The sequence below is a fragment of the Prosopis cineraria genome, unplaced genomic scaffold (genome assembly GCF_029017545.1).
Source record: "Prosopis cineraria cultivar Desert tree isolate PC_DT_omini unplaced genomic scaffold, ASM2901754v1 PC13, whole genome shotgun sequence".
NCBI lineage: Eukaryota > Viridiplantae > Streptophyta > Magnoliopsida > Fabales > Fabaceae > Prosopis > Prosopis cineraria.
This window is the reverse complement of record NW_026555344.1, coordinates 33,232,823-33,304,911: the sequence shown is the minus strand read 5'-3', so window position 1 is coordinate 33,304,911 and position 72,089 is coordinate 33,232,823. Positions and strand designations below refer to the sequence as shown.

General features: G+C 31.3%; 4 protein-coding genes across 12 annotated transcripts; 1 reads left to right on the top strand and 3 right to left on the bottom strand.

Moving 5' to 3' along the window:
- Positions 1-4,492: 4,492 nt before the first annotated feature.
- LOC129290987 (FRIGIDA-like protein 3) lies at positions 4,493-9,413 on the bottom strand. 3 transcript variants are annotated; one of them, XM_054928056.1, is made up of 6 exons: positions 9,159-9,413; positions 8,969-9,089; positions 8,772-8,824; positions 6,582-7,639; positions 5,733-5,905; positions 4,493-5,139 (listed from the first exon to the last, which is right to left on the bottom strand). In XM_054928056.1, exons 4-6 carry the CDS (start codon positions 7,627-7,629, stop codon positions 4,717-4,719), a joined length of 1,644 nt encoding a protein of 547 aa, XP_054784031.1. In that variant the 5' UTR covers positions 7,630-7,639; positions 8,772-8,824; positions 8,969-9,089; positions 9,159-9,413; the 3' UTR covers positions 4,493-4,716. The 3 variants fall into 3 exon arrangements, with proteins under 3 accessions (XP_054784031.1, XP_054784030.1, XP_054784032.1); XM_054928055.1 differs by lacking the exon at positions 8,969-9,089; XM_054928057.1 differs by lacking the exons at positions 8,772-8,824; positions 8,969-9,089.
- Positions 9,414-27,702: 18,289 nt separating this feature from the next.
- On the bottom strand, positions 27,703-29,648 carry LOC129291572 (uncharacterized). Of its 6 annotated transcripts, none has more exons than XR_008588707.1 (3): positions 29,468-29,647; positions 29,095-29,266; positions 27,703-28,154 (listed from the first exon to the last, which is right to left on the bottom strand). XR_008588707.1 is itself a non-coding variant. In XM_054929025.1 (3 exons), exons 1-3 carry the CDS (start codon positions 29,643-29,645, stop codon positions 28,097-28,099), a joined length of 399 nt encoding a protein of 132 aa, XP_054785000.1. In that variant the 5' UTR covers positions 29,646-29,648; the 3' UTR covers positions 27,703-28,096. The 6 variants fall into 6 exon arrangements, 3 of the variants coding, with proteins under 3 accessions (XP_054785000.1, XP_054785001.1, XP_054784999.1); XR_008588705.1 differs by having other exon boundaries at positions 29,018-29,266; positions 29,464-29,645; XR_008588706.1 differs by having other exon boundaries at positions 29,095-29,262; positions 29,464-29,643.
- Positions 29,649-33,098: 3,450 nt separating this feature from the next.
- On the top strand, positions 33,099-36,244 carry LOC129290382 (probably inactive leucine-rich repeat receptor-like protein kinase At5g48380). Of its 2 annotated transcripts, none has more exons than XM_054927140.1 (3): positions 33,099-33,233; positions 33,630-34,580; positions 34,995-36,244. In XM_054927140.1, the coding sequence occupies exons 2-3, from the start codon at positions 33,753-33,755 to the stop codon at positions 36,000-36,002; spliced, it is 1,836 nt and encodes a 611-aa protein (XP_054783115.1). In that variant the 5' UTR covers positions 33,099-33,233; positions 33,630-33,752; the 3' UTR covers positions 36,003-36,244. The 2 variants fall into 2 exon arrangements, with proteins under 2 accessions (XP_054783115.1, XP_054783114.1); XM_054927139.1 differs by having other exon boundaries at positions 33,101-33,237.
- A 10,560-nt stretch (positions 36,245-46,804) lies between these two features.
- LOC129290544 (UDP-glycosyltransferase 74F2-like) lies at positions 46,805-49,532 on the bottom strand. Its single transcript, XM_054927337.1, has 2 exons — positions 48,849-49,532; positions 46,805-47,790 (listed from the first exon to the last, which is right to left on the bottom strand). The coding sequence occupies exons 1-2, from the start codon at positions 49,500-49,502 to the stop codon at positions 47,038-47,040; spliced, it is 1,407 nt and encodes a 468-aa protein (XP_054783312.1). The 5' UTR covers positions 49,503-49,532; the 3' UTR covers positions 46,805-47,037.
- Between the last annotated feature and the right edge of the window lie 22,557 nt (positions 49,533-72,089).

Below are 72,089 nucleotides of genomic sequence, written 5' to 3'. Positions count from 1 at the left end.
CATCCCATCAAGTGAACACACTTAGCTAGTTGATACTAATGTTAAACTCTTACTCTTTGAACATGGTAAACAAGAGACACGCTTGCAGGTGGATCCTCTTGAAGATAATTTTGTGAAACTGAATGTTGACAGATTGATATGATCATTAGAGTGTTTGATGAAGATGATACCCACCCCTTCAAACACATTATTGAGTCAGCGTCATTATTCTTAAGAACGGAGTGGCATATTTCTTTCCAATTTTTATACAGGAAGCTAACAAATGTGCATTATATGTTTTACACTGACATTCTTTTACTTCTAATACAGTATGGTTACGTGGAGGCTTGCATGATGAGAATGTGCCGGCCCCTTCTTGTAGTTCCACATGTGTCGGCATGCATGGGGCTTCAGGTTTTTCTTCTTGTAGAAAGAGAAAAGCTCTAGATTTTACGGATGGCTCAGTTGTGCTTCGGATTAAAAGATCTAAATCTTGTCCAGAAACTCAGTTTCAACCATTTGATAATAATTTTAATTTGCAAAGCAACCTCACAGGTGTTTCTTTCTCAAAAATTATCAAGGTATTTTAATAGCAGTTGGAGGCTCACTCTTCTCAGTAAACAAGAGCCATTTTCATCATTTCTAACGTCATTTTATGAGGGTGCAAGTTTCCTTCTACCTCATTAGGATTCAACTCCATCTCTGATTTTAATTACTGACTTGGATGGCCAAAATGGGTTCCTCCCCTATTCGTGTCGTCATCACAATGCTGTTGCATCTCCTACTTCTGTTTTGCCATGAACCGATTCATCCTTAGATGAGCTCAAGTTCATATCAACTGCTTTGCCAGTCTCTGCCTCTTCAGCATCTCTGCTTCGGAAACGCACACGTGCTCTGCTTTACAACGCCTAAACAGGGTCGCATCATTTGTCTGGGTTCAATGGGATTTCAGCCAAAAGACCCCGTTTGCTTGGATGATTCTGTGGGGGACCTTCATGGATAGCTGCCTCATGGAGGTCCATCTACGTATGCTGCTTGTTTTTGCAAGTCTTTTGGCTGTCTGGCTTTTATGTTTCTTCAAGTTATTTTTGTCTTAATTGGTTTGTTCTTTCTTTGCTGGTTTTGTTCTTTGATCATTTCTTGTTTTAGTTTGGTCAATGAAGATATTTACCTCAAAAAGCCAAAGCTGTTTTGTCTTTGGCAACTCAAATCCTTCGGGATCCTTTTTCAAACTTTGATTTCCAATTTCAAAGGAAATCAACTGGTTCAATGGCTCGCGGTACTTTCCCCTTTTTTCAATGGATCAGTTTAAAAACTGGTTACTTATCTCGTCTGTATTGGCCAAAAAATCACGTCTGTGAGCTTTTATCATCTGCATGCTCGAAAATATCATACGGAGGGTCAAATCGAAACTGACTTAGTTGCTCATCACACTCATCAGTATTATTTTATTTTATATTTATTAAAATAAAAATTATAAAATAATTTTAATAAATTATTTTATTTTAAATTTGGTCTACATTTAATTTGTGGGTCTAATTTAACTTGATCTACATTAAATCTGGAGTATTTTTAAATAATCAATATATAGCAGTTATACCAATTATAATATTAAATTGAACCTTTCAAATTAAATATAAATCAAATTAAAAATAAAATAATTAATTAAAATTATTTTATAATTTTTATAAATTTTTATTTTAATAAATATAAAATAAAAAATATATGAAAAATTAATCTTTTAATCCTTCAACTTTTAACTCACTTGTAACTCAGTCCCTCAACTATAATTTGCTACAATTCAGTCTTTCAACTTTTGATTTACTTATAACTCAGTCCTTATTTTTTAATTTTTTTTCAAAAAATTTCTTATCAAATAAGAGGGATAAAAAAATACTCATATGTTATTTTAAAATACTTTCCTCTTGCTCATTGATGTGAGATATAAGCTAACATGAAAAAAAAATAACAAAAGTTAAGAGACTCATTTGTAAGTGATTCAAAAGTTAAGAGACTGAGTCATAAATAAATTATAGTTGAGGAATTGAGTTACAGCGAGTCATAATTGAGGAACTGAATTACAAGTGAATTAAAAATTAAAAGATTAAAAGATTAATTTTTAAAAAAATATAATAATATTCTAAAGCTAGACTATTTAGATAAAAATCAATATGGTCCAAATTACATTTCCCTGATGAACACTGTGATGAGCACGATGGACAGACCCGGGTCTTCTGTTCTGTTTCTGGTTGTCTTGCTTTCTTTCAGTTGTAGTTGGCCAAACTGCCTTCTTGGGCTTTTGGTTTTTGTTCTGAAAGCCCATATCTTTGAAACCGTTTTACCTTTATATATATTGACTTAATTTTTAAAAAAATGCTAAACTGTATGAAACATCCCCAACTTTATAGTAATTATGTATGACCCTACTTACTTTTAAACATTTAAAATTAAACCATCTAACATTTAATTTTATTTTTCAATGTCCCTATTATTAATTATATTATTTTTCATAAGGGTTAAAATATCATTTAATTAAAAAATATTATTAAACAAAATATTACATTGTAAAACTATAGTTAATCAATTCCTTATATTTTTTGGATAGCCAAAAAAAATATTATTATCACCATATAAAATTTAAAACATTTTCTTTTGTATTAGTTTTGTCAATGGTGTATAATTTTCTTGTATTAAAAGATAAATTAATATAACATGATAATATTTAAAATTTTAAATATTTTAAATATATGCATTATATTAATTTAACGTGAAAATATAAATAAAAAATGATCTTTCAAAAAAAAAAATGCACCATTGATAACAAAAAAATGAATAAATTAATATAAACATAAATATTTAAAATTTTATATAACAATAATAACTTTTTTTTAGCTATCAATATATCAATTATCTAAAAAATATAAGAAATTGCTTATAAATAGTTCTACAAACACTTTTTACTTAAATAAAATTTTAACCCTTATGAAAAATAATATACTCCCTTCATTAAAAAATGTAAGGTATTTTTAATTAAATCTCACCCTCCAATAAAATAGTTACCTACTTTCAAACTAATCCTATCTTTTCATATTTACTCTTAGTAAACACCCTATAATAAATATAAGTTTACTATCAATAGGGGCACTTTTAAAAAAAAAAGACAATGATTATACTTCAAAAAACTAAAAATACTTTACATTTTTTAACATCCAATTACTCAAAAAATACCTTACATTTTTTAACGGAATGAGTAATTAATAATAGGGGCTTTGAAACATAAAATTAAAGACTAAGAGAGTTAATTTTAAACTTTTAAATGTAAGAGGGGTGTATACAACTGACTCAAAATTCAAAAATTTCATGTACTTTAGTCCAAAAAAAAAACTCATAAGATTATTTCTGTTTTCTTTTCCCCCCTCCTTTGATCATCCCCTTGTGTTGCTTAAAGGGGTAGATAATAAAAAGTTTGCACTTTGTTCCCATCATTCATTGCAATGATGAGCATGGGTGCTCGTCAACCTTTTGGCTCACCTAAGCTATTTATTTCATTTTAAAATAATCTTTGCTATTCACTTTTAATATTTTTAATATTATATTACTAAAATAAATTTTATTAAAAAAAATCAATAGTAAACCTAGGCCATCCAAAATAAAGGTCAACTTATAAAATTATAAAAAAATTAATATTAAATTAAACAGTTTAAATTAAATCTATACTAACCAAATTAATAATATGTTCATTAAGTTTTATTTTATAATTTTTCTAAATTTTTATTTTGATATATATATATATATATATATATAAAAAAAATAAAAAGTTTTAAATTTAACTAATCTATATCTCATCAAAATGATGAATATCATGGTGTTCATCCAAATATAGTCCAAATTTAATATTAATTTTCTATAACTTTGATAAATTTTTATTTCAATAATACAATATTAAAAATAGTTAAAAAAATAAACTTAAAATAAACGGAAGAGATATTTTAAAATTAAATGAATGGCTCAAGAAGGCAAAATGTTGATGAGCAACTTATGAGCTCGAAAGGAAGTTTATTGCTTGCACTTGATTATTCTTTGTTTCCCTTGTTGGGGATTTTTTATTAATACAATTTCAGAATTTATTCCAATAAAAAAGGTCCCTGTTTTCATTGAAGCTAGAAATGTTAGCGGACGTTTAGTTTAACATTGGAAGCTACCAAGCTCGCTCACGATATATCAAATAGCAACATTTTGTGTCTATTCAGCATCAGAGTGACACGTGAATCTGAGGACAACGTCTATCTTAAACAGCCATTACAGGTAGATCGAACACAATATTACAATATCATACAAACCTGGGATGTCAAATTCCGATAGAACAACCATGTGATGTGCATGGTTGAAATAATACACTGCCACAGAAGATTGTGAAACATGGAGTCTAGAAAAATAAGGATAGCAAAAGCGGGGGAAAACAAAGAAAAAGAAAATATCCATGATGAGTTCCATGCAGTGAATCAGGAGCATAGATAGTTAAGTTTCAGTACACGATTAAAGAAAAGCATATACAGAGGCATAGTTCATACATTAGAGGATCAGAACATCATCTAGTACAACAGCTAAATGTTCTTAAGTTTATCGTCTTAGTGATTACAAATACTACATTCATAAAGTGCAACATCCAACAGTTCAAGGGTTAAGACTAGACATTAAACAAAAGGATCATAGTCACCTGATCAACATCTCTGCTAACTAGTGGAGGTATGTAGCTTGATACTGATAGCCATTTCCAAAGTAGTTGCCATGATTAGGAGAGAGGTTGTACGTCCCAGAAGCCATGATTGGTGGGCAGTGATTGTCTGTTGGTCCGGTGTACATATAAGGAGGTCTGTCATACACATACTGTGGGTACCTATCAGCCACTCTAGCATAGGAAATTTTGTCAGCAGGAGCGATGTTAGTAACACGGGGACCATATCCTACACCATTAGCACGGGGTCTCTTTGGTTGAGGTTTTGCTGCTTCAGTTACCCTCTTCTTGTCAGCTTTGGCCTTCTCTAGTTGAAGGACACGTTTCTGCAGAGAATCCAGAGGATACTGCTCTTCAAGTTTATGCTCTTCAACACACTTGATTATAGCCTTGAGAGCAATCAGCTCTCGTTCATTAACTTCAATCTATAAACAGCAAATCAACGTGAATAATTGAATACCCAAATGCCTTCAACATTTCTCTACACATTTTATTAAAGATAGCCCCAAAAAATAAGGAATCTCTGCCATCAAGACTTCAACTCAAGGCAAGCAGCAAAATCTTTTAGAATATGTCAAATTTCTATGATAATTACCCGATGAATGTTAGGTTTCAAATCTGTGATTAGTAAGCTGAATTTACTTTGGTACTCATAAGAGAGTTTTGTTGATGGTACCAATTTGGGTCGATATAACTGAGTGAGTTGCAAGGTTACGAAGTTCATTATTAACAAGGACTCTTGCAACTATACTTTCCACATTCAGCAAGTTAAGAATAATTCCAGATTCAACAAGTTTGATAATAGACAAGTAGTTTCCCCACCAGTAAACATTCCTATGCAAATGCCAAACTCAAATCTTTGCTATGGCAATGTAATACCAACTTAGGCAAAGCTCAATTGATAGCATGAACGAGAATTACAACTCAGTATTATTTCAGATCACGGTTTAAAAGCATCAAATGAAGAGCAAGAACAGTAGTAAAGGTTATTTAACATAGCAGAGTCTTAACCACAAACCTGTAATGTGGGAGAAGAGTTGACACTTTTGACAGGGGACGAAGCTTTTCTAGCATCCTTCAAGTAAGATTTTAGGAGAGGCACGGGAGAAAACTGTTCTGTAAGATCAAAGGCAAAAGCCAAGTTAACAGCATCAATCTGCCTCCCACTGTTCACCAAAACTCCAATAACACCTGCACATCCACAATGTGAAAATGAAGCATTAAACTAACGTATTCAATAGTATGATTACTTATCATAATTACAAATGCAAGGTCCATGCTTTCCAAAGCATGGTAGTGATACTCTTAACTACAAACTATTGAATTGAATCATTTACGTTCTGCTTTATGTTATTTGCTGCGCAACTTGTAATCTGCTGAGTTCCATAGATTCTCCAATCATGAAAATGTTATCATATTACTAACGTGTCCACCAGCAAGCCTCATAAGTAATAGAAAATCAATACACACCCTTTAACAGCCTCAAGTTAATCATTGAGATTCAAATTCCCTTTACTATTTCCATTCATTGGTTCTGACAAGAAACACCAAGCAGACATATCAACATAAACTGGCTATACTAAATTTATATTTATTAAAATTTTGCAGGCAATGGAAAAATCCTGTCACTGAAAGAGTCCTGGCAGCCATTGGTACTTCAACAAAATGGTTTGGTATAAAAAATAGAAAACTAAGAAAGCAAATTATGATATGGAAATCAAGTAATCTATAAGGAAAATGATATACAGGATAATTAGATGCCAAAATGTGTGTATAAAGAAGGGAAAACAATCTTTTCAATTAGTTTTTTCTAGTATATATATGGTATTGATTCATTCTGAACATTAGTACAAGAACAAATACACACCAGGCATTTTCTCTGACAACCCAAGACAACGACATAGGTCAGCAATTTGACGACGTCGAGACACCATTGGTATTAGCCTCGATAACTCCTCTTCATTAAAATCAGAGGCAATACCAAAACTGGCTAGAAGCTGCAAAAATGCATGAGCCTCCAAGGAATTCCCATTGCTAGCATCCATGTCAAGGGAATCCAATTTTGGCTTCCACTCTTCAGCAATTATCTTAGCCTTATTCTTGATATTTTCTGATATTACATCAGAAACACAGTCTGAGTTGGTTAGCAACACACTCAAGCACTCCATCAGCATAATACAAGTTCGACGAAGGCCTAGCAAGTTTGCATCCTTCTTTACATCCTGACTTGGTGCTTCCATGGTGTAAAATCCTTCCAAAGAATCCAGAACCAAAAGTGCTGCATCAGGGGCAGCTCTTAATGCATGCGGTATTTCCTCCCTTATGGCAGCAAGGTCCTTACGGTTATCAGATATGAATTTGTGAAGTCCTACTGCATTCATCTCTTCACACAGTTTAACAAGCTGAGGATATGACTTCACCTCCACATTTCCACTTTGATGAGAATCTTTCAACTCATCTAAGCCACCCTCAGCAGACATGGATGTAGCATCTCCTGGTTTCTTCTCCACTCCTGGTGCATCTTGATGCCCATTAGAGACAACAGCCGAATCCTCAGATAAAACCTTCCTGTGCTTTTCTCGGGCATTAACAACTGCAAATATAGCAGCATTTCTTTTCTCTTGAAGCCTCTCCAGTGAAGCTTGCTCCTTGGCCAAAACAGCTGCTTCTTTCTTCTCCAACATTTCACGAGCTTTTAATGTTTTATTCTCAAACTCTTTCTCTTGGTCTTCCAATTCATGAAAACGCCTCTTCAAGGATTTCTCAAGCCCATGAAAATGCTCCTCAAGTTCTTTCCATTTCAAGTTAAGGGTTACAGCTCGATGACTTTCAAGTTCAGCAAATGCCTTTTGAAGTTGTCGAATCTTAGAGGACGTAGAATCCATCAATGAAGCAACAGAATCGGTATCTTCCATGGAAAATAAGCTGAAAAGAAAAAAGAATGAAGTGGGTGCTTATATTTAAGCTAATGCAAACAAGAATTTTGTACAGAGCAGTACCATGACCTCAGCTCTTTCCAAATGGAAACAGATTACAAAGAGGGTAAAAAACAAAGCTAACGACTGGTTTAAACTTGTATAAAGAAACTATCCAACATTCCTTATATCATTAATGCTCACAATGAGCTGGCCCTATAGGAGAGTTCACCCAGTTTACACACCAAGCTTAAAAGGACAAATGAGAAGAATTACTTTCAGTTCTAGAAACAAAATGGTCATAACAGCAAAGCAAAAATATGCAGTGAAAAAGAAAAGGTTAAAAAAATAGCAATCAATTAGAATTGAAAAATTAAAATCACATGTGGCTGCCTAAAACAGTGTTTGTCCACATTAAAACAACCTTAAAACAGAGCAAATTAAAATCTGCATGCTAGACATTTTACTACATGTCTGCAGCATGGGCATTCAATTAAATCGCAAAGGAGGGATAGGTATACGCCTATGTAAAATCTTGGTACGAAAGGACTAAAGCCCTGAGGTTTAGAACTTCTGACATTATTACTTGTGACCTAGGTTGCTCTATGAAATGCAAAATGACAATGAACCAATTCTCAAGGGTGAAGAGTGTAACACTCCACACATACTTTCTCTTTCATATAAAAATACGTTATCCTCCAGCCCTCCTTAAGTGAGGTACATCAAAACCAAAACTTTTCAAATAATTCAAGATTGAACTATTTCTGTATAGAGTCAAGTGTTTGGTTAGCCATGAACTTCCATAGCAGTAAAATGCAACATATTGAGACTAAAGTCAGTGATTTCTACATTTATGATACAAAAGGGTAAAGCAAAGCAGTGTTGAACATCAAGAAAAGTTCCCATCGATCCAGATGACATGTTAAGGTAAACGGGGAATGAGAGGCACTCAGGAATTAATCATTCACCAATCACATACGTCCTTCCTGAATTTAAATTTCATGTAAATCATATGTTGTTTAGCCTCCATTTCTTTATACTTTGTCTCATCTATGCCACCTTTTCTGGCTAGATTGGTCACTAAAACTTCGAAGTAAACAACAAAAGATAGCCTTCAAAACCAAAATTGCTGAAAAGCTTACCGAAGATGTCCCCAGTTTAGGATCCAAACCTTAGATTCACGAGAACACAAACCCTAAAAAAACAAATTAGACCCAACATTATTAGAGAATGATAACGACAAGAACAATAACACCGCGAAGTAGATTAAACACTTGCTCTAGCAACACCCAGAAAATTCTCACTATAAACCTAAAATTTCCAGGAAAGAACAATTTACAAAGTCTCCTGTGCAGGAAACTTCAATAGCAATGTCCACAAAATTCCTTCAACGAGAAACCCGAAAGAATTAGCAGGTAAGCGAATTCCCCTTCCTTTTAAACAAACAAAGCCGATCCAAACTGAAAACAAAAACCGATTCAAGCAATAAAATCTCAAAAAATTAAAAAAAAAAGACAAGGAAAAGATACCTGATTGATCTGATGAGAATTACTAAGAGGACTCCTAAGAATCTAAGAGAAAATTCTCGGTCCAATTTCCCCTCGGCCAGCGCGGGTGTGGTAGCCGCAGCTACGCAACCCTTGAAGAGAGAGAGGGAGGGAGGAGAGAAGGGGGGAGAGAGAGGGAGGAAGAAGAGAGAAAAAGTTTAGCTGAGGAAAGAGTGTGTTTATTCAGAGTCACAGCCACCCTCACTCACTCTCCCTCTCTCTCTCTCTCTCTTACTTTTTTGCTGGACACTCCCGTTTTTGCTATGGGCACACCAATACTATTGTCCGCAGTGATAAGTGGTTTGAAGGACCATGAAGTAAAGATATTTGCGAAAAAGGATCGAGATCCTTAAAATGAATTAAAATTAAGTGACTTGAGGTTACAATTTTAATTCACTTGAAGGACTGTGGGCCTTTTTTCTAAATAAATTCACCTCTTGGTTTTCTTAGCAATTTCCCCTTATCCGAACTGTTGCCTACTCTGTAAAGCTACCACATATGTCTGCTAAAGGGGAGTGGGTTCAGTGTATCCCCCAGTGCTTCTATACTAATGCCACGTGTTACAGTACCTACTTTTCAGATTATTTTTTAATAAAAGTGTTTAATCATAAAACAAATGTACTAAATAATACATTTTAAATTTTATCAAAAAAAAATAATACGTTAAAAAAAAAACTATAACAGGCAGGGCAAATGTTTATTTTTTAAAAAAAAAATTGTCTATTTCATATTTCCAAATTGAAAAAAAGACCTATCAACATTTTTTATTTATTATAATAAAAAGAAAAAAAATATCTTACCGTAATTGCATGAGTAATTTGTATTATTACAATATCAATAAGAAAAATAAGTAATATTTTTTAGGAGAAATGACAATTAAGTCTTAAAGAGATTAATTAAAGCCAATCAAATTTCAAGTAATTCTAAAAGACCAATAAAATTTCAAAGTTTTTAAGTGGTATTTTGATATAATGAGAAAAGGCCGAAATACCCTTCTTCAATTTATGAATTTAGCTGATGAAAGTTAAGCTTGCTTGTTCTCTTATTTGTGACGAGTTCTCTTCTATGCCCTAACGACGAGCACTTTCGATTGATTGATCAGAGAAAAGCTCTCTGTCCCTTCTCTACCCTAATCATCGCTATCAATTGGATTTGAATGGAATTAATCAAGTTGGCTTACACTTATTAAGTTCACTTGTCAACTTTCCCAGAAAAATCTTCCTTGGGCTTCTACATAGTGTACGAATGATCTCCAGCTACACTTTCATCCTGCAGTTCAATTAATACCAGAGTCATGAGAAAAAATAATATAAAAATTCCTAGTTACATAATAATCAATGTAACGGATAAGGAAAAGAACAAAATAAGTTTGAGACCTCATTCAAAGTTTGAATGATCCTTACTTCCAAGACAATCTTGAAGAAATTAAGAAAAAAATTTTAAGACATCACTCCAGTACTTTGTAATTGAAATACCTAATTGTGCAACTATCTCACAAATAATTTGTAACTTCTCAAAATTTTGAATAGAAAAACTATTTTATTCTTGAAAAAATTATTATTTTAAGACATCACTCTAATACTTTATAACTAAAATACCTGATTTTATAATTTCTTTACAAATAATTTACAACTTTTTGTCAATATTTTGAATTAAAAAACTATTGAATTCTTAAAAAGATAATTATTTTAAGATATCGCTCCAGTAATTTGCAACTATCTTACAAATAATTTGCAACTCCTTCTTAAAATTTTGAGTGAAAAAACTATTTTGTTCTTGTAAAAGTTATTATTCTAAAACATTGTTCCAATACTTTAGAACTGAAATACCTAATTTTGCAATTGCCTTATAAATAATTTGCAACTCCTTCTCAAAATTTTGAGTGAAAAAATTATTTTGTTCTTGAAAAAGTTATTATTCTAGAATATCGCTCTAGTAATTTGCAACTGAAGTATCCAATTTTGTAATTACCTTTCAAATAATTTGCAATTCCTTCTTGATATTTTAAGTTAAAAAATTATTGAATTCTTAAACTTGCAAAGAAACCAAGTTATTCTTAGAGATAGCTCCAATAATTTGGAATTTAAATACCCAAATTTGCATTTGCCTCGAGACAAATTTGCAACTCCTTTTCAAAAGTTTGAGCAGAAAAATTATTGAAATCTTAAACTTGCAAAGAAACTAAGTTATTATTTTAGGATATCACTCCTATAATTTGTAATTAAAATAATCAATTTTGCATATTCCTTATGAATACTTTACAACTCCTTTTCACAATTTTAATTGGAAACATGTTGTTTAATTCTTGAACTTGCAAAGCCACTTAGTTATTTTTTCAGGACATCATTACAATAATTTGCAACTTAAATACCCAATTTTGCATCTGCGTTACAAATAATTTCCAATGTCTATTCGAAATTTTAAGAAGAAACGCTTCTAGTGAAAACAAAAGACATTAACACTCATATGTAACAACCTCAAATTTACAACCCGATTTTTCGCAAATTATTAATTCAAGAAATCATTTTTTTTTCTTTATTTTTTTTTTCATTGTACCCTTATCATGGTAGAAAAATTTCTACCACGATACATCCAAGACAATATACCACAGGTCTTAAAATATCTAAAAAAAACAATTAGAACCATGAGGGACAGACATGATCCTCATAGCATGTTATTCAAATCAGATCATAAATCAAGAGGGACAGACATAATCCTCTTGATCATATAAATACTTTTAATAAAAAGGATTAGAGTTTACATGCTTCACAAAGAAGATATGTCCTAAGTTGGCACAAGATACATTGTATAATCTAAAATAAGAGGCAACGTAAAAGATGGTGTCTCATACACCACAGTTACACCTCTGGTGCTTTCTCGGCCGAATTCGCTCCTGTAAAAATATTAACCACGGGGAATGAGACTTAAAAGTCCCAGTAACCAAAAATTAATATGTAATGATGCATGCGGATGTAACTAATCATGCGATTGCTAAGTGGGCACACAAAACATTTAACCGAACAATACTTTCAAACAAACCGAACAAGTATTTAATTTGCATGACTGCACCTTATATCCTCCTTTCGCCATGCTCGGACGCCAAATCACCCGGCCAAAGGTGAGTTGGACCAAGCGACACGCCACTCATTGGGTCCAATGAGGGCTTACCACGTGGTAATAATTAACCGAACAGAAATTCCCATTAACACCATACATTAAAATACCCTGACAAGTCATGCATCATTCAAATATCCAAACAGGAATATATCCGAACAATAATATCTCATCATGATAAACAAAAATAAATTTTTGACCCACTTGGCAATAATTTCAAACAAGTATATACAGTATTTATTTTCAATAATTCATAATTTTTCCAAACAACAAAACAACACATAACCATTCACAAACACACTCATCACAACACATTAATAATGGTTACCTTGTGTCTTGAATAACAAGTTCCCCTTCACAACTCCTTTTTCACCACTATCTTTGTCAATATAATCTACATAATTATTTCACAATACTATATATTAATTTTACATTAAAATAAATAACTCTAATTTAAATAGTTAGAAAGTCTTAGATCTATAATCCATATTAACACTAATTTAAGATTTATGCCTCATTTAACTTCCCAAATTCTTTTCTAAAATTCTCGTACCCTAATAAACTATTTTTTTTATCCTCAAATCATTTCTAGTATCACAATTTCATCCTTCTATATTCTAAAAATTCGTCCAAAAATAAATTAAATAATTTTAGAATTATCCTGAAGCCTCAAATCACCTTTCTATAACCTCAAAAATACCTATTCATACTTAAATAAATATTTAATAATCATAGGTTTATCCCTACGTCTCAGATTCCACATAACTTCAACCATATAGATCTAGATTTTAACTCAAAAATTCTTAAACATGAGTTTCAACCTCAAGAAAATATTCTATAATATTTATTATATCCCTAAGAATTTTAACCTATATTTTTAATCCATCATATCATCAGATTAACTATCCTATAGAAAAATCCTAATCAAAATATTTACTCTATCCTACAAAATAATCATATCACTAGAAAGCTAATATTATTTAGAAAATAACTATAAAATTAATTTTTTAATTAAATAAATTTTTAAATGCTAATCTAAACAGGAAAGTTAGAACATACCTGAAGAAAAAGAAAATAATCCCCCCTTGTGAGAAAACGCCGAGCAACGTGAGAGGAAGAGAGAAAAATAATATAAAAATGGGATTGTGAGTCCCAAAATTATATTAAAAAAAACTATAGGTTTGAATTTAATTATTCAAACCTTTGGGCCAAAAGTTGCAATTTTCTCTAAATTGCATCTTAGCCTCTCATGCTTCCTAATGCACACACCCCCTCCTTTTTACACATGAAGGCACCTCTTCTCTTCCCTCATCTAACCAATGTGGGACTTAGAAACAACAACCTTCCACCCCCTTTTTTTTGTTCCTTCTACCTTCTCTCTCTTTTTTTTTTCAACACATACATAAAAAAAATTATTTATGTATTATATCTTAACTAAATATTGCTTATGTGGTTTTAAATTTAAATTTTTAAATTCATAATTAAATACCTAACCATAATATTATTTCTAAATAACCTCAAATAATATAAATTCCTATTATTATCATTTTTTTTCTCAAAACCTAAATTCCACAATTTCTTTATTATATAAAAATCAGGATGTTACAATTCTCCCCTCCTTTTAAAAATTTTGTCCTCAAAATTTAATGCTGGTAAGCTTAAAAACTATGTACCTAAGCAAATAAATGTGGATAATCTCGCCTCATACTCTCCTCGGTTTCCCAAGTAGCATCACCTAGGGCTCCACCCTTCCAAATCACCTTCACGAGTCGGATGGTCTTATTGCGTAGTTGTTTGTCCTTAAAGTCCTCAATTCCCTCCGGTTCGGATCTAAAGGTCAAATTCTCCCTCAATTCTACTTCTTCAGGTTCAATAACATGGGAGGGATCCGGGTTGTACTTCTTCAACTGTGATACGTGGAACACATTATGGATACCTGCAATCTGTGGAGGTAATGCAACTCTATATGCAGTAGATCCAATTCGCTCCAAGATCTCATACGGGCCCATAAATCTAGGTGTCAACTTCTTTGCCTTAATGGATCTACCAATGCCTGTCACTGGAGAAACCTTCAAAAATACATGATCTCCTACTTCAAACTCTAACGGCCGTCTCCTCTTATCAACATAGCTCTTCTGTCAGCTCTGAGCGGTTAGCAATTTTTGCTTAATCATTGCAATCTTCTGGGTGGTCTGCTCTACAATTTCTGGACCAATGATACTCCTCTCACTTAATTCTGTCCAACACAAAGGCGATCTACACTTCCTTCCATACAAGGCCTCATAAGGCGCCATCCCAATACTAGAATGATAGCTATTATTATAAGCAAATTCAGCTAATGGCAAATGATTATCCCAACTACCTGGTAGTTCAATGGCACAAGCTCTCAACATATCCTCCAAAGTCTGGATCGTCCTCTCTGTTTGTCCATCTGTTTGGGGGTGGTATGCGGTGCTAAAACTCAGTCTGGTACCCATAGCCTTCTGTAGCGCACCCCAAAAGTTTGAAGTGAACCTTGGGTCACGATCTGACACAATTCTAGAGGGTATACCATGAAGTCTAACTATCTCCTTAATGTATATCTCAGCAAATTTTTCTAATGTAGAGGTAAACTTGATCGACAAAAAGTGAGCCGATTTGGTAAGTCGGTCTACTATCACCCAAATAGCATCCTTACTTGAGGGTGTTCTTGGCAGTCCAGTGATGAAATCCATAGAAATATCATCCCATTTCCACTTTGGAATATCTAACGGTTGCAGTGTTCCAGCTGGCTTCTAATGTTCTATCTTTATCTTCTAACACGTTAAACATCTAGAAACAAATTCAGTTACATCTTTCTTCATTCCTAGCCACCACCAACCTCGCTTCAAATCATGGTACATTTTAGTTATATCGGGATGAATTGTATATTTACTCCTATGAGCCTCTTCTAAAAGGATATTCCTCAATCTTGGATCATTAGGTACACAAACTCTACCTTTATATCTCATCACTGTGTCATCAGAGATTGTAAAATTTGGGACTTTACCTGCCACTATCTCCTTCCTTATATTCTTCAAGTAGTCATCACTCTGCTGAGACTCTGAGATCTTCCCAAAATTTGCTCTCAAAGTCTGCTACCTGGCGTGCGGCCATTTGATGTTCAATCACATCCACTGGAACATCATGAAAACTGTTCCACAAATGATATTCATGAACCATCAAATGTACAGCATGAATAGTCTTCCTACTTAAGGCGTCAGCTACCACGTTAGCCTTACCCGGATGGTAATGTAATTCAAAGTCATAATCCTTCAGAAATTCCATCCATCGTCGCTGCCTCATATTAAGCTCTTTCTGATCAAATAAATACTTCAGGCTCTTATGGTCACTGAAGATTTGAAACTTAGATCCATACAAGTAGTGTCTCCATATCTTCAGAGCAAACACAACTGCAGCTAACTCCAAGTCATGTGTAGGGTAATTTTCCTTGTGTGGCCTCAACTGTCTAGATGAATAGGCAACCACTCGGTCATCTTGCATCAAAACACATCCTAAACCCTTTAAAGAAGCATCAGTGTACAGAGTGTACGGCACTACAGGGTCAGGAATAGTCAATACTGGAGTAGTGGTTAACCTCTTTTTCAATTCTTGGAAAGCAGCTTCACATTTGTCAGTCCAAATAAATGGGGCATCCTTTTTAGTCAGCTTAGTCAAGGGCATCGCAATTTGCAAAAATCCCTTAATAAAGCGACGATAGCAACCTGCTAAACCTAGAAAACTTCGTATCTCCGTCACAGATTTTGGCTGTTCCCACTTCATCACTACATCAATCTTGCTAGGATCTACCGCAACTCCATTTTTGGACACAACATGGCCCAAAAACTTTACTTCTTGGAGTCAAAATTCACACTTGCTTAATTTGGCATAAAGCTTATTTTCCCTCAAAACTTGCAAGACGATTCTTAAATGCTCACCATGAGCCTCCTCATCCTTTGAATAAATAAGAATGTCATCAATAAACACTACTGCAAACTTATCTAAATAGGGTCGAAAGATCCTACTCATATAATCCATGAACACCGCAGGAGCATTCGTAAGTTCAAACGGCATCACCATGAATTCATAATGCCCATATCTCGTCCGAAATGCTGTCTTAGGTATATCCTCCGCTCTTACTCTCAATTGGTGGTACCCTGACCTTAAGTCAATCTTTGAGAAAACTGTGGATCCCACAAGCTGATCCAGCAAATCATCGATTCTCAGAAGTGGATATTTGTTCTTGATGGTTACTTTGTTCAATTGTTTATAATCAATGCACAATTGGAGGCTTCCGTCCTTCTTCTTTACAAAAAGGATTGGAGATCCCCAAGGTAAAACACTCGGTCTGATGAAAACCCTTCTCAAGTAGCTTTTCAATTTGCTTTTTCAGTTTCACTAACTCTGAAGGGGACATTCGATAAGGAGCCTTAGAAATTGACCCTGTACTAGGTACCAATTCAATTGAGAACTCTACCTCGCTCTTTGGGGGTAAACCGGAAACTTCGTCTGGAAATACATTCGCAAATTCTTTGACAATTGGGATATTCTTCACGCCTTCATGAATCTCAGCTTGGATAGAGAAGAAAACCATGTAGGCCTGGCAACCCTTCTTCATACATCTATCAACTTGCGCCGCCGACAAGAAAACATGATCTTGAGTCTCAACTGGGGTCACCGACAAAGAAGATAAAGACACACTCCTCTCTCTACAATCTAGGATAGCACCATTTACAGCCATCCAATTCATTCCCACAATTACATCCATACCTCTCAGTGGTAGGATAATTAAGTCCATAGTTGTTTTCCTATTTTTAAACTCGACTACTAGGTTAAGGCATGCCTTAGCGGTCCTCACAGATTCTCCCGCAAGAGTAGACACATTCATATCAAAAGGTAAAATATACACAGGCAAATCAAGGTTCTTTACACAAGTTTCAGAAATAAAAGAGTGTGTAGCACCTGAATCAAATAGTGCAACAATATCATGATGAAGGATTTTGATGTTACCTCTAATGGCATCTGGGGAGTTCATGGTGTCCTGAGTAAGAGCAAACACACGACCAGAGACAGTAGGATGTTGGGAAGGGTTCTTCATATTTGAGCCCTAGTTGTCCCCACAAAACTTTGTAATGTGACCGGGTTTCCCACAAATGTAACAGACCCAGCACTGTCCGAAATGACGATGCCCGCATTTAGTGCACTGTTGAGAGCTTGCTGTACTCGGGGCAGGGGTAGATACTATTGGGCTCCTCTGTGACCCATGATAACTACTATGATAGCTCTCTGTCCTTGGCCCCTTTGAAATGGACCCTTCTGCTTTCCTTGGTTCCATGAGCTACTCGAACCCTGATGGTTCTTCTTCATAATGCCTCCTGTGGGTTGGGGATAGGTTGGGGGTCTACTATATGAATACCCCCTCTTCTCTCTCTCAACCTCCCTCTTACTGTGAGCTACTACCTACAATTTTACGCACATTTCATCATAGTCTCGGATCAATTGCTCCCTCAATTCTAGTCTAGCCTTCTCCAATAAGCGCTTGGCCTTCCATTCAGAATCATCCCTATACTACAAGTATGTGGAGTATCTAGATAACTCCTGAAACTTAGCAATGAATGTGTCCTTATATAGGTTTCCTTGCTTAAGCATGGAACTCAGCTTCCTTCTCAGACCTTAACTTTGATGGAAAGTAATGCCTAAACAATTTTTTTCCTTAAACTCCTCTCATGTGAGTGTCAAATCATCCTTGGGTCCCACTGTCTCCCACCAATCTCTTGCTTCCTTCACTAGGAGCATTAATGCTACTCGCACTTTCTAATTACTGGTGCATGTGACTATTCGAAAGATGGACTCGAGTCTTTCACCTATTCCTTTACCACAGATGGTTTAAGGTTACCATCAAACGTGGGAGGGTTAAACTTCCTAACAGTTTCCCACACATCAATAATGGTCGGTGGGGCTCTCTGTTCCTCTTACCTAGTCTCCTCCCTTCTAAGCTCATAATCTCTCGGAATGGTAGGATGTGAGGAACTGCCTTCCCCTACATGACTCTCAACATGAGCCCTATCTCCATTCTCAGCGAACTTTATCTTTTTAACTCCGTCAACTCTCGTTCATATTTTTGAACCTTGTCTGTTAACGTCTTTACAAGCACTCTCAATTCCGCCAAATCAGGCTCCTCATTTGGTGGTGGAAGTAGTGGGTGCTCATGTTGGGATCCTAAGTTACTGTGAGTAACAGGCATTTTCTCTCTTCTTCTAAAGGATACAAGATATAAATAATAAAATTAGCCTAGCTATATAATGGCCATACAATGAGAAGCACCATAACAATGTATTTTGCCAACCGACTATATGCAATGCACCACACATAATAAATACATATTAAATTCACATAAGTAATAGTTTCAAACAAAATTTTAAATAAGTATTACTAAAATAGAGGCTCGAAACATGATGCTCTGATACCAATATGTAACAACCTCAAATTTACAACCCGATTTTTCGCAAATTATTAATTCAAGAAATCATTTTTTTTTCTTTATTTTTTTTTTCATTGTACCCTTATCATGGTAGAAAAATTTCTACCACGATACATCCAAGACAATATACCACAGGTCTTAAAATATCTAAAAAAAACAATTAGAACCATGAGGGACAGACATGATCCTCATAGCATGTTATTCAAATCAGATCATAAATCAAGAGGGACAGACATAATCCTCTTGATCATATAAATACTTTTAATAAAAAGGATTAGAGTTTACATGCTTCACAAAGAAGATATGTCCTAAGTTGGCACAAGATACATTGTATAATCTAAAATAAGAGGCAACGTAAAAGATGGTGTCTCATACACCACAGTTACACCTCTGGTGCTTTCTCGGCCGAATTCGCTCCTGTAAAAATATTAACCACGGGGAATGAGACTTAAAAGTCCCAGTAACCAAAAATTAATATGTAATGATGCATGCGGATGTAACTAATCATGCGATTGCTAAGTGGGCACACAAAACATTTAACCGAACAATACTTTCAAACAAACCGAACAAGTATTTAATTTGCATGACTGCACCTTATATCCTCCTTTCGCCATGCTCGGACGCCAAATCACCCGGCCAAAGGTGAGTTGGACCAAGCGACACGCCACTCATTGGGTCCAATGAGGGCTTACCACGTGGTAATAATTAACCGAACAGAAATTCCCATTAACACCATACATTAAAATACCCTGACAAGTCATGCATCATTCAAATATCCAAACAGGAATATATCCGAACAATAATATCTCATCATGATAAACAAAAATAAATTTTTGACCCACTTGGCAATAATTTCAAACAAGTATATACAGTATTTATTTTCAATAATTCATAATTTTTCCAAACAACAAAACAACACATAACCATTCACAAACACACTCATCACAACACATTAATAATGGTTACCTTGTGTCTTGAATAACAAGTTCCCCTTCACAACTCCTTTTTCACCACTATCTTTGTCAATATAATCTACATAATTATTTCACAATACTATATATTAATTTTACATTAAAATAAATAACTCTAATTTAAATAGTTAGAAAGTCTTAGATCTATAATCCATATTAACACTAATTTAAGATTTATGCCTCATTTAACTTCCCAAATTCTTTTCTAAAATTCTCGTACCCTAATAAACTATTTTTTTTATCCTCAAATCATTTCTAGTATCACAATTTCATCCTTCTATATTCTAAAAATTCGTCCAAAAATAAATTAAATAATTTTAGAATTATCCTGAAGCCTCAAATCACCTTTCTATAACCTCAAAAATACCTATTCATACTTAAATAAATATTTAATAATCATAGGTTTATCCCTACGTCTCAGATTCCACATAACTTCAACCATATAGATCTAGATTTTAACTCAAAAATTCTTAAACATGAGTTTCAACCTCAAGAAAATATTCTATAATATTTATTATATCCCTAAGAATTTTAACCTATATTTTTAATCCATCATATCATCAGATTAACTATCCTATAGAAAAATCCTAATCAAAATATTTACTCTATCCTACAAAATAATCATATCACTAGAAAGCTAATATTATTTAGAAAATAACTATAAAATTAATTTTTTAATTAAATAAATTTTTAAATGCTAATCTAAACAGGAAAGTTAGAACATACCTGAAGAAAAAGAAAATAATCCCCCCTTGTGAGAAAACGCCGAGCAACGTGAGAGGAAGAGAGAAAAATAATATAAAAATGGGATTGTGAGTCCCAAAATTATATTAAAAAAAACTATAGGTTTGAATTTAATTATTCAAACCTTTGGGCCAAAAGTTGCAATTTTCTCTAAATTGCATCTTAGCCTCTCATGCTTCCTAATGCACACACCCCCTCCTTTTTACACATGAAGGCACCTCTTCTCTTCCCTCATCTAACCAATGTGGGACTTAGAAACAACAACCTTCCACCCCCTTTTTTTTGTTCCTTCTACCTTCTCTCTCTTTTTTTTTTCAACACATACATAAAAAAAATTATTTATGTATTATATCTTAACTAAATATTGCTTATGTGGTTTTAAATTTAAATTTTTAAATTCATAATTAAATACCTAACCATAATATTATTTCTAAATAACCTCAAATAATATAAATTCCTATTATTATCATTTTTTTTCTCAAAACCTAAATTCCACAATTTCTTTATTATATAAAAATCAGGATGTTACATCATACATCTAAGCTACCTGGGTTAATTTATCTAATGTAGCTGCATGTATCAGTTGTCCACATACACAAAAGCATCGACTTGGATTTACAAAAAAATGGTTGCTATATACCAAAAAAATCCTCTAAAATTACCAACATATATATATATATATACCTGTATATATCAACCAAATTCAAGTTGATCTAATCTCATATTATAAAAATATCAACTTAGATTTATAAAAAAGGGGTTTTATATGCTAAAAATATCCCCTAAAACTACCTATATATATGTCATCCGAATCTAAGTTCATGTGGTAACCTATTTACAGTAACATAAACTTAGATTTGGATTTCTACATCTCTTCCATGTATGACCTACTTCATGGCAACGAAAACAATGATAAACCTTTTTCTATTAATATTGAGACTCAATCCTCACATGAGGAGGTTTGCCAGCTAGCCGAGATGTTTTAGGAGGCAGCAAAAAGGTTTGGTTCATGAGCTCAGATACCGTCAGTACAGTTGGCTTTAGCATGTTATGGGTCTCAACAGGATGCATAGTGCCATTATATATTTTTTCTTGTGAGCTACGAAGATAGCATTCCTCAACATAGTTATACACATTACCATATACTTCTTTAATAGCTGCACAAGCATGTGGGCAAGGAATGCCAAACATTTTCCAAACTTTGCATGCACATTCCCTTAGTATTAGATTCACACATATATCTCCATATGGTGTCTGAACCAATACAATATGTGAGCCATGCTGCTAAACTATCGTAATTTCTACCCTCAAAATATTTTACTTCAACTTTGCTTCAACATCTAGACCAACTATGCTTTTTCACTTATTGTTGTCTTACTTGCAAAAATTTCTTACTCAACTTATCTCTATGCTCATTTATAAGAACACATATATTATGCCTCCTCTCCTCAAGAATCCATGTATTGAATGATTTGGCCAAGTTGGTTGTTATCTTATCCCATCTTCAAAATGAGAACAACGATAATGCCCACCGATCAATGTTGCCTTGATTTTCAACTCATCTTGCTAATTATGGAGAGAACATCCTCAAATTTTCCATGGCTATACAAAATTCATGCTCATGCCTTGCATAGGCAATGTGATCAAGCAACTTTAGTGCCTCTTTCTTGCTATTCCTTCCCATTCCCCTACAGAACTTTGTGTTGGTATTAAGATACTTTGTATTGTACATGGTAGAACTTCAAGATTCTGTGTAGCATGTGAATTCTCAGTTGAACCTCCTGCTATACATTTCCATTCAAATCATGTTTATTACTGCCATTCATATTCATATTAACATAATAATTAAATTTAAGTAACTATTAACAAAACTTACCCATCAATTGAATTTCTTGTTGCCTCTATACTTTGTTTTATCTTCCTAATAATATATACATGAGCAAAATTATTATTCAACTTCATTAATTGGTTTATTCCTTCATCATCTTTAAGGTCTAAAAATGCATTACAATCAAACTTTACTATATACTTCAATTCTATTCCATTTAAATTACAATTAAAGCAAGATGAAATTAATCTAACTAGTCCTTCAAGAGACATTCCTTCTATGATCATTCTTCCATTACAACTCCTCCCAACATAATGCATTGTCTTATGTATATCTTTTGCAATATCTCCACTGAAATGAAAATAACAAAAAAATTTATTTAAACAACTACTTTCCATTGTACCCATTAACATCAACTTACAACAAACAAAATAAAATGTCATAATATATGACTCAAAAATAAGTTACTTTTGGCATCAGTGATTTTTGCATCAGTGAGACAATGACAACGTTTCATCTTAAAATATAAACACTTGAAAATAAATTCTTATACTTTTAGTTGCAAAATGTCGAATCTTTATGCCAAATCTTTAGAAATGTGAAATAAAAAAAATTTCATGTTCAGTTGCAAAAAACCATTCTACCTTTTTGTACATGAGAGTCATTTTGCAAGAAGAAAGCTGTAATGGGGAATAGATTGTAGGGATTTGCAAAAAAAAAAAAAAACCTATCTGAATGCACTAGCCAAAAAAAACTCACATACACAGAGAATCAGAGCTTACTTGAGTCAATAATTATGGCAAGTTTACCTCTTCCATGCGCAACTCTATTTTTAATTAGGTATTCTTCAACGTGTCTCTCCTCTACTTACATGTAGGTTTCATTATGGTAGGAAAGGAGTTTGCTCAGAAGGGAAATGTTGGAGCTTATATGATGAGTGTTGATGTTATTGATGTTATATTTAATTATAAGGGTATTTTAGTTATTTCTACTATAACTTAGATTTGTAAAAAAATATAGGACTTGATTGGCCTTTTAAAATTACTTGAGACTTGGCTAGATTTAATCAGTCCTTTTAGAACTTGATTGTTATTTTCTCTATTTTTTTGGCCCTTTAGTCTACATCAATTTTCAATCCTGTCCTTTATCCTTGAAGTTTTCATAATGATGAAGTTCTTAGACTTTGCAAACATGAATGCGTTAGTCCTCATACAAGTCATACTTTGTTGATCTAATCTTGATGCTACAAATTTAATATTTTTATTTTATATTTTTTAAAATAAAAATCTTATATGGTTAAAGCACATTTTTTTCTAAATGAATGAAGATTTTTACTCCCTTAAAAAATAATTTTAAAAAATACCTCATTTATTAGTACAAAATACTCAGTACTTCAAGAAAATATAGAGATAAAAATATACTTTAATCCCCTAAAATATATAAATGATAATGAGATTTTACAAAATGTCATAATTATGTTCAAGTCTCTAGAGACCTTTCAACATTAATTTTTTTTGTGAAATAACTAAAATACCCTTAGTTTAAAATAAAAAGACAAACATTAGTAACTACTTTACTTTAAACAATAACTACTTTTTTTTTCTAACAATGACTATAATAAAATAATTGATTACAACTTTTTTTATACAAATTTTTTATTCGTTGAAATTCAAGTGTTGTAAATATCTGTCACTATTTTCATTAAACTAATGACTATTTTTCTTTTAGCAATGACCAAAATGAAAAATTACTTGTTTCATTTTGGTCATTGCCAAAAGAAAAGTAATTATTACTTAAATTAAAATAATCACTAATATTTTACTTTTAGGTTAAAGTGTATTTTTGCTCATTTACTTTCCTTCAAGGAGTGTGGAGCACATTATACTAATAAATGGAGCAATTTTCTCCTAAACTATTTTTTAAAGGAGCAAAATAATTTAGTGAAAAATATGTCACATGTATTAGTACATGATGCCCAACACTCCTTGAAGAAAAGTAAAGGAGCAAAAATGCACTTTAACCTAAAATTTATTTAAATTATAAATAATTTTAATAAATCTATTTACCAATCTCGACAATTTAGATTTAATATAAATAGTCCACATTTAATATTAAAATTTTTATAACTTGATTATTCAAATATATTCTAGATAGTGCAAGTCTAATATTAAATTTTTTATAATTTTTATAAATTTTTAATATTAAATAAAGATTAGTCATATTAAAATCAAACTGTCCAGACTAATGAATAGATTTATTAAAAGAATTTCACAATTTACATGAATATTTATTTTAAAAAACAAAATATAAATAACAAAAACGTTAAATATGAACCATCCAGTTTTCCAAATTATGCATCTCCTCAGTGGAGGAGGCTTACCTTGGAGGAGAAACAACTACTAAAGCATCCTACTTAGGAAATAGTGTTGAAACAAGCATTCAAGTTAACAACATGGTTTGTTTATTACCGTGTGATATATATTAGCCCATGACATGTTTCATCACTGGTTGTCTTTAGAATAGTTTTTGTTTTGAAAAGAAAAATTATTTAAGAATATGTTTTTTATTATCTATTTTAAAAATAAAATATAAATTATAAATTATTTTGAAAAATTAAAAATTTAATTTTTTTAATGTTTTGTTACTTTTTGTTTTTGTTAATTTAGAGAAAATGAATAAATTTGTGTGTTTTTATTAACGACAATTATGTTAATGAAATAAATAATTATTTCAAAATAATAATTCAAACAAATTTTTTTATTTTTTCTCCAAAACTTGTTTAAAAAAATGCTATACATAACTGTTTTTGAGAACATTAAACCAGAAAATTAAATAGACTCAGACGAAACCATAATTTCTACAACTAAAATCATACAATTGAGATATAAAGTATGAGAGGTGACTAATTGGATTTCCTTCACTAATTGTGTAAAACCCCTTAAAATAAGGCAACTAACTTAGCACAAATCATACAAGTGAAAACCAAACAAACTAAACGCAAACCTTATTATGTTTAAATCCAAGATCTTGTCTTGAGGTATCCTTTCAACAACAAAACTCAATTAAAAAGATTCATCGCAATGGAGGATGCTTCCCTTGTAGCAAACCACAACAATCACCATTCACTAGTCAAAGTCATCAAATCAGCAAATTACAATATTGCTTGAAGTTATTGCATTGGTTACCACTAAAATTAAGTGTACCGCAAGAATATATATTTAAAGAAGTATAGCAGGAATCAATATCATATCCCACAAAGAACTAAAACATGAGAAATCGAACTCAAAACCATATCCATTTCTATCTAGTCAAGCAAGCAATTAACAAGTGATTTGAACAATAATAATTTTGAATGAGATTAAATAAAATAGCACAACTCTAAGCAAGGCTAGCAGCAATTAAGCACCGTAGGAATTTTAATTCTCTTTATTAAACTTTGTAATTCATTTCCTTCTGATTAATTTGTTTAATTTTAATTTTAGAGTTGAGAATAAATGAGGTAAAAATGTCTTTCGATGTAGTTAAACTCACATATCAACCTAACTCTATGATGTCTCAAGCAAGAAATTAACATTCAATTAAGCTCACATTTGCCCTCACTTAGCCACCTTGAGCCCTTGAGTATATCACTATTTCAAGTACAAATTAGATCAATGAGTCTAATCCTGAGTTGTTCAACCAATGATCTATAACTAATATAGTTTCCTTTTTTCAAATGAAAATTACAAAACCTATATTCAAATTAGAGTTGACTAATCACCATAATGAAGCAAATGATTTCATATTAAGCATGAAAATCTCCATTAGTAATAACACTAATCAAAAGGGAAATTAGTGACAGAGCATAAAGGTTCATGAATTCTATAAGGTTTACACAAATCTAATCATAACTAGCTTTAAATTTGCTAAAAAGTTCAACAACACACTCAAAAATTGACAACATTGGAGAAGAACAAAAGTTGTAGAAAAATCTCTTCAAGAAACTCCAAATGACTCTCTAATCTTCAATCTAGCATCCAAATCTTTGAGAGCAGGTCCAAATCAATCACTTCCTAGACGTTAGAGAAGTGTGGAATATTGAGCTCCTCAAAACCCTAGCCTTCCATATAGCATTCTAGTTTCATTTGTCTTAAGGTTAAGTGAGTTTAAAGGAAATTTAGAAGTGTGTAGGGATCATTAATTGAGTCAAATAGGAGTTTTTTTTGGCTTCGATAAGATGTGGGAGCAAATGAAATTGGTCTAGGAAGGGAATTGAGCCACTTGGGCCTAAATCTTGAGAGAGAAAATGTAAAAAGAGAGAAACATGAAACATAACAAGAAAGAAGGAAAAGAAGAGGCTGGAGGTGAAAATTATTGGGTCTATTAGGTTTAAATTCCTAGCTAGTTTGCAACAAATTTTTTTGGGTCTTAGACCCCTAAGGTCATGATTTATAAGATTCTTGCCTTCTTTATTCATCAACTTCTCTTAAATTTCTAAGCCGGTGATTTGGGACTGTGAGTTGGGTGAAGATTCCATATGATTGAATTGAGTTTTTATAGTTGGGTTGAGGCTAAATAAATGTTCCGAGTGCAGCACCTCCAAATTTTTCAAGAATACTGAGCCGTCTATCATAGTAATAACAAGTCAAGCATGTAAAAAATATTGCTCTGATAAAATATTGAAGCCCACAACACAAGTTTTCACCTTTAAGTCTATAACACGTCAAATTTTTAATCCTAAATTAATTAAGGTAAATGGTAAATTAAGGTTAGTTAGGAGTGAAAGGTGGTTGAGGAATACCATTGGTGTTGTTGGATTTTTGGAAAGATTTAAAATCTACTCAAAACCACCTTATTCAAAGATCCTTTTGAAAAACACGTATATATTGATTATGACAATATCTCACTAGAAAATTCAAACCTAATCCAAATTTAAACCAAATGATTTAAAAAAAAAATAAAAAAGATCTCAAAATTTGGTGAATTGATTGATTTGGTTAGACTTGTTTTTTTCCCCTAAAACTGAATCAAACTAAACCTATGAACACCCTAAGGTATATGTACAGGCTCAATGCTATACAAGGATTAAAAATGATTACTCTAAATTTAATTTTGAACAAGATGACTTTAACATGCTTGTTGTAAAATAGTTTACTTACATATTTATTTCCTTACTTCCCAAGCGAAATGAAACAATTCAAGGACCACTTGTATGCTAATAAATTTGAAAAGAAAAAGTGTCCGGGTTATTATGTAAATGAACACACACACACTCACGTCTAGGCAAAACAACATATAGGCATGCCATAACTAAGTTGTGTGTGCTGCTAAATTTGATCCCCCAACATAACAAAATATTAGAGGGTAAAGTGCAGAGATGGATAAGGAGGGTTCATGATGTTGGAATTAAAAATAATATTAAAAGCAAGCTAATCTGCAGGTTATGAGGATTAGCTTGAAATGAGCTTGGGTTAGATAGTGTGGGCTGAAAAAGATCCGCTCCTGACCAAGTCCCTCTTTTCCTAGCCCAACCTGCCACTCAAGTTACATATGTTAAACCATCTCTGGTTAAACCCAGTTCCAATGAAACGTTAAAACCATCTCAAGGTGCATAAACATTTCTGCACAGCAACATACATATACTAAACAACTAGACAACGAAGTAGCAAGTCATCAACACTGAATTTATCAGCAACAAACTATAGTCTTCATCCCCTTCAATTCTCAAAAGCTTTCCACATCAGAATCTCATTGTTAGTAATCATTAATCTTCCCTTGCCCTTTCCTATTTCTTGCTCCTTCCTTTTAATCTTCTCAAAAAGCTTGCTTGAGCACCATAACTCCTATAATGAATGAACAAATTTCAATAATTAGAATCACCATGCACTAAAATATGAGCTAAGGCTCACATATATTAAAATTCAATGATCTGCACACCATGCCATCACCGTACATTCTATATCACACCATTCTATCATTAGAAAGAGAGTGGTTAAGTTTTAGGTGATCAAAGTTGAAACAATAGATGACAGCAAATTATAATAATAAATTAGCACAAGATGACAGCAAATTTGACATTTGGAATACTCTCTCAAATTTTTTGGTAAAGATTTATACATTGGATTGTAATTGAGGTTTACAGAAAATTGGCCACTTTTTTATTAGAATAGCAGAGGTGAGTAGTCATGGGTAGAAACTGAAATATAAACTTTATGTAAAAAATACCCAAGGAAAGCAAGATCACTCTTGAGGACATTGCTATCATTGGGATATTCTCGATTAAATTACACAGGGAAAAGATGCAAGTGAACCACCACGCATTTGCAGCTTTGTATAGCACACCAATTTCCACACACTTATTACTAGTACAACACCTAATTCAAGAACCACAAAATATTTCATCTCCCTATTACAAACTCCACCAAAGCTTTCAGACCAACACAGAAGAGATGTCTTTAACGTTAATCTTATTTAGAAACAAATTTAATTCAGCTTCAAAAGCCCCAAAACCATTCTCAGAAAACTCCTCCATTGTTTTTTTTTTTTAAACGACAAGACTCCTCCATGGATGACTTCTCAGTCCGAAGACAAGTTTTTTGGCAGCCTGTATATCACAACAACTATAATCCAAGATAACAGTTTAAATCTGAAATTACTCATTAAATTGATAAAAGGAATAAGAAAAAGTTAAATCTATGCAACACACCAAGCAAGTCCACGATGTCCCCTTCTGATTGAAGCATATTAATCATGGGAATAAAACCAATATTAAATTAAGATAACCATTGGACTCTACAGGTGATAGCAGTCCACGATGCTCTCTTCTGACTTCCTCTGAAAAATGCTTCCAATTTTGATGCAACAGAGACTGGATAAGCTTAGAAGGGAAGAGGATGCCGGATGGAGGAGGCGCCGAACAAAGCTCCGAATGACGCTGACAGAGGTGGAAGACTGGCTAATTCGAGAAATGGAGAAAGAGCAAGATCAGATAAACGAAAACTAATGGTTTTTGCTATTAACTTCAATTGGTTTTTGCTATCAGTTTCAATGTCTTAGAATAGAAACCCATGATTTAAGGAAGAAGAGAGGAGAGAAAGAGAAGTGAAATTTGGGCTGGGAAAGTTAATGGATAGAGACACTGACAGTCAATACCTACAGCAATCGACGGCGACTGCACTTAACCTGAAGCTTGATCGACTAAGAAGAGCCACCGAGCTTGGGAAAGAAATTGGATTTTGGGGGGAAAAGGATTTTGGGCGAAAAAGGATTCCGATCAAGAAGAAAGAAGAGGGAGGGACAATCCCATCGACGTTGATGTGTCCTGATGACCACATAGAGCGGGCGGCGGCCTTGGTGACGTGGTGCATGACTGGATTGATGACTTGGTTAGATGGGTGACGTGTCCCATTACACACCTGCTGACAAGACACAATGACTATTCATCAATTGAAGTAGACGATGATGTATCCATGGATTGGGCAGGATGAGTTGGTGACTTGGTGTGCTTATAACCTATCAAGTAACTAGACCAACTGACTAGAACTGAGAATTTAGGCGAGCATTTAGTCAATTGTAAATTATAAAGGACTTGTGAAACAACCTCATCCGGTTTCGGGCGATTTGAATATCTGAATTTTATTTTTAAAATTATTTTTAATTAATATTTTTCTTTAAAATTAAGTATTTTATTTTATAAAAAAATATAAAATATTTTTTGATACTTATATGATGTATGGAGCTCAAATATATAATATTTTAATATAAAATGACTTAAAACTTAAATAACTAATTAATTTTTCATATATTTTGTAAAAATAATTTTTTTTATTTTGGTACTCAGCTTGGCCTGAATTTTTTACCTAAATAGGTTCAAACATAAAAAAAAAAATCATATTTTTTTCTTAGCCCAACTCTAAATTTTTTTCGAGTGAGTTTCGATTAGCCGATCAGACACGACTTGAATTATTAGCTTTATAATTGATAATCAAATATGGTTAATTATAAATGACTTATGAAGCAACCTCAACCAAATTTTTTATACTTAATTATTTCCTACCATGATAATAAAGAATTTACTACTATAATAGAAAAGGCATGACCTAAGTATCATGGTAGAAGGAAAGAAAAATTACCCTTATTTATACCATGATCCATATATTCAAATAACTCAATCAAGCTCCAACCAGTCAAATCATGATCAATAAGAGGTTATTCAATCCTAGCAATTCTAAACAAGTAGTTATAAAAATTCCTAGAAGTTTTCCACTAATAATAATTTTACTAAAAATTCTCAAAAAATATTTTGTTTACTACGAGATCAAGTTTTCACAAAATGTCATAATAAGTGTGTTGTTTATGTTCAATTTGATATTAGTATATAAAAGGTTTAGTTATCTATCACTACTAGCATACAAGTAACCTAAAAAAAATTACTTGAGCTTAAGTTCGGAGTAAGAACTTGAAGTCTCTATTGTAAGACATTCTCCAGCTAACTCAGGTTTAAGTCACAACAATTTTGAGTTCTTAGGGAATTCATAGAACCTTTACGATCAATTATTTAAAGAATTAGAGTCACATAAAATACATATTTAATTATTTATTACTCTAAATTTACCTAGAATACTTGTGAGAATTATATATAACTCTATAAGTACTCTTGATTAAGAGTATTCATTTTATTTAAGAAAAATATAACTTTGGGTTCGTATAGTTTACTCGTGTTTTATTATTAGTTCCTACACTTTTTTTCAGTGTTTTAAATCCCTATATTATTATTTTTTATTGTTTTAAATCTTTTCAAAGTCCTTACACTTTCATCATGGAGGGATTTAAAATAATAAAAAATAAAAGTGTAAGGACCTAAAATATAAAAAAATATAGTAACCAATAATAAAATGTAAATAAACTGTAAGAATCTAAAATTATATTTTCTCTTTTATTTAATACATTTATAACTTTAGAGCTTCTCAAACATACCAAAAGAAACTCTAAATTATATTGATTGTTACTTTTTCATTCTAGGGTGCCAGTGAGTATGTTTTTCAAGTTCCAAGCATTTAATAAGTTAAATTTTCATACTTAAAAAATTAAAATAAATATCAATTAGTCATAATTCATTCCTTGGAGTCATTTTTAATTTATAAGTTATTCCAAGGAGTTTGAAAATAATTCATACAACTTCTAAAATTACTTGGAGTTATTTAGAATTTTCAAAAAATCATTTTCTATCATCTCAATACAGTCCTAGAATTACTACCCAATAACTCTACAGCTCTATCTAGTCTCTAGCATCTCTTCTAAATTTTAAATCCATCTAAATTTGATAATTTTAGCTAGAACACAAATTATAGGATATTTATCTAGTCTTAAAAAGCATCATCCCTCTCTTAAAAGGAAAAATAACAAAAAGATTCATTTAAATTATATAAATAATAAATTAATCTCATAAAATAACATAATTCTCTTGAAGTCTCAAGGGATGTTTCTGTTGTTAAGAAATTATAAGAAATGACACTTTTATCCTTTATTCATATTAAAAAATTCACATCTTTTCATTAACAGTTTTTATTTTTAAATTTATAATAATTTAATAATTATTTACAACTTCACATTTGCAAGTTTTGATATGTATGAGGTGTTAAAAATTTACAATTTTTCATTTACAATTTTTGTTTCTATATTAATAACTTTTATTTCTAAATTTATAATAATTCAACAATCATTCGCAACTCTGCATATGCAAGTCCTGATATGCATCAGATGTTGAAAATTCACAACTTCTCATTTACAATTTTAATTCCTATATTAATAACTTTTATTTTTAAATTCATGATAATTCAATAGTCATTTACAATTTTAAAGATTTTTATTTTATTTGAGAGTAATTTGATATTTTTTTAATAACAACAAAAATTCCATAAAATTTTAAAAAATTTATGCCATTTTATAAAATCAATTTATTATTTATATAATTTAAATGAATTTATCCATAATTTTTTCCTTTTTAACATATCAGATAGGGTTTCTATAAACTTTTGTGTCGCCTACTGTTCGCCCTCAACGCCTCGCGTTACGCTGCCGGAACAAATAACTATAACAACGATTTGACAGGGGCATTCATAATACACTCGTCTAAATCAATTAACCAATGGTGGGCCTCCCACGTTGGTTTTGATATAATGTATATATATAATATTGTTATCGTCCAGCTTTCTTATCTCTCTCTCTGTTTTTTTTTTTTTTTTTCACTTTTCTTCTTCTTCTTCTTCTTCTTCGTTTTAATACTATTATAACTTTTACTTTTTTTATCTTTTGATTTATTTGCCTTATCTCTTTTCTTCCTTTATCATGTTTTTCCCCCTATTTTATTTTTCCATTATATACTTCCACGGTTCAAAAATGTCGATGACTGGACATGGCAAACCATAGTCGTGCGTCCCGTAACATGACTAATGACTGGACATGATGACACAGCTTTTTGATGACGTGTCTATTGATGTGGCGGAGGACTTGAGTTCATTGGTGACATGTCTCATGATGTGTCTGCCGACTAGACGTGATGACTGGGCCCTGTTGGTTGACCTGGTTGATATCCCTTGAGGGTGACTTGTCGAAGGTTTAGTAATATAATATATAAAAAATTGAATTATTAGCCCAAAAAAAAAAAAAAATAGCCAGTTGTCTGATCAGCTTAAAGGGTGGATTTCCTTTGTTATTGTTTTTTTTTCCTTTTGGGCCCACTTTGCCCATTATTTCCACCAAAGCTGGTCATCTAGTCAAGCACTTCAGAAAAGCATGCGCGTGAGGACAGTGTAGTCTCCCCTGAGCTTGGAAATTCGTCACCTTCCTTGTCTGGCCCGGTGAAGTGCGTTTCTGCTCTCAATTTCTACGGATTCTTCTCACACGACCATTTGCGAAATCGTGTTGGTAACTCATCTCCTCAATTGCTTTATTTGTTTCTTTAATTTGTGCCACGATTTTGCCTTTGATTATTCCAATTTTTCTTTTATTCAATTCAGAATGCTTTCCCTTTTCTTCTGTTCAGAGTTATGCACCCACTTTATTTTAAGAGATGTGTAAGCTTTATAGGTTTTCCTGAGTCGAATTCTCCAAAAAGCTGCAACATATTTGGATAATTTTGTTAAATTCGTGTGATTCGTAACCGGATTCTTTTATGCGTGTATTGATTGGTGTCAAAGTCAAATTTCACTGGTTTTCTTAGGGTTTTAGTTTTTTTCCCCCTCTTTTCATATGATCTGCGTGTCTGTGAAATGCTGAATTGGGCTTCTTTTGTTTGCTTTATTTTCAATTTGTCTCAGGGAGTGATCTATGAAGGATTATAGTGTGGATTATGTAGTCTGTGTTCTGGCCTGTGAATTCCAATCGGCCTGACTGAGGTGTCTGGATTATTTCTTTTTGTCTTGTTTGGGATCTCAAAAGAGATGGTTCTGAGTAGCAGATTTTTCAGAGCTCATTTTGTTATAAGTATCTTGCTGCTGCTTGGTTGTAGCATGACCAATGGGACTGATACTGATATTTTCTGCTTGAAAAGTATACAAGATTCACTTGAAGACCCTTATAATACTTTGAAGACTTCCTGGAATTTCAATAATAAAACAGAAGGATTTATCTGTCACTTTACTGGGGTTGATTGTTGGCACGACGATGAGAACAAAGTCTTAAACCTCAAGCTGTCGAATATGGGACTCAAGGGTCAATTTCCTCATGCCATACAAAATTGCACAAGCTTAACTGGATTAGATCTTTCGATCAACAAACTCTCGGGAACCATTCCAGCTGATATTTATAAACTTCTTAAATTTGTGGTAACCCTGGACCTCTCATCAAATGACTTTTCAGGAGAGATCCCTGTGGGCCTTGCAAATTGTTCCTATCTTAATACCCTTAAACTTGATCAAAATCGACTAACTGGTCAAATTCCCCCACAACTTGCCCAGCTCGAACGGCTTAAGACTTTTACTGTCACAAATAATTTTTTGACGGGGCCAGTTCCATCTTTTGGAAGCAAAATTGCGGCAGATAGTTATTCAAATAATTCAGGACTCTGTGGGGCTCCCTTGGATCCATGTCAGGGTAAGAAGGCTAACACTGCAATTATAGCTGGTGCTGCTGTTGGTGGGGTAACTGTTGCAGCACTAGCATTGGGTATTGTGGCATTCTTCTTTGTCCGCCGAGTCTCTGTGAAGAAGGAGGAGGATCCTGAAGGAAATAAATGGGCAAGAAGCCTAAAGGGAACGAAAGGAATAAAGGCAAGTTATATTAATGCATCTAAAATATTACATATGATTGCACCAGGAGGAGATATTGATTTTTCTTGTTGTCTTCATTTATACTATTGAAAATAAAATCACTGTGGTGTTGAAAGCATATCTGACAGAAATTAGTTTCTTAAATTTTTTTTTTATTAAAGCATTTTCTTATACATGAGTTTTATTCTGAATCTGTTGTTTCCATCAACAACAAATTTCTTTTTTAAATGATGCATCAATGGAGTATACTATTTTTAAATGATACATCAACAGAGTGTGATAAAAAAAAAGGCTATTAAAATCATTTTTTAATATTTTATATTTTTTGAAACAGGAAACACAGTTTATGTAGTTTTATATACATTGCAGCTTTTTGGATGATGTTATGCTTAGCTGTTCTGAATTGAACATCAGGTTTCTATGTTTGAAAAGTCAGTTTCAAAAATGAAATTGAGTGATCTCATGAAAGCAACTAACAACTTCAGTAAAAGCAATATCATTGGTTCAGGAAGAACAGGGACTATGTACAAAGCTGTCCTTGATGATGGGGGCACATGGCTCATGGTTAAAAGGTTGCAGGAATCTCAATACTCAGAAAAGGAATTTGCGTCTGAAATGACTACATTGGGGACTGTTAGACATCGTAACTTGGTTTCCCTTTTAGGATTTTGTGTGGCCAAGCAGGAGAGGCTTTTGGTGTATAAATATATGGAAAATGGAAGCCTTCACGATCAGCTACATCCTGCTACTGGTGGAAGTACCATGGAGTGGTCTTTAAGGCTAAAAATTGCTATTGGGGCAGCCAAAGGATTAGCATGGCTTCATCATAGCTGCAATCCTCGCATTATTCACCGAAACATAAGCTCTAAATGCATCTTGTTGGATGCAGATTTTGAGCCGAAAATTTCTGATTTTGGCCTTGCTAGATTGATGAATCCAATCGACACACATTTGAGTACTTTTATAAATGGGGAGTTTGGAGATCTTGGTTATGTTGCTCCTGAATATACAAGAACTCTGGTGGCTACGCCCAAGGGAGATGTCTATAGCTTTGGTACTGTGCTTCTTGAGTTGGTGACAGGTGAGAGGCCTACCCATGTGGCTAAAGCTCCTGAAACATTCAAAGGAAATTTGGTGGAGTGGATTTCACAGCTCTCAAGCAAATCTGAACTCCAGGATGCTATTGATGAATCATTACTTGGGAAGGGTGTTAATGATGAGATTTTCCAATTTCTCAAGGTTGCATGCAACTGCGTTTCACCAATTCCAAAGGAAAGGCCCACTATGTTTGAAGTGTACCAACTTCTTAGAGCAATTGCGAGCAGATACAATTTCACAGCTGATGATGACATTTTGGTACCTACTGATCCTGGCGATGCTGCCAATTTCGAGGAACTTATTGTCGCACGAGAAGAAAAATAGTTGAAAAGGTAAGAGATATTTGCATATAGGGAAATATGTAATCAATTTAATAAGTAATTATCTCTTTCTTCATGCTCTTAAAATATATTTTAATGCAGTAGACAATTTAAATTACCTAGATCTAGCTGGTATTGAAACACCAATATAATATAATCACGCACGGACTCTCAATGGATATAGGTGAGTTATGTATTGATATTATCGTAGAATGATCTGGTTTACAGTGCAGATCTTTTTCTTAACTGGTTTACCAAAAAAAAAAAAAAATCGGAAGAGTATTTTAGTTGCTAGATCGTTTGATTGCCTTTGATAAGATTCTAGATAAAATTTAGACTTATTCAAGAAGGAAGCAGCAAAAGATAAATTAGGATTAATTTCATTTGATTTAGTATTTTATTTAGTTTTTAAATATTTCTTTATATTCTATTTAATTCTTTAGATTTTATTGAGATTCAATATTTTATCTATTATTCAGTATTTTAGATTTTAGGAGATTTTATTTAGTTATCTAGATTTTATTCATTATCTTAGATAGTTATCTAGATTTTATTTTAGAGTGTATTTAGCATTATAAATATGACTAACAACCTTGAAGCTAGCATATCATCATCAATAAAACAGTCTTCTAAACCCTTTAGAGATTCTCTTGAGTGTGGCTATTAAGAGAAGTTTAGAACGAGATTTTTGTTTTATACCATCTTAATAGATTTATTTCTCTTATTTCATTTTACTAACGTGAGCACCTATCAATTTGGCATCAGAGCCATGGTTACCACACGTAGTGGTCAAGAAACCAATCCGTCAGACAACTCGTCCAACAACAACTCAAAAAATTTGAATTTACTCATGTCAGACCAATTAGTTGCAATTGCTCGAAAACTTGAAACTCTCGATTTATTAAAAGAAAAGGTAGAGGCTCTTGAAACCTCAACAATCAAGAAACTGAGAGATTCACACTGCAGACACTCTTATGAAGATGAAGAGAGCGAAGACGAGCAATAAAATTGCAGACACACCAAATTTCATCGCACTAAAATTGAATTTCCAAAATTTAATGGAGGTGATCCATGAGGTTGGATTTTAAAGGCTGAAAAGTATTTTAAATACTATAACACACCTGAGGAAGAGAAGGTGGATGTGGCATCATTATCATTAGAGGGTGATGCATTGGATCTTTTTGCTTGGATTAGCCATGAAAAAACAATCCATTACTGGGATGAACTCGTGGCAGAATTTTAGGAGAATTTTGGGCCCCTCGAATACCAAAATCCAGACGAGTTTCTCTATAGCATTAAGCAAGACGAGTCAGTATAGGATTACCACACAGAGTTTGCAAAACGATCAGCGTGAGTGAAGAACTGGCCGGAGCATTGCTTGCTTGGCGTCTTCATGAATGGATTGAAGGAGTTGAGATCAGACGTATGCATCCATAAGCCTAGATTGGTCTACTAAGTAGTGAGTATAGCACTAGAAATTGAAAATAAAGTGGGTGTCAGCAAAAGCAAAGCCAACTCGACCTAGACCTAAACCCGTTTCCATACTACACCTCGCGCACGTGATCAGAGAACTTCAGATCTCTCATTCTCGTCATCTTCGCAGAGATTGCTTACCTCAATGCCGATGGGAAGCAGACCAGCGAGTTCGGCATCAACCAGAAATTCGGCCCTGGATGTTGAACAGCAGAGATGGAGAGATAAGGGGTTGTGTTTTTGTTGTGGAGACGTGTTTCGGCCTGGGCACTGCTGTTGGGGTTCACTTTCTCTCATGGAAATCATAGAAGAAGGAGATGAAGTTGTTCCCCCTTTTGAAGATCATGAACCCAATAATATTACAGTAGAGGGGGCAGAAATTTCATTAAATGCTATTTTAGGTAGCAACACAGGGCAGCAATAAAACATAAAGGGACACTACTCACAAAAGAAGTCTTGTTACTTATAGATAGTGGGTCCACTCATAATTTTATATCAGACTTGTTGGTGCAAGAATTATGTCTTCCCACTCATTATATTTCTACATTTGGAGTCCAACTTGGAGATAGTAATATTGTACGCTGCAACTGAGTATGTAAAGATGTGGGAGTTAACCTCACAGAGCTGACTGTTAAAGAAGATTTTTTCCCATTTTCATTGGGAGGGGTAGATCTAGTACTGGGCATTGAGTGGCTAGCATCTCTTAATATGGTGCAAGCCAATTGAAATGTGGGATACTATGAGTTCATAATCATACCTTTCGACTTAACTAATGCACCAGCCACTTTTCAAGCAGCTATGAACGATTTATTTCTCCCCTATTTGCAAAAGTTTGTCTTGATCTTCTTTGATGATATTTTGATATACACTTCCTCTTTCCAGCAGCACCAAGACCACCTGCGTATTGTCTTGCAGACCCTATAGGAAAGTTGGTTCTGTGTTAATTTAAAAAAATGCTTTCTTGGGAGACCACGAGTTCCCTTCTTAGGGCATATTTTTTTTGCCCAGGGAGTTGAAGTTGAGGCGGAAAAGGTGGAAGCAGTACGTGAATGGCTTACTCCAAAAATGTGAAGGAATTACGTGGATTTTTAGGCTTGGCAAGATATTATTGGTGTTTTGTGAAGAATTTTGGGATTATTGCTCGTCCTCTCACTGACTTAACTAAGAAGGATGCCTTCTTATGCTTTGAACCAGCTCAGACGACCTTTGATCATCTTAAACAAGCATTGATGATGGCAACCATCCTACAGTGGCCCAATTTTAAAGCATAATTTATAGTTGAATGTGATGCATCTACAGAAGGAATTGGTGCTGTACTTATGCAAAACAACCACCCTATTGCGTACTTCAGTAAAGGATTCTCTTTCTCTAACCGCTTCAAATCCACTTACAATCATGAACTCCTAGCGTTAGTTCTTGTAGTCCAAAAATGGTGCCATTACCTTCTAGGGAGGCACTTTTTGGTTAGAACAGACCACGCTAGTCTCCGATATTTATTACAACAACGTATCACAATGAACACTCAACAGCGGTTGATCATGAAACTCTTACACTTTAATTTTACCATCATCCACAAGGCAGGAGTGGAGAATAAGGGGGTTGATGCATTGTCAAGGCGCCCATTTTTTCAAATGGCAGTACCTTTTGCTATTGAGTTGGACGACCTTTATTCTGAGTTGACATTGGATCCTTTCACTGAAGAAATAATGCAGGATTTACAGAAAGATCTGACTTCCCGACCTAGATTCCACCTTGTTAATAAAAAACTTTTTTGTGACCACAGAGTAGTCATTCCTTATTCATCACAGTTGTGACCCAAGTTGCTAGCAGAAGCCCATTCTACTACTATTGGAGGGTGCGACGGTTTTCTTAAAACATTTAAACGTCTCACGGAGAATTTTTATTGGCCAACAATGAAAGCGGATGTAAAGGCATATGTGCGACATTGTGCCATTTGCCAGCAAAATCAGTATCAAACCCCGGCACCAGTTGGACTTCTTCAACCTTTACCTGTACCCTCTTAAATTTGGGAAGACATTTCCCTTGATTTTATCACTGGTCTTCTAAAGTCAGGTGGGTTTGAGGTTATTTTGGTAGTAGTGGATCGTTTGAGTAAGTATGCACATTTTCTTGCTCTTTTGCATCCTTACACTGTAAAGAAGGTGGCCACAATCTTTTGTGAGGAAATTATTCACCTACATGGGGTACCTTGCTCAATTATCTCTGATACGGATCCTATCTCCATGAGCTCGTTCTGGCAAGAGTTATTTCGATTAAGCCAGACCAAGTTAAAGATGAGTACTGCCTACCATCCACAAACAGATGGTCAAATAGAAGTGGTCAACCATGGTCTTGAAGCCTATTTGTGATGTTTTGCCCATGAGCAACCCAGATCTTGGCACAAGTTTCTTTGCTGGGTGAAATATTCATACAACACAAGTCATCATGCATCGACCAACCATTCAACTTTCAAACTGGTGTATAGGAGAGATCCTCCTCCCCTGCTTCCTTATGTGAAAGGAGAAACACTTGTTGCTGACTTGGAAGATCAACTTGAGACTAGAGATGCAATGATCCGACTTTTGAAGGATGATTTGCGCAAGGCTTAGGATCGAATGACGGCTTATGCTGACAAGCACTGAAGGGAAGTTGAGTACGCTGTAGGCGATGTGGTGTGGTTGTGAGTACAGCCTTTTCGCCAACAATCATTTACCAAGCGAAAGTTTGAAAAATTATTACCTTGCTTCTTTAAGCCCTATAAGATTCTTCGAGGAATTAGTAAAGTAGCTTATGAATTGGAACTACCAGCTGACGCCTGTATTCACCCTATTTTCCATGTATCTCTCTTATACTAGGGTCATGAGATGGCTCCACCAATTACACTAGCTTCCTTATCACTATTAGCAAATTTTGAGTTACATGTAAGGCCTTACCGAGTCTTAGATCATGGATGGACTCAACATCATTTGCTTGAACTATTGGTAGAATGGCTTGAGCGACTTGTGGAAGAGGCAAGTTGGGAGGAATACGACCTATTGCATGCTCAATTTCCTTCTTTTCAACTTGAGGACAAGTTGAGTTTTCAAGAGGGGGGTATTGATAAGATTCTAGATAAAATTCAGACTTATTTAAGAAAAAAGTGGCAAAAGATAAATTAGGATTAATTTCATTTGATTTTGTATTTTATTTAGTTTTTAAATATTTCTTTATATTTTATTTAATTCTTTAGATTTTATTAAGATTCAGTATTTTATCTATTATTCAGTATTTTAGATTTTAGGAGATTTTATTTAGTTATCTAGTTATCTAGATTTTATTCATTATCTTAGATAGTTATTTAGATTTTATTTTAGAGTGTATTTAGCATTATAAATATGACTAGCAACCTTGAAACTAGCATATCATCATCAATAAAACAGTTTTTTAAATCCTTTGGAGATTTTCCTGAGCGTGGCTATTGAGAGAAGTTTAGAACGAGATTCTTGTTTTATACCATCTTAATAGATTTATTTCTCTTATTTCATTTTACTATCATGAGCACCTATCAGCCTTCTACAGTTTAAAAATGTGCAATGTCTACAGAGTCAACTACAGGGGATGAAATGTCACTTGATAGTAAATCCTTGATAATTTGTTTGTTTGGATCCTCCTCTTTATTTTTCCGTGAGAATATAGATTCATATAGTGCACAAAATGATACATTTTCAAGTCTTCTCATGAAGCTTCCACTATTGAATTGAAATTGATACCCACATTGGGGGCATTGTGCATATGTAGAGAATGATTGCTGAACTCAAGTTTGAACTTGTCATCGTTTGAGTTCTAGAGCTCAACTACAGAGAGAGAGAGAGAGAGAGAGAGAGAGAGAGAGAGAGATGTAGAAGAAATAAAGGGTGAGAGGGAAATTCGTAGGGAAAGTTACATTGATATTAGGAAGTTATGTTATTTATAAATTATGAATATGAATAGTTTGCTATTTTTTAGACTCCGTCTATTGCACAGTGCATAGATCCCACATCAAGCTATTCTTTGCTGCGACATTTGAGCATAGTCTTGAGAACTGGGCTGATCAGCCGGTTGAATCAGTTATTTGTTGGACCAATGCCTAGATTGGTTCCAATGAAATATTTGGTTCATTATCTCACTGGTCATATTTCAATTATAGTCTTGACTATTAAATTTTGAATCAATATATTAACGGATTCAATGATTGATTTAGTCTTCAAGACTTCAACTTTTACATGAGAGAATGAAACTTATATCTACAAAAGGGTGTTTCTTCTCTCTCTCTCTATTTTTTTTTTGGTCGAATACAAAAGGCTGTTTGATTTGAGTGTTACTGCTTTGTGAATGGTTTGCATGGTTACACCAATTATGCTTATAAGCTTATGTCGTCTATGTTCTCACCAAATACCGATAATATTTAAATTTATTTAATTTAGACATTTGAATTTAATTTTTGTTTTTTATTTAAATCATTATTTAAAAATTAATATATTATGATAAAATAGAAAATATTGTTGTCATATATTTATTACGTAATTCCTCTTCAACTTGTTATATTTTCGGTTCAGGTTTGTTTGCACATAAAGTCTCAACAATTAATTTATGATAATTAGGTTCATGACAAATTTTTTTATGGAAAAAATCAATTGTAAATATTAATTGAGACAGTTATAAATTTAATAATTTTAACTGCAAATAAGATATTTAAATTTTAAATACAACTCTTAATTTGTAATTGGAATTTCTGTTGGTAGGTGTTCAAATTAATATTTGAAACATGTATTTTCAAAATAATTCTCTATTTCAAACTTTATTATTTTGGGATTTTATTATGATTCTTCTTAAAAGTTTTGACACCCTTCTGGTGTAAGGACTTTTTTTCTTCGATTATTGATAAAAAAAACTTTTATTTTTTATTTTATTTGAAAAATATTAAAATTGAAAAAATAAAACAAATTTTAAGCAGCAAGTGAATGATTTGAATTTAATTAAAACTAAGGACAAAATTTTATAAAACTTTTTATCAATTTTTGGGTGAATTCAATTGGAAAGTGATGTGTTATGTACAATCAATTTCTTCAAGCTCTTGGGATAGAGGTGAATTAACCCAATCCTAGCTCTATTATATGATTAATTTTCTAATTATAATTAGGTTCAATTAGCTCACTTAATTTAATTAATCACTTAGGACCCTAGGTGACAATTAACTTATTAAGTGATCTAATTAATCCTAAACAAGCACACTCGACCTCTCCTTGCTTCAATCAACTTGATTAAAGAACCAAACACATGATCAAGTTCCAATACAAAACCATTAAAATTGAAATGCTCAAGAAAAAGAGGTAAGAACATATTTACAGGGCAAGACCCGAATTGCAAATGGACTTGAATGAAAATTCACCATCTCTGTGGAAGAAACCTTCAAAGTTCAGCATCAAAATCACGTGGATAGCCATGGATGAACTCAAGCTTCACGTTACTTGAAGAATGGAAGAAGAACAAGATGAAATGAGCAAGAATTTGAATCGGATGACGAGAGGAAGTGTTTAATTGGTATTGCTTTTGAAATGGATGAGTGGAAGTGAGATTTGTAGAGAGAGAGACATGCTGAAACCCTAGAGAGACGTGGAGAGAAAATGATGAACAAGAAGAGGGTGATACTTTCGAAAATGTGGAGTTAATTATTTCAACAACAACAACAACAAGCCTTTATCCTACTAGGTGGAGTCGGCTACATAGATTGCAAGACGCTATTGTGTTCTATCATTTATCAAGCTTTTAGAAATATTATTAATTAAGAGATCGTGTTCAACAACTTTCAAAAGTGTTCAGTTAGGAATATTAATAATTCTTAACATGGAGTTAATTATTTCAAATGTGAAAAATCCAAATGACTTGGTGAGTTAGTTGTAAATCAGTTAGTGTTGTGCATTGTTGTGGGTTAATTAGGCAAGCGAGAGGACACATGACACTGATGACTTTTCTAATGGAAAAATACTAATTAAAAATGCAATTAAAACCTGGAATATCAATGCTTGAATTTGAAATTAGGCTAGAAGGTGGTGGAAAAATAAAATGATTTAGTGAGTTGGCAAGGTAGAAAATTAAATGAAAAAGAAATAAGGAAATTGGAAAATGACTACTTGACCCCTTGCTTGAATTATAATAAGCTTCCGTCTTGTAATTTTCTTCCTTGGATCATTCTTTTGGCTATCCAATGGTGAGATTTCGAGCTGCCCATTCAACCTTCATTCTATTCCCATGACCTAAAACAAGCGAATGCCACCATTGGAAAATATTGTGCATATTTTATTCAAGTGATAATTCAATCTTCACAAGTTAGGAATTATTTAATGTGACACAAAATAAAATGATTGAGATGGCATGGGGTGGAAGACAAATTTAGAAAACCACTAAGGAGTTCTCACTAGTTAGTTCACAATTCGGAGACACTTCAAAGACTTTAAGTGAAAAACAACCTTATCAAATTTAACTAACTAGTTCAAGTATACTATGTTTTTATTTTAACATCTCAAAATTTTAACACGAGATTAATAAGTTAATAAGGGGTAATTAAGTAAATCGATGACTTAATTCAATTAGAGATGGTTAAGGATGATTGATGGATTCATTGAACTTGTTGGTAGCCTTGAAATTGGATTTGAGAGTGAATTGAGCCACCTGAACCCAAGTGAGGATGAGCAATTTCAAGGTAAGCCCTCTATGCCATTTTTTGTGACGGAAAGCACAATGCGCCCGATGGATGTACAAAAATTTGAACAAGTCAAATCTCGAACATTGAAGAAATCGAAAGAGGAAATTGAGAGAAATGAGGAAGAGCTCACTTGGGTTTGCTAGGGCGCACAAGAATCATCCTTGGGGAGATTATTTGGAGCTTATATCACTTTTTAGTAAGTTGTTTATCTTCATCCTCTCCCTTTATACATGAATTTCAGCTAGGTTTTGGGATGAATGGTGATGTTTTTGGTCGTGGGGAAGGATTTGACCAAACCAATAAGGTTTAATGGAACTACTAGGAGTTGTTTTGGTCTTCTAAACGTAAGGTTAGGATTTATATGAAATTGTATGGTTGGGTTTTCATTTTTGGACAAACCTAGAGATGAAAATGATGATTGGGAGCTAATGTAGCAAACAAATGGTGACGTTTAGTCTAAAGAAGGTTTAATGAACCTAGCTTTTAAGCTAATGGATAGTTGGAAATGTCTGGTTTATGAAGAAAATGGAATTTATGAGCTTGGGTTAGTTGGTAATAGTTAGATATATAAGGCTCAAGGAACACCACTACAAAATATGCATACAAAAACATCTATATTGGAGTGCTTATGCGAAAAGCACTTCAATAAATATGGGCATAACGTTTTTGGAGTGCTTATTGTAGGATTAACAATGTTAGAATTTCTCATGATAGTATCAAAATGCCAAATAATTGTATTAAAAAAAATTTCATAATTCTAACAATTTTACTTTTAGTAGATAATTAACATGATTGAGGGTTACAATTTTGAATTTGATTTAGTAGCATCCAATATCAAAGGTCTTATCAGAGGTAGTGATGAAGATGAGTGGATTAGGTGGCTTTATTTTCACAAGATCTAGGAATATATATGTGACAGTTTGACAGTGAAATTATGGGGACTTATCGATATGCTCAACTTAGAGTTACCACGAGGCCATTGAGTACATGTGGAGTTGGATTGCTAGTGACTGGCAAACTAATTGAGTTACAAGAGTCACTATGCACGTAGTCAAGTATCTCAACCAAAGTTTTAACGCCATTTGCCCAGTCCCATAAGTCCATTTGGCAAAAGCACCTTCAATTAACTTGACATCCTGTATAATTGCCACCTGCTAATGCAAATTGGGTGCACGGAATAACTCCTCACACCAAATTTAGATTCTCGGCATTAGTCTTATTTACAAGGCAATGAAAAAAAAGATTGATTTTGATTTTATTTATAAAACACTTTACTATTTTTTATATTGATCTTTATATTTCAGCCATTATTAAATTTTTTAAAAAATTATTAAAAATAATTCTTTTTGTCTTTAGGAGATAGAGGTAAAAACTTATTAAATTTTAAGGGTACGATGCATCTTTTTTCTTAAACTGTTCTCCTAAAAGCACCCAATATTCAAAACTATTTGTTATAGTAATTTTACTCTTAAAGTAATTAAAACATAGCATAATTTCCTTTGACGTTAAATATTCCAACGTTAATCGTTAAAAATGTTGATTGAGATTTAAATTTGATCGAAAATGTCACTTATTATGCCAAATGGATCCAATTTAATTAAGGTGCATTTAACTTTTCTCCAAGAAACACCTAGTGTCTTAAATTATTTGCTTCATAGCAATTTCGCTCCTAAAGTAATGAAAACATAGCAAAAATGTACCTTAATTTGGATTTACATAGCATGACAAGTAGCATTTTTTTGTCAAACTTAAGTCTTAATTAGAATTTTTAGCAGTCAACATTGGGTATTTAACATAAATATGCTACGTTTTCATTATTTTAGGGATAAAATTGCCACGACAAACAATTTAAGATATTAGGTGCTTCTTAAAAAATAGTTTAGGGGCAAAAATATCACCTAACATGGATCCACTTAGTATAACAGGTGGCATTTTTTTTTGTCAAACATAAATCTCAATTAGCATTTTTAACGGTTAACGTTTGTGTATTTAATTTCAAAGATAAATATTCTAAGTTTTAATTACTTTAAAGATAAAATTACTACAATGAATAGCTTATAATATTAGGTACTTCTCAAAGAATAATTTAAGTGCAAAAATGCACCTTAATCCTAAATTTTAAAATAAAGTTAATAAGGTTATTCTTAATTCTAATAAAATAAGTTAAAAGTGATTTATAAATAAAGTTAAAGGAATAACTCCATTCAAATTGTCCTTACATGACTCTCAAGACTGCACTTATGATTTATTACATGAGTCATCACTCATCATTCATAAAAATCTAAGGAAAAAAAAAAAAAGATATACACACTAGGATGAGTTACCATATGGATTCAATAGTCTATGATTTTCGTGCCTCATTTTTTTCCCCCTTGCGTTCCCCTTCCAACTCACTTACTATACTATACATGATTTTTTTTTGAATGCCCCCCAATTCCATTTATAAGTCTCTTTTAACAATATGTTTCACCAAAAATCAAGAAAAATCTTAAAATTCATTCACTCTATCTAATTTTTTTTAAATTTCTAATTTTATTCCTATTAAACTTATATTTTAATTTTAAAATGTGTTTACTCTTGCCAAAATTTAGTAGGGGCTAAAAGAAAAAAAATGATATAAAAATTTAATAATAAAATTCAAAAGAAGTACTATTTTTATTCTACCAAATTGGCATTTGGCAGAGGCAGCAGCAAGACATGCTACCTCATTGGCACTTGCCCCCGCCCATTTTTACAAAAATTACATGCAAAGCATATAAAATTTACCTTTCCTGACTCTCACTAGTTTTAATATTTTGACTCCACTAAGTTTCAATTCTAATAGCTTTCCCTTTTAATTACCCCACTAACATCGAGTCTTGGATCCGCCATTGAGAGTAGGAGCAAAACTTGCTACAAAGTCATCAATATTCTTGTCAGTACTTCCACCTTCATCACAAGCCGTAGCAGCAAGAGTCTTCCATTTGATGGCATTCCTCTTCATCTCTTTCCCTCTTTCACTCTGCATCACTTCCTGTATGCATTTCTTCAGTTTTTCTCTTCTCACAATTCCTTTCTCATCAGCTTCAGCTTTCACTCCCATCTTCCACACATCTTTTATGTACTTTGCATCTGTTGGTTGGTCCGTCCACTGTGGAACCGCCACCATTGGAACTCCTAAGCTCACAGCTTCCAATGTTGAGTTCCATCCACAGTGTGTCACAAAGCAACCAACAGCTTCATGATTTAACACTTGTAGTTGAGGACACCATGTGACCACCAAACCCTGCTTGTTCTGTGACATGTCCAAAAAGTCCTTGGGAAGCTTAGGTTTCTCTGGATCTCTAACTACCCATAAGAAGTAACTTCCACTGTCATTCAAGCCCCAAGCTATTTCCTCCATTTGATCACTGTCAAGAACGACTAAACTGCCAAATGAGACATAGACGACAGACCCAGCTGGCTTGTTGTTTAACCATTTCATGCAAGCTTCGTCTTCTTCCTTGTAAAAGCTGAAACCATAGGCATTGTCATCTTTGAATCTTCTGTCTAAGAACTTTGATGGTATGGTTGGTCCTATGGTCTTTAGAGGGAAGATTTTTGATTGCCAATCAGCCACCTATGGCGTGTCAGAAGATATAATTAATGATCAGCTTTCAATTACAATATGTGTGTGTGTGTGTTTTATATTAAGTAGGATATATTTACTCACTCATCGAATGCATACATTCTCTTCAACGGTGGAAATACAGACACTTCATCCAAAATAATAAGCCAAGCTGCTTTGAATTCAGGCAGTGTTTTTGACTATTACGGATTTAAAACTATAAAAAAAATACAAACTTGAATTTAGATTAAATTTAAATTCATAAATTTTTATGGATCTAAATGATGGATTTGGTCAAAATTTAAATCCAAATTATACATTCAAACGCAATATAACATGAATTCATCAAGAAAGTCTGAGATGTTTTAATGGTAGGGGTTATCTACACAAATTTAAAAGTTGAGATAATCTTTCTAAATTTTAAAAATCGAGGTGGATTTCAAAATTCAAGGGAATTAAATAATTTAGCCTAAAAACACCTATACATATATAATACGTATATGTATTATGTATATATTTTATCATAAATTCTTATATTTGTGTTTTACTTGGTAAATGACATATATATTATATTCCTTATATAATCCCCTTTACTCCCTCCTCCCATTTTGTAATATTTTATTAAATATACTTATTCAATATTACCATTCCCTCATTATATTTTTTCTCTGTTTTTTTTATAACCACCATATTGTCCCTCTTTAACATTATTAAATGAAAGGTATTTTTTAAAAATTTTATTTTTATTTTTAAAAAATAAAATTGTAAAGTGTATTTAATGAGCTTGATAAGTATGCATAATTTTATCTAAAATTTTCTTATAAATATAATTGAGACAGATGGAGTATATATATCTTTTAAACTTTTAAATTTATAGAGACGGCCATAAACTAGAAAAAAAATTAACTCAACAAGATGAATGAATTCCTTCAACATTTTTTGGAAGCTTAATTACCACTCTTGAATAGTAAATCATGGGATTATTATATTGCTAACATAGAAGAAAGAAAACAAACATATGGTATCGTTGGCTTATATAATTAAAAGAAATCAACAAGTGTTATACTGACCTGTGGCTCAAGCTCATAGAAGGAATTACAAAGCACCCAATCTACTTTCTCAATATTAGAGAACTGATTCACAACCATGTCCGTGAAACCTGGATAAAGCCCCAAAACATTCAAGAAGGATGGCAAGTCAGAGAAAGCGAGTGGAGGCAACGCAGGAAGCAAAATCTCAGACTTATCATCAGTCACAGGAATCTTCAAATTTCCATGATAAACATGGTAATATATACTGTTCACTGCACAAGATTGAGTGAAGAACACTGCTCCCATAATCCCAAACTTCTTGGTCACCTCAAGAGCCCAAGGAATGAACGAATCATACACAACACAGTCAATTGAATTCCCTGAACTTGTGAGTCTCTGTAAGAGTTCTTCAAAAGTCTTTGGCCCGACGTCCCAGAACCGATCGATGTAGGCTTTGTCGCTTCCGGCCGTGGCGATCCCGCCATCATCAAAGCCGTCGGAGATGCTCTCGAGAGCTATGGAGGTGGATTTGAATTGTAATGTGTTGCAAAGGAAGCGAGAGGCCACGAGTGTGACTCTCACACCTTTATAATTCAAACGCTTTGAGAGTTGAAGCATAGGGTTGACATGTCCTTGTGTTGGAAAAACCAAAACTAAACAATGGGGTCTTCTGTTTTGCCTGATCTCTTCCATGGCTCTTCAAACTACTCTGAGATTTGTGTATATGAGTGTGTGTGGTTGAAATGAATCCTTTTATAATATTCTTATTCTCTTTTACATCTACCATTCTTGATTTTTATCCCTACCTAAACTAACGAAGTTGACTTCTTTGTATTATCTATGTTTTTGTTCATATTTAAATTCTTTAAAGTTGGGATTGATTAATTTATTAGGTGAAGTTTTATTTAAAAAAAAGAGAAAATATTTTATATTTTAAAAAATAATAAAATGAGCAAAAATGAAAAATTCATATAAATTTACTAATTCCAACTTCAAAGGATTTAAATCCTTTTTTCCCGCATCCCCAATAATGAGGTGGACTTTGATATGTACATAAAGTCTAAGAAGCCAGCCTGAATGGCAGTGAAAATAGATTTTTATTTTTAAGTCATTTTTAATATGTTCTATTGAAATTAAAAAAAAATTTATCAACTCTGTTTAAGAATTTAATAAATTTTTAACTTTATTCATATTGAATATACTGCACATACTTCAAAAGCTTATTTTATTTTATCTTGATTTTTTTTTGGTGTAATCTTTTATCTTGATATTTAATGGGGGCATTGTGTAAAAGAACATTTGATGAGAGTAAAACGAAATTTTTTATAATAAAAATTTAATGACATGAAATAAAAAAATTTCTTCTCCGCCTGATACATAATTTGTTTGGTTGATGGAATTGGATTCATGAATTAAAGGAATGAAATAGAGAAAAAAATATAATAACTAAGTAGAATTTAACTTGTGCCAGGTAAAAATATTTAACGTAATATATTTTTATTTTTTTCTGAAAATATAATTTTTTTATGATTAGTTGTATGTGAATGGAATAAAAAATCGAAAGTAAAAAAAAAAGATCGAATTATTTTTTGCTGAAGGAAATATAACGATTTATGATTTTGATCCAAAAAATTGTGTGTAAATTTTATATAATTAATTATCACATATAAAAAGGACAATAATTTTGTAATTACTTAGAACGAGTTAAGGGTTTGTTTGGTATGGAAATATTTTCATTTTTTGAATATATAAAAAAGCATGATATGTAATCTTATACTTTTGTTAGTTTAATTTAATTTTATTCGCTTCTTTTATTTTTTTTATAGAAAAACACTAATGTATATGCGTTTTTTAATTTTGTATTCTTAATACTCCCTCCATTAAAAAATCTAAAATATTTTTAGAGAGTTAAATATTAAAAATATAAAACAGTTTTAGTATTTCAAAATATAATTAATGTATTTTTTAAAGTACTCTAAATAAATAAATCATGTTATATTTATTTTTAAGTGAAATACCCTATTAAATAAGAGTATATATAAAAAATGATGATAATTAAAAGATAATTAACTAATTTAATAAAGGGTGAGATTTAATTAAAAATATTTTATATTTTTAATAGTGTGGGTATTTCACTTTTCAAATGAATTACTTAAAACTTAAAAAGGTACTCATGCTATAGGAAGTCACGATTGAATTTTTTTCTACCCTTATTAGTAACGGTAGTAATAATATAATCAAGCGAGACCTAGATGTTACAACGGTGAGTTCGGATAATCGTTTTAAAAAAGTAATTATTTATTAGTTTTTTTTTCTGAAACATCATTTTAGGGGACATTTTAATATTCCATTGTTTATGTAAACATTTAATAATTAGGGCATACTTTCAATATCAAAAGAATGTTTACGTAAACATTTACAGATCATTCTTCAATAAAATTTTCATCTCATTATACATTAGAATTTGAACTTGTAAACTAAACTAATATTTATTGACAGAATCTTAAAACATTTCATTTGATCAATTTTACAATTTAACTACATCTAGTCCCATAAAATCTAAAACAAACCTAGATGTTATGTCATAATCATAAACGAGGACCACCCGACAATACTACCAAAAATGTCGCAAACTATTAGTAAAAGTTAATAAAATTACAAAGATGTACATCTCATCTCATTTAATTTACATACATACATACATATGTGTATGTGTATCAACAATACTATACAACAGAGAACTGACATAATGCTTGTTTGGCATGTATAATGAATGTTCAGATTTTTATTAAAAACATGATTTTAAATTTATAATTGATTTTAATATGTAATATGGGTGTTTAGATATATTTTCACAAAAACATCACTTTACCTTATTTTCAGTTTTGCTTTTCAATTCTACTTTTTAATTCTTATTAAAAATAATCCTATTACTTGATTTTATAAATCAATTATGGGCTTGTTTGTTTTAGCTTATTTCATAAAAAATCACTTTTTTTTGAAAAAAAATCTATTTTGTGAGTTTATATTATATTTGTTTAAACTTTTGAAGATAATCATAATACCAAAGAGAAAAAAAATCAGATTTTTGATTATTTTTAGAAGCTACTTTGATTTGTTTTTGAAAATGATCTAATGTGGTAGATAAGAGAGAGTGTTTTAAAGAGGCGGGATATGCAAATATATCATAAAATTTTAAAATAATATAATAATAAATTATTTTTGTAAAATAAAAATCAAGAACGATATTATAAAATTTAAAAATAATTAACTAATAATCACTTTGGTATTATTATAACCAAACATAAAATAATATTTTCTTTTTATAAAATCTTTTACAAAATAAATATCTTTCTATAAAATCTCTAAACTACTTAACAATCAATTATTTTTTAATCTTAAACATGTATTAATAACATAATCAATTATATTTAAAATTAATTATATTAATCAATTTTTTTGATAATTAACTGTATTTAACTAAAATTTAAATATACCCATAGATGTTATGTCAAATTAAAAGGGGGACCCTACAATACTGTATAAATAAACGCTAGTTCAGGAGAGACGTGTAACGCTAGTACTACTCCTAATTAGGGAAACGTGGGTCTCATGAATTAAACGAACTTCTTTGAAAGCATCCTTTACCTGATGGCAATTATACGTGTTTGAAGCCACGGCCGCTTATGGGAGTTGGATTTAATAAAATGAGTTAGTCTTTAAAAATATAATAAATTAATATTTAAACTTTTGTTGGGAGAGGTGATTATGTTTAATACTTGGCCTTATCTTGAATAGGAGAATATCTATGAGAATTTAAAAATGAAGCCGTGACATCAATTAGTATTACAATTATAATTATTGAATTTTATGAACACTTAAAAATTATTAAGATATATTTTTCTTTAAAAATTTCAAAAATACTTGAACAAATATATTGTACTCCATCTGATCTTTAATTATAAAGCAAACTTAGTTAATTAACTTCATGATTATTAAAAAATTATAGTTATATCTTTAAAATTGTTAAGCAATTATAGTTATGTCCTTAAAATTAATAATCATATTAAATTATTGTCTACTAACTCAAACCATAATGAATAAAAGTGTGAAATTGAAAAAACAATTACTTACTCTAATTTTATCTTATCCATAGGACTTAAAAAAAGCTTTCAAACTTCTCTCTCATATATATATATATATATATATATATCATAAATTTCATATAAAGTCATCCATCTAACTCTGGAGTTTCTGTGTAGAGGAAATTAATGGGAGGGAAGTTGTTGGGTCAAGGCAGCAAGGTTTGGCAAGAAGAAGCCAAACGGGCAATCTGTACTTCATATTTTCTCTTAATGAAATCTTTTTTTTTTTAAAAAAAAAAACACATCTCATGTTGATATTTTTTTAATGAGGGATATTTTTTTGCCAGCTATGGATATTATATCTTTTGCTGTATATCTTAAAAATTCCATTCCATTAGTTAAATACAATAGTGGTTCCATTTGTTTTTGGAAGTAAATTCTCTAAAGTTGAGATCGATACATTTCAGTAAATTTTTTTAATATTTTATTATTTTTTTATAAAATATAAAATCTTTTCTTTACAAAATAATAAACTTCCACCCAACAACCTTTTTCTGTCCACTTTTTATTATCAAAAGAGAGGGAGAGATAAAACTAGAACATGGGGACAGCTTTCTCTGTTTTAACATACGCCGTCAACCAAACTCTAAAAATAAGTTATTTTCTTCATTTGAGATGAGATCTGAATAACTTTATAGTCAAACTTGGATTGTCTAAAATTATTTATTTTTTCATTTTCAATTTCTTAAGTCAATTTCAACCATGTCTAAATTTTAATCAATACATTTGTTATTTTTTTTAGAGTAAGAATACTAATGTGTCACATTTTTTATTCTCAAAATTAATTGCTTCTTTAGATAAATTATTATTCATTATGCCATAATTTCGTTCGCAGTCTCAATTATTGATTGATTTGAATCACAGAATCACCAATTGAAAAGGACACATTACTATAAAGCATCAAACATGTGTAACTTGCATATATAACTTGCAACGTCATTTCATCCATTCCATCAAAAATTAAACAAAAAACCCTTTCTATAATAAAATCATATATCACATAAAAGCTAAATTCTTTTTTTTTTTCACAAGAATTCTTGCACACTACAGAGAGACTGAGAGAGTAATGACTCTTGAAATTAATTGTCTACAGGCACAAATTTAATTTATTTTTTATGCCCAATATCACTTTTCTCTCGTATCTCCCTCTAGAGCATTCCACATGAATGTATTTAATTTTATAATTCTAGGAGATCCCAATAAAACCCAAAAGAACCTTTCATGCAATTAAAAAAAAAATGCAATAGGAGGTTAAAAAAAATTAGGAGTGAAAACAGCAAGGATTAATCAGACTTGTGAGTTCATTAATAACATCATAGCTCATAATTGCTAAACATTTTATGGGAGCTCACGTAAGATAGAATTTTAGTTTGATAGTTAGAAAATACGCATTACATTCTAGCCAATCAGTGGAGGTATTGATTTTAATCATAAAATACCTCCTACTCTTACATAATCATTTTTCTTATATATCTTCTGCAACCCTATAGGTTACTAACAAATTTCTTTTTTGAGAGAATTATATATAAGTCTCATACAATACATTTAAATATCACAAGGTCCATTAACAAACTTAGCAAATGAAATACTAAGTTGTTAATTAATTTGTGGTATTTAAATGTATTGTGGGAGAACTCAAAGTAGTTCTCCCTTCTTTTTAACACTACAAGCTTCTAGAATCAACAGTAGCATTTTGATCATTGGAAAATGATATAAAGCATTTCATTATTTTTGAAACAAGAACTGAGCATAATAACAAAATGGCCTTAAACCACCAAATGTTCTTAAAAGGATCCAACTCACACTCCCACTGAACTAAGACTATCTCAAAAAATCAATAAAATCCATATGAACAAGCTTTTGGTCATATAAATGCATAAGTTTGAGTTAATATAATCTTCTCCAGCAAAATTTTTAAGAGAAGCTCAAGGTAGATGAAATATCTCATTAGTAGTTAGAGGAAACAACAAAATGCATGTTTAGTGATAATTTTCTCAACTATATAGCCTAGTGAAAGGCTTTACAATGGTATATATATATATATATATATATTCTACATCTTAAATTGAGAAAGCTACGAGTGTTTATAATATACTCCTTTTACAAGATAGCTTCTCTTTGTATCATGGAATACATAGGGTGCATCTTTTAAATTCTCATAGTCATAAATTTAAAAGAGAATTAAATTTTTAACAACCAACATTAGGTGTCACTTATCCTTCAGTGTATAAGAATTTTTTAAAAGAATTATTCAATAATTTCTTGAGATAATTCCACAAGTATTTACGAAGGGGTAATCGAAGCAAAATCTAAATCAAAGATCATTGCATATTTTAGCATTCTTAGAGTTACTTGTAGCTGAAGCATTCAAAATTCTTTATATGCAAAATAGTTCTCCTCAACATTAGTTTTAAGGATATAGAAACTTAAACAACCTTACACCACTTAAACAGATATGAAACTAAGAGTATGCACTGGATTTCTAAATACTTGATTAAAATAGGTTGCTTGACCCAAATCAATTAGGATGTTGATAGATATATTAAAATAGATAATAATCCTTGGAAAAAATGCCCAACAAAATATTTCATATCAATGTGGCATGACCACAAATACTTTGTCTCATTTACTTAATCACTAGCTAGTAACTAGTTACTAACATGGAGCATATGAGGTAAAAGACTGCTCTTCCCAACACTTAACAAACACATACAAATCTAAAGTATTCTAGGTAAAATTAAAGGAAGCTAATAGCATTATCAAACTTCATATATCACCACTTGGAGACTTACTTATTTTCAAAGATGGTTTTAGAAAGTTACGCATTAAATGTTCTAAGCTAAATTTTACATAACCATCTTATTAAGGTATTTCAATTCCTTCCCTCAAGTATTTGCTCATGTGAGATAATTTAATGGCAAATTATTGTGACATCCATGAATATAATGATAATGTGCTCACTATGTACAACAAAAAAGGTTTATACCTTGTAACTTTTACCATTATTCTTTTAGTTAAGCACAAATGATTACTTCCAATAAGGTATTACATTTATACCAATTATGTGAGAATGTCTTAATAAAATAGCTTCTCAATATATTTCATAGATTATTTTATTTTAAAAAGTAGATTCTTAACAACCTCATTTTTATTAAATGAAACTAATCAATAAACATGCTTAGGTAAAGGTGGTACTCTTAACAAGTAAGCTAATGATTTAGGCCTATAACTTTCACTATTTATCTAAAAGTAAGATTTAAATTTGATTAACTTAATAGTGAATAACAAAATTGGCACCTTCTTGATCCTAAACAATGAATCTTTTAATATATTTTAAGATTAAGCTTCTTTGACTGTAAAATTGAAATCATGTTGAGTATGATGAAAGGAATTAATCTCTTATAATGTGATGAACTAATATGTAAATTCCTATTGAGAGGGGTGCCCATATTTAATCCTCAACCTTGCCTCAAATAGGAGTGCGGGTGGGCATAATGGATATCGAATTTTAGATTTTGTGCCCATCTTTTTAATATTTTGACCATTCATTAAATCCATTTGATTCTCTAAATTTGAATCTAAAATTTTTACCTTTTTAACTCAAAGTCCAATAGTATAACAAATCTATATAATTGATTTTTTAATTATTAAATTATTTTTAAAATTATTAGTTATTTTCAAAAAGAAAATTGCCCCCTAACCCAGGTGTTGACTTCATCACTGAATAAGAGGATATTTATGAGAAATTAAGGAAATAATGCTTTGCTCAAGTTAAAAACTAAATTTGGATTCAATGAGTTGCTAAACCTATTCACTTAATAAATGTTCCAACTATAATTATTAGATTTTATTAATATTTAAAAATTATAAAAATATATTTTGCTTGAAAATGCTTTGAGATATGTGTGCGCATATAAATATTAATTTTAGTTTAAGATACTTCACTATTTTTTTATGTTCATTTTAACTTTCATTTTGCTATTAAGTGGTAGAAAAAATTATTAAAAATAATTATTTTTTTAGGAAGGGTATAGATGAAAGCTTATTAATTTTTTTTACAGAGTTAATGGAATTTAAAATTTTCTTTAATTTCACCGAAACTTATTGATGGTAATTTATAAATATGATCAGAAAAATATAATATTAGAGTGTCAATGTGGGTGGCTTTTTGTTGGCCAACCACTGTGTGTGGTTGTAATAAATTTCATTTTTCTCTGCCTAGTCTTCTTTGTATTATGTATCTTTTTGTTCTATTTCGCAATAGTGAGGTGGACTTCCATCTGTATATGAAAGAAGCCAGCTAGTATGACATTGAAAATAGATTTTTATTTTAAATCCATTCCCACTATATTTTATTAGAATTAAAAAAATTAAAATTTATTAACTCTTTTTAAAAATTTAATAAATTTTTAATTTTATCCATATTGAATATACTGTACATACAATAAAAACGTATTTTCTTTTCATTAACATTTAACAGGGGGTATTGTATGAAAAAACATTTAATGGGGTAAAAGGAAAAAAGTTGTTATAAAAATTTAATAACGTGACTTATAAGTAGAATAAAAAATGTCAACTTTATTTATCTTATAAATTAAACTGAAGGGAGAACTAAGATATTGATATTAACAATAATATAATATTTATGCATACTTTGCCTGGTTGTTGGAATTGGATCTGGATTCATTAATGAAAGGAAATAGTGGGACGAAATAGAAAAAATAATATAATAACTCAGAAGAATTTAACTCGTGTCATGTAAAAATGATTAACGCAGTATATCGTGTTTTTTGTCGGAAAAATATGAAATTTTTATGTTTAGTTGTATGTGGATGGAATTAAAAAAAAGGAAAAAAATGATCGAATTATTCCTTATTGAAGAAAATATAATAATTTATGATTTTGATCCAAAAATTGAATGTAACTTTTATATAATTAATCATCATTTATAACAAGGAAAATAATTTTAGAATTAATTAGACTAATTAACTGTCTGTTTGGTATAAAAATATTTTCATTTTTTGAATATATAAAAAAGCATGATATGGAATCTCATATTTTTGTTATTTTAATTTAATTTTATTCTGTTCATTTAATTTTTTTCTCCCAAAAAAACACTAACGTATTATTTAATTTTGTGTTCTTAATGTTTCACCTCTCAAATGAGTTACTTAAAAAGATACTCATACTATAGTAAGTGATTGAATTATTTTCCACCCTTATTAGTAATGGTACTAATAATCTAATCAAGCGTGGCTATGTTTAACATATGGGACAAAATTGGTATTGTTGGTATTTATATTTATCATCGTTCATCTCAACATATACTTACTTACATGAGCCCCAACATCCAACGTAATTTTTTTTTTTACAAAACATACCCTCTATATACAAGAGGTTAAATTTTTTAGAACATTTTTTATCCCTAAATATAAAAAGTTCTTAACATATATTTTTTAATAAATTAACCATTATATCTTTCTTACATTGGAAAGGAAATTAAAAAGATAAGTATTCCTAAGTTACTTTAAAAAAAAATTCATTTTTTATTTATAATAACTAGGGGCAAAATTAAAAAATTGTTGTGCTTTTAAGTAAATAATTAATTTTTATTGATTTATATGATTCGATTAAAAATATTTTATATATAAGGATAGAAGGAGTATCATGTAACCCATAGCCTCAACACCCTTTTATTGGATTTACATCTACCACCAATTTGAATCACCATGTTGTATGATTGTGCCCATCATCATTATATATAGAATAAATTTAATTTCCACAAAAGAAATTCACCAAATCGTTTATTCATGAGTTCTGGATCATAAGCTTGCTGTGAATTTTGGGATACCACATAGAAAGAAACCGAGCTGCAAACAATTGTATTCTACAACCCCTTTAAAATAATGGATTAAAGGTCAGTTTTTTTTCCTATATACAAATCACAAATGCCCCTTAACTTAATTATAGGTTAATTTTTATCCCTCAACTTTAAAGATTTCTTCTATTATCATCCTAATGTTAAAAACACTTAACAACTGTTAGTCATCAGTGAGTCTCATTATTTTTAAAATATTTTTTATTAGGTTAAGGGTTATTTTTGTCCCTTAACTTCTCTTTGAAGGGTCATTTTTTTCCCCTCAATTCAAATATTTTATAATAAAAAATATTAAAAAATATAATGTGAGCTCACTAAAAGTTAACTAATGGTGAGAAAATAGCAAGATGTAATGGAGAGAATCTTTAGAGTTGAAGAATATAATTGACTCATAGTTGAATTTAAGAGCATTTATGATCTTTCGTGTACATAAAAATGATCCTTGAACCTAAAATAATTCATTTATTTTTAAAATGTAAATAAATACTCATTAACATCTACAACCAGCAGGTATCTGAATTAGGTAGTTCATGTTGCTCCGCATTAATCACCAATAAGTTATCGTGTCATTTAAATGGAAAAAGATACTCTATAGAGCGTCAATAAGGGCCTGTTTGGCAATCAATTCTGAGAACTTCTTCAGAACAAAAAAACTTGTTTGATAACGTGTTTTTAAAATGTATTTTAGAGAACAAAAAAACAAAATATTATTTTGAAGAATAGAAAAATGAAAACAACTTTTAAGTATTCTGGGATTATTGTTCTGAAGAATAAGAGAGAATAAAAAAAACATCTATTTTTATTATTTTTTTATTTTCAGAATATGTTTTATAAAAAACCAATTCTTAAAATAATAAAATAAAAATAATTTTAAACAGTCCCTAAATATCTAAACTTCGTTTGTAATCGCAACTCATTGCATTGGACATATGATAAATATTGTCCACAATGATGTACTGAACTGACAACATTTATTCTAGTAATAAATAACAAGGTTACTTAAATTTGGATGAAACAATCAATTATTCATCAAAAATTTTTTAAAAAGCGGGTGTGGGTGAGTATATTATGTTGATTGACCCAAAAAATATATGTGTGTGTATGTGTATTAGCTATGGTAGTCATAACATAGGACAATATTAAATTTTTTACTTATATATTATTCTGTATAGTTAGAATAATTATAACTAATTTGATTATAACTATTTTTTTATTATTATTATTTTATTCTTTTACCAAAAAAAGTTATAGCTTTAATTCTGTTGAAGAACCTTACTAGTCCCTTTTCCTAGATATCTTTATTGTCTTTCTTATCAATTTTTCCTAAAATAATTAGAAATTTGCCATGGAAATTTGTGGCGCAGTTAAAAAGATAATGAGAAGCAAAATATACATTGGATATAAAAAAAAAATGTTGGGACCGTAACATTGTTAATTAGTGAAATTTGGGAAAATTATGTTGGAAGACCATGAAAGAGCGATATATTTTTTTCAAGTTGCAAAAAATTGTTGCTTTTTAGTTTTTAGGGACATGTATGCAAACCGAGATTTCTTTCTTCTTTGCGGCTAAAAAATCAACTTCAAATAAACCAACTAGAAGTCTAATTAGGATTATTTGGCAATCTATTTTAAAAATAATTTTTTATTCTTTAAAATAAACAAATAAAAAATATATTTGATAATGTGCTTTTAAAAAATATTTTGAAGAGTAAAAAGTCAAATATTATTTTGGAGAATAAAAAAAAGAAACATTTTTTATGTTTCTAAGATTATTATTTTAAAGAACAAGAAAAAAAATGCAAAAAACACATGTTTTCATTAGTTTTTGTTATCCTCAAAACATGTTCTATAAAATATTAGTTTTTAAAATAATAAAATAAAAATAGTTTTAAACAAGCCCTAATATTTTTTCTGATACTATTTATAAGTCACTTCTAATATGATTCACTGAAATAAAGAAAAATTTTAAATCTTATTGATTATGTCTTAAAGTTTTATATTTTTTCATCTCTACCCCTTAATAAAGACAAAAAGAAAAATTTTAAATAACTTTTTCTAATATTTAGTCGGCATAAAAGAAAAGATTAACATAAAAATAATAAAATATTCTATAAATAAGATAAAAACAAATCTTCTTTTTCTACCCTATAAATAGGATAAGAGAAATAATAAATAGAACCAAGAATATGGAAGTACTATTATAATAATAATAATAATAATAACAATAATAATAATAATAATAATAATAAATTGGTTGTATTTAGCTTTCCTTTGTACTAATAATGTATATATATATATATACGATTTTTCATGATAAATATTTAGTGGTCCTTTGTACTAATAATATGATTCTTTTAACCTAATGATATGTAAGTTCTCTTATAATAAAAAGTTACGAGTTCAATCTTGCTTCCAATCTAAAGCAGTTAGTGATTATCCCTTGAATTCAAAAATAAAAAATAAATATTAGTTTATATAGGGCCCATGATAAAAAGAATATTAATTATGATTTAGTGTCAACGCCCTTGTTTGGTTGCGCGTAAGTCCACTGCACTTTTTTATTTTTTTATTTTTTTATCAGCCATTACTAAGAGAGGGGCCATGAATTTTCATTTCACCCCTGCAATATTTTTAAAATGTCCATTTTATCCTCAATATCTCGGGTTAAAAAGACAACATTTGTCCTCAACATTATTTCCCATTCTCCCCCTCCCTGATCTCCAAACCTGCATCTTGAGATCTGATCCAAACTCTGCCTACTTCTCCGTAGTCTAATTTCAAAACTTTTAGAATACTTCCAAAAAAAAAAAAAAATCTCTCGTGTTCTAATTAATAAGAAATATATATATTAGCATGTACAAGATTTTGCAGATTCTAGATCCATCCCTTTAATTTCATGTTAATAAGATGATAAACTCGCAAGTCGTACACTAATCTCTATGTAAGGAGGTGATGGGAGTTTTTTTTTTTTTTTCATTAAAAAAACTTACTTATCGTTTTATTGAAGACGATCCAGTTCAAGATACAGTTAAGTAATAACTGCAAACATCTCACCTTGAAATGGAGTTTGAAATGAGAGGGTTGCCACAGGTAAAACGTGTTATTTACCATAGGTCAAAGAAGTTATTAAAGAAATATATCTCATTTAATTGAAAATAAATATTTTAAGTATATTAGATGTGGTAGGATATGAAAAAGACTTAAATATTTAGTTTTTATATATAATATACTTTTTTTCAACTAAATTAAAACAAGTACATTTAAAAGTAATAATAATAATATTAATATTAAGAGTTTGTCATGGAATAAATAATATATACAATATCTATATGTTTTGATTTAATTGAAACATGTACTTTGAATATATAAAGCTAATTATATAATTTTTTTAATGAAAAAACACTTAAGAATTACAACTTGGAAATCAAGGAATAATTAATATATTGCTTGAAAAATATTTCCGATCAACGAATCAAAAGACTTAGCCCACCCACGTCAAAAATATGCTAGGCATTAATTGAGAACAAAAGTGGAAAGAAGAAAAAAGTTAAGACATAAGATACAGTTGTTCAAACTATTTTCTTGGTAAGAAAAATAGTTCAAAAATATTTTATTAGTATGTATGAGAGTTAGTTGTTAAATGTTAAATTAGACTTAAATAATTTTATTTTATACTTCCTCCCTTCATTATATTTGTATTTTTAAGAAAAAAAACTTGTTTCATATTACAAGTTTTTTTAAAACTTAAAAAATATTTAATAATATTTTTCTTGTTTTATCATTAGAGTAATTTACTATTTATTATTATAATATATTATAGAGGCATTAAATGAGGAATAAATTTTGGTAAAATATGTTATAAAGCATCCAGCCTTCCAACCTTCTACAAAAGTTATTATATCTTTATAAATCACATAATGATGTATTAATTAATTTTTTCAATATTATTCCTTTTTAAAGTTATTAGTTACGAAAAAGCTGCTAGTAAAAATTTGAAAATTTTCTATTTAATTAAATATTGAAAAAAATTAAAAATTTATTTTATTTTCAGGTAAAATTAATAATTTATTTCTTCTTAATTTCCATGTGTGGTTAGAACTTAGAAGTGCCTTGCAATAATATCAGATGAAATATATTTTTATACATACTTACTGTACTTCATAATCTATGTCCAATGATAATTTTTAAAAAATATATAATATTAAGGTGGAGGGAGTACAAAACAAATGGGAGAAGACTTAAATGCACACTGTTGTCCAAGATGGAGAGAAAAAAGATTGAGGTTGGGCTTGCAGGATATGGATATTTTGGGTAAGAATGTCTAAGATAAATGGAATGGGCTTAGTCAAGAGCAAGAGGCTGGGCAACCCATGGATTTGCAGAACAAGGAGATATTTGGGGCTTCAAACCCCAATGACATCTCAATGATTGATTAATGAATTCTATTTTCTGGAATTCAAAAGGGACACGTGCAAAGTCATTCCCGAACCTCATCAATCAATTAAAAAAATATATTTTTTTAGATATTTTTTAAAGAATTAAATATTAAAAAATATAAAGTATTTATAGTCTTTTAAAGTGTAATAATTAAATTTTTTTATTAAAAGTGTTCCTATTAATAATAATTTTATATTTATTGCAGGGTGTCTAATAAAAATAAATAAAAAAATATAATTATTTTAAAAATAGATAGCTATTGTATTTAGAGATGAGGTTCAATAAAAAATATTTTATATTTTTAAATAGAAAAGCATGAGCTAGACTTTATGGCTAATCTAGAAACATGGTGCAGTGGGGAAAAGGCTCAAAGAATTGTTTTTAGAATTGGTTTTGATGGCTTTGACATTGTGGATGCTGATGGACTTAGAGATGGTATGGTGCTTGTGGAATAGTTCGAACCTTCGCGTCACTGTCATCGAGAAATCCTTTCAGTTAGTTAGTGTTTGGTTTTGAAGATTTGAATTTAAAATTTAAAATTTAAATCTCACATTTTAAATTTATATATTTTAAATTTTTTATTTAGATATTTAAATAATTTTAAATTTTAATATTAAAATTATTTGTTTGGATTGTACAAAATTTCAAATAATCATAATTAAATTCTATTTTTATTTGTTCCTACTTATAAAAAATTATATTTTTATTGTTTTGTATTTAAATTATCAACCAAAATTAACCCTCTATCCATATTATTTTAATTATTTTTTTTATAAAATTTGATCAATAGATAAAACTAAACTTTAATTCAAAAATTTAATCATTCAACAATAAAAAAAATATCAAGAACTTTATTAAGATATTCGAGTGTCAAAATAAAATGTTCTCAATACCAAGTAAAGCAAAACTTAGAAAAGCTTGTATAGAAAAAACAAAAGAAAAAACCTCTTCGACTACAAATCAATTCCAGCACGAGAAAAACTTCTATACGATATTCACATCATTATAATGTAAATTTAAACTTCTAACTACTCCATCTAGTTTACAATTTACTCCTTGTGATTTTAAATATTGGAAAAATATCAATTCACACGATTTAAAAGGGTTAATTAATTAAGTGTACTAATTATGTTTGAAATTAAAAATATTAGACTAAATTATCTTATAATTAAAGAAACAATTTTATTTAGTAAAAATAATATTAATTTTATGAGGGACAATTTAAAAAACTATAATAAATACTTCTTGAAATTTATAGTTTTGCTTATAAATAAAAAAGACACACATAATAATTTCTTTTATATTAAAAAATGGGGGAATATGACATTTTTTATCAACTAATATTGGTCTAAAATTTAAGATGCTTTGTAAAAAGTCAAATGCATTGATTTTTTTCACAAATGTCATTATTAATTATATTGCAGAGAGATAATATATAAAAAATAAAGATAATTAAGATAGATAATTTTAATTGGAGGGTTAATCTTGAAAAAATAGTGATGATTTTTTCTCATTTAATGATGCAAATTAGAAATCATTTTTAACTACTTTTGTTAATACCTATGAAGATAGTTAAAAGTATCCCATATTTAAGACAAAAAGAAGGAATTATTCAAAAGAAGGAAAACAAAAATTGGCAAAAAAAAAAAATCTTCAACTACAAATTAGTTCCAATATAAGAAAAACTTATATTGTTTTATCAACTTGATATTCATTCCACATTTGCATAGCTAAAGTGTCTCTATATATTGTCCATTCATGTATTGTTCGAATTCTTCTAATATTCTCATCATCTCCAATTTCATTCTTAGCCTCCAAAGAATTTTCAAAGTCCTCATCCACCTCTCTGAGTAAATCATCTTCAAACATCTCTTCGCTTATAAAGTTGTGAAGAATAAAACATGTATTTATAATTTTGACTTGAGTTTGCTTATCAAAAAAGCTAGCAGTTCGTAAAATAGCCTACCGCTTCTTCAATTATCCAAAAACCCTTCCAACGGTATTTCTTGTTGACGAGTGTCGAAAATTAAATAATTCTTTATAATTTGTTGGTGTGCTTCCTCTCCATAAATTAAGATGATACCTTGTTCTTCGATATAGTGCTAAAAAGCCCAGACCATTTGCATACCTAGCATTTACTAGATAATACCTATCTAAAAAAGTATTTGAAATAATTAGTTTGTATTTTGGACACAGATTTCTCAATCTTAAAGTGATGATTTAAGATTAGTAAAATCTTACTAGCTGGAATCTTTAATGATGCCTATGAAGAGAATCACCTAAAATTTGAGAATCAGATGTCGATCCCTCCTAACCAAGTAGCACTATGAGAATATCATCTTAGGATCACAAATTGCAAGAACATTAGTGCTCAACTCACCTTTCCTATTTTGATACCTTGCCCAATCTTCAATTGGAATGCTCATTTGAATATGAATACCATCAACTGCACCAAGCACACCTTAAAAAAATATCATTATCAAACAATTAACAATTATATGAACTGAATTACAAACTTTTGTTACCTTAGAGATTTTTTTCTTGTCATTATCTCGATAATTTGCATCTGAGTTGATCTCTTTGATATAGTATTTGCCTATCTTCATAATAGCCTTGAGAACCACATGAAATTATCTGCTAACCGTTTCTCCAAAATGTGCAAAAGTTGCCTTAATCTATCTATACTTTATTCCATAGGCAATAATATGTACAAATAATGCTACAATTTCTTTAATTGTAACATTTCTTGAAGCCACCAACCTTCCTTTAGATTGCAAAATGCCATACAGTTTCTTGAATGTAGCTGGATTAAGGCATAAGAACTCTATGCTTGTAGTTTCACATTCTATAATTTTCATCCAAAGAGATCTATGGTGAGCATGTTTACTTTCATCCCATGACATTTCTCGTAATCTATACTTATAGTTATGTGATGCTCCAATAACCACTGCAATAAAACTACTATAAATAAAAAATTTTCTGATTCTTCTTTTCATCTCTAGTATGCTTTCTCCTAGTTTGCAAATTTTGTTGATTACTATCCATATTGAACAAACTATTGTTACATGAAAGTACTCTAACATAAAAAATACCATCGAAATAACAAGGAAAAATGCTATAAACTAAACAAGTTTATAAAAAGCAACAAAAGAAATCTATCATCCTAGTCATGACATGTACTCCATAGAGTATGGGAACACATATATTTAAAGTGCAATGCCAAATAGACAACATTGGTTTTATACAATTGAGTTAATAAATTCTCATATTTATAATTGAGTTCTTTGGTTAATAAAGGGCTCAAGTTTAATAAAGAAAAATAGTCTTTGTTTGCAAGAGACTTTTTCAGGTTAGTACACATCACAAGGAACCCCTAATTACTGTGCCACTTTTTCTCCTCCACTTGATAACATCATTTGTTTAGTTAATTGATTTTGACTTACTAAAACTTAAAAAATTGACTTATCTCATGCTGTTCTAATCAAGACATGCAACTTAAAGACCTAAAAGTGTGTGATTGAGAGGGAGAGAGACTACCGAGTTGCAACATGTAAGCAACTTTCTCAAAAGCATGAAGTTGGTGAAGAAAAATGGAGCCTTAAGAGTCTAGAGAGTAGGGAAAACATAGAATCACCCACATGGTCACCTAAAAGTTTCTATCCCATCCATTTCTTGGATGACAAACATTCGATCCTTCGAGGTATTTTTTACCCTTTGGAAAAAGATGATGATAAAATAGGAAGCAATGTTCTCACTTTCATGCTCTCATTTTACTATTCTTCCTAACATAATCTTTCCTAACCATCAAGCCTTACAAGTAGTCCTTACATTTAATAATGAATATAAACCTTTCAACATGAATAATCCTTTCTCCACCAAAAAATCACCATCTTTTTTGCCCCCAAAACTAAATATGCAGAAAGAATCCATAGCAAAAAGAATTTAGCCTCCTTAGAGATGCATTATCAATTTTAATAATCTCCACAGAAATAGATTGTGGTTTTCTAGAATGATAGCATTAGGATTTTGAATGAGCTATGGTATAATTAATTAATGCCATGAACAGAAAAATGGCCTTTTAGTTTCATTCAACGCATATCATCATGTTTCTTAATCAAACTTCTTAAAAATAGAAGGCATATGACCAAAAATGCCACAATAGTCGCCCCCTAATATTATAGCCACTGTCTTCCTTGTATTTGCCTTGTCATTCCCACCAATCTACAAGCTTCTCTTACACAATTTCTTTGGCTAAGAAATTATAGCTTCATGTAAAATTATAACTAGAAACCAATCTACAAGTTTCTCCACACAATTTCTTAGACAACAATCTCATACAAATGCAGCAGTAATTTATATTGTGGTCTATGTATCTAAATGTTTTTGAACAACTAAGATCTTCTTCCTTATCATATATAGATTTACTCTCATTAGTTTAAGGCTAAAAATGTTGCTTAGTCCAACAATTTGTGTGTTGTATACTGAGTAAGGCATTCACGCACACACAGTTAAAGTAAAAATCCCATGGTTAGAGCATCTAGTGTTGAGTTAATAAGAAATAGCATCAAATCATTAAGAATGAGGAGAGAAATAATTAATTAAACAATGCATTGGAGACGTACATTTAGAATTGGGAGTCCTTCGTTCATTTTTGTTTTTGTTTTTACGAAGTAAGACTAATAATATTGTATCAAAGTGCCACAAGGCCTCGTGAGGCATGGCCATTTCGCCTAAACATCTAATAATTAGTTATTTTTACCCTTCCTTTCAAATAACCTGCTATTGAATATGGAAATGATTGGACCATATAACTTGTTGTCAACTTTATATATGTGCGTGTAGTACTTGAGTGAAATCTTCAGCAATCTTAGATCAAATAGCAAAAATAAAAAAAGGAAAATCTCAAATAAAATGTAAAATCTCAAAGCCAGTTCACAAGCATATATAGATTTTCTTAGTCTGAAACATACTTAGGGAATTAAGAGAAACAAGTTAAGAGAAGAGGAAAGGAAGAAGAGACCGAAGAGGATAGTGACGATGTGCATGTAAATGAAACAAAGAGAAGCTCTAAGAGATGAGGAAAGAAATATGGACTTATTTGAGTGAAAGAGACAAGAATGGCACTCAAGTGAGAGAGACGAGATTGGCATAGCAAATGGACAACTCCACAAGATGAGACTAATAAAGACGAATTGCGATATGTGATAAGAGGTGAGAGATTTGAAATAATAGGGTTTGAGAGTGTATTTTAAATTCTAAAGGAATTAGGATTAGATTTGAATTTGGATTTGATCAAATCCAAATTTACATATTTTTAAATGCCTAAATAAGGGTTTTGGCCTAACTTTAAATCCAAATCTAGATCTGTTGGCATCAAAACACATCATCAATTCATTTATCTTTGAATTGAATATATTAAACGTGAAGCCTAGTGGATGACAATTGTTTATACGAGTTGGAATATCAATTTACGTCACCTTCTTTAGGCTGATTTCTTGCAACTCTACTACTTTGTTAAGGGGCCTTGGAGCATAGCCGGCGATTTCAATGCTACCCTTTTATAGTGTGAACAATAAACAAAAGCTTCTCACAATACAGGAGTTGACTGTGATTTTACTAGATGATTTGATGAATGTAACTTGGATGATCTCAAATTCATTGGACCAAACTTCACTTGGCATAGAGAGAATGTAGAGATCAGATTAGATTGAGTTCTAGCTAACATAGAGTGGTTGGATTCATTCAGGTAAGCTTCTGTGACTCACCTTCTTTCTTTCTTTTCTGACCATCATCCTCTCCTTCGTTTGCATGAGTCAATAGGTGATCATCATGTTGAGAGACCTTTTCGGTTTATTACAACTTAGGTCTTACATGATTAATTTGAAAACCTCATTAACAATAAATGGAAACATGAGAAATCTTGGGCTAAGCAAATTATTAGCTTCATGGAGGACTACAAGTCTTAGAATAAAGAGATCTTTGGTCACACTAAAACATAAAAATATTGCTTGCTTTATAGATTGATGGTACATGAGAGCTTTAGGGGATGGGGGTCCAAGGAGGCATCTCGAAAAGCTTCTAGTGGACCTCTAGAAAGAGCTTAAGTTAGTCTTTATTCAAGAGAACACTATAAAGGCTTAAAAAACTAAGTGTAATTGGGCTTTCTTGGGTGATAAAAATACTTAGTATTTTCACAATATGGCTAATAGGTACAGGAAGATTAACCAGGTAGGAGCTTTGAAATGAAATAATAGTGAGTAGTGCTATGAGGAAAGGGAGCTAAAAAACATGGTAACTAGTTACTTTGGCAATATGTTCCCAAAGGAGTCTTTCTCGTGTCTCAAATACTTAAATCTAAAATTAATTTTCCTCTTTTAGAAGAAGATGATTTGCACAGGTGTTTGGACAGACAATAGAGGACATAGAAATTCATGAGGCTCTCAAATCTGTGGGAGCAATAGAGTCCCCTGGCCCTGATGGGTTTAGATCCATCTTCTGTCAAAGTCAATGGCTGGCAGTTGGACCTTTTGTTATCTCTTGTATTAAACTCATGTTTAAGAACTCGAGTTGTATCAAAGACCTCAATGATATGTTTCCATGTTGATTCCTAAAAAAGATACCCCAAAAGGTATGTATGATCTTCGTCCTATTAGCCTTTATAATGTTATTTTTTAAATTATGACTAAAGTTATTACTAATAGAAGGAAGTCCTTTATGCCTTGGATTATCTCCCCTAATCAGTGTAACTTTATTCTCGAGAGACACAGTTCTGATAATACCATTATGGCCCAAGAGATGATTTGTAAAGTCTCTCGTATAATTCGGATTTTACCAATCTTAACACACACACTAACATACCATAATAATAATATTAGAATAGTAGCTTTTTACTTGTTTTCAAAATGCAAGATCCTAACTTCATAAAAAGTATGTTCCAATAAAAGGGCTAACGGAAGTGTAAATATAATCTTAAGACTCAAGAAAGACAATTATTTTTTTGAAAAAAAAGGGTAATGTGTAGCGGCTCATATGACATGCGCCTCAGCATATGGCACAAACTATGTGACATGCATTGCATCTCCCATACCATGTCCTATGGTGTATGTATTAGATTCTGCTATCATAGTAGAATTTTTGATATGAACTTTCACTATGTATCATTTTCACATTTGATGTTTTATCAGAGTGATTCAAATGCCCACACGAAGCAAGCTCTACGTTTGAATTAAGACTTCTAGCCTTACACGAAACAGGGCTTGCTAAACCACTATTTCAGTCTAAGAATTATCAGTATGGGTGGTTTTTTGAGTTTCCACTAGTGGAGCATTCTCAACGCTTGGATTGTCAGGACTTTCTAACCTTACATAGAGTAGGACCATGACCCCTTACCTTAGTCTAGGGTACACTCATGGATTATTCTTCTAGGTCTTTCCTGGCAGAGCAAGCTCTATGCTCAAGTCTAGGCATATGTCTCTTCTCATACATTTCAAGAATTACTCACACACCCACATGCATAATTCATTCCTAATATTACTACTTTATCAGTTCATAAAACACAATACACACTTTATATAAAGTACTTGTAAAAATTTTTGACAAACCAACAAGTAAAAGAGTTGCTCTAATTACCTTTTACCCTTACTATCAAGGTTTATTATTCTCATAATCAACTCTCAAAGGTGTAGATTCCCATAAACAATTGCTCTCAATCTATATAAAAAACATTCCTTAATTAATTTCCCAACATTTAGCATAGGAACTAATTTGGTTGAGCCAAATCTCTCAACACATAAGACAACCCAATTTAAGCCTTTTGAATTCATATATTCTATTTTCTATAGTCATTTTGCCTTTAGGCTATCTAAATGACTAAAATACCTTCCTATTTTATTTTTTTTATTAATTTTCCTCCTTTTTAACCTAGCAAATTGGGTTAATTAAACCTATGTCCTCAAAATTCAACTACTAAGCTTCATACCAATTGTAAAACCTTAGTTTCATACCTGAAAGCTCTTTTTAAACCTTTTTCTTAGATTTTAAGTCCTCAAAACTTCTTGATTCAATTTCTCTATCAACCAAACTTAAAAAATTGGATAGAAACATAGCATAGGGTGGTATGAAACTTACCCAACAAGTCACTGGTTAGGTCACTAGTTGAAGCAAACTCTTGATCGTCAGATAATTTAAGCCCTAGCAGAGCCAAGCTTCCTTTCCCTCTCAACCACAAATTTTTCCTCTTTCTCTTATGTTTTCATGAGCTGAAGATGTCAGCTTTAAGTAAATTATGTGCCACACACCATGACGAATGTAGCATATATTATGATGCGTGGCACAGTGAGATAATTCTTACTATTGCTTGTGTGTTATGTTTTGAATTTTTGTTTTTCCATCCAATCCTACAATCACACCAATTAATTAATACCACACAACAACCCCTTTATTTGAAACACAACCAATCCACTAATTACTAATTTTTCCCTAATTAGAAACTAGTTTCCTTAGACTGAAATTCAAGATGTTACATTATTCATTCAATGGATATTATGAAAGGAAAGCAAGGTTTTATGGCTATCAAAATTGATCTTGAGAAGGCATATAATCAAATTAATTGGTCATTCCTAAAGAAATGCTTATAAAGTCTAAACTTCTCAAATCACATGATGGAGGTCATGATGCAATGTGTTAGTTCTCCATCTTTATAGCTTCTCAGGAATAATAAGATGTTTGATTCCTTTGCTTTGTCAAGAGGTATTAGACAAGGTAGCCTGATGTCTCCTCATCTTTTTGTCATTCGCATTGAGAGACTTGCCCACCTCATCC

Excerpts from the sequence above, each read along its gene's own strand:
- LOC129290544 (XM_054927337.1), bottom strand. The coding sequence starts at position 49,502 with ATGGAAGAGATCAGGCAAAACAGAAGACCCCATTGTTTAGTTTTGGTT. Across the intron at positions 47,791-48,848 it reads TCTATGAGCTTGAGCCACAG|GTGGCTGATTGGCAATCAAA; the intron begins GTCAGTATAACA and ends GACACGCCATAG.
- LOC129290987 (XM_054928056.1), bottom strand. The coding sequence starts at position 7,629 with ATGGAAGATACCGATTCTGTTGCTTCATTGATGGATTCTACGTCCTCT. Across the intron at positions 5,906-6,581 it reads GTTGTCAGAGAAAATGCCTG|GTGTTATTGGAGTTTTGGTG; the intron begins GTGTGTATTTGT and ends GTGGATGTGCAG. Across the intron at positions 5,140-5,732 it reads ACTCTTCTCCCACATTACAG|ATTGAAGTTAATGAACGAGA; the intron begins GTTTGTGGTTAA and ends TGCTGTTTATAG.
- LOC129290382 (XM_054927140.1), top strand. The coding sequence starts at position 33,753 with ATGGTTCTGAGTAGCAGATTTTTCAGAGCTCATTTTGTTATAAGTATC. Across the intron at positions 34,581-34,994 it reads AGGGAACGAAAGGAATAAAG|GTTTCTATGTTTGAAAAGTC; the intron begins GCAAGTTATATT and ends ATTGAACATCAG.
- LOC129291572 (XM_054929024.1), bottom strand. The coding sequence starts at position 29,645 with ATGTGGTCATCAGGACACATCAACGTCGATGGGATTGTCCCTCCCTCT. Across the intron at positions 29,263-29,467 it reads TGCAGTCGCCGTCGATTGCT|TCTTCCACCTCTGTCAGCGT; the intron begins GTAGGTATTGAC and ends CGAATTAGCCAG. Across the intron at positions 28,155-29,107 it reads ATCGTGGACTGCTATCACCT|GAGTTATGGTGCTCAAGCAA; the intron begins GTAGAGTCCAAT and ends CATTCATTATAG.